This window comes from Falco rusticolus, chromosome 4 (genome assembly GCF_015220075.1).
Source record: "Falco rusticolus isolate bFalRus1 chromosome 4, bFalRus1.pri, whole genome shotgun sequence".
Classification (NCBI taxonomy): domain Eukaryota; kingdom Metazoa; phylum Chordata; class Aves; order Falconiformes; family Falconidae; genus Falco; species Falco rusticolus.
Window position 1 is genome coordinate 47,364,750 of NC_051190.1, and position 60,948 is coordinate 47,425,697.

General features: G+C 50.6%; 2 protein-coding genes across 4 annotated transcripts in view; both read right to left on the minus strand.

Annotated features, from left to right (window-relative positions):
• Nucleotides 1–10,214, minus strand: part of ATP8B3 (ATPase phospholipid transporting 8B3) — a 16,718-nt gene extending 6,504 nt beyond the window's left edge. Inside the window, exons 1-15 of the mRNA XM_037382589.1 lie at nucleotides 10,151–10,214; nucleotides 9,491–9,582; nucleotides 8,855–8,968; nucleotides 8,289–8,387; nucleotides 7,766–7,827; nucleotides 7,083–7,155; nucleotides 6,911–6,981; nucleotides 6,251–6,333; nucleotides 5,514–5,672; nucleotides 4,878–4,966; nucleotides 3,805–3,998; nucleotides 2,904–3,112; nucleotides 1,545–1,579; nucleotides 915–1,068; nucleotides 313–501 (exon numbers count right to left, since the gene is read on the minus strand). Coding sequence (XP_037238486.1) covers nucleotides 313–501; nucleotides 915–1,068; nucleotides 1,545–1,579; nucleotides 2,904–3,112; nucleotides 3,805–3,998; nucleotides 4,878–4,966; nucleotides 5,514–5,672; nucleotides 6,251–6,333; nucleotides 6,911–6,981; nucleotides 7,083–7,155; nucleotides 7,766–7,827; nucleotides 8,289–8,387; nucleotides 8,855–8,968; nucleotides 9,491–9,582; nucleotides 10,151–10,214 — 1,687 coding nt within the window. The remainder of the gene's footprint in view (nucleotides 1–312; nucleotides 502–914; nucleotides 1,069–1,544; nucleotides 1,580–2,903; nucleotides 3,113–3,804; nucleotides 3,999–4,877; nucleotides 4,967–5,513; nucleotides 5,673–6,250; nucleotides 6,334–6,910; nucleotides 6,982–7,082; nucleotides 7,156–7,765; nucleotides 7,828–8,288; nucleotides 8,388–8,854; nucleotides 8,969–9,490; nucleotides 9,583–10,150) is intronic.
• Nucleotides 10,215–17,657: 7,443 nt separating this feature from the next.
• On the minus strand, nucleotides 17,658–58,082 carry REXO1 (RNA exonuclease 1 homolog). Of its 3 annotated transcripts, none has more exons than XM_037384383.1 (16): nucleotides 57,743–58,082; nucleotides 43,735–45,518; nucleotides 40,602–40,703; nucleotides 37,997–38,198; nucleotides 37,172–37,335; nucleotides 35,250–35,387; nucleotides 33,436–33,559; nucleotides 32,252–32,365; nucleotides 30,939–31,076; nucleotides 28,943–29,056; nucleotides 28,247–28,320; nucleotides 24,760–24,870; nucleotides 24,277–24,392; nucleotides 23,962–24,100; nucleotides 21,307–21,427; nucleotides 17,658–20,546 (listed from the first exon to the last, which is right to left on the minus strand). In XM_037384383.1, exons 1-16 carry the CDS (start codon nucleotides 57,936–57,938, stop codon nucleotides 20,458–20,460), a joined length of 3,726 nt encoding a protein of 1,241 aa, XP_037240280.1. In that variant the 5' UTR covers nucleotides 57,939–58,082; the 3' UTR covers nucleotides 17,658–20,457. The 3 variants fall into 3 exon arrangements, with proteins under 3 accessions (XP_037240280.1, XP_037240281.1, XP_037240282.1); XM_037384384.1 differs by lacking the exon at nucleotides 57,743–58,082 and adding an exon at nucleotides 56,988–57,431; XM_037384385.1 differs by lacking the exon at nucleotides 57,743–58,082 and adding an exon at nucleotides 51,879–52,009.
• Between the last annotated feature and the right edge of the window lie 2,866 nt (nucleotides 58,083–60,948).

Below are 60,948 nucleotides of genomic sequence, written 5' to 3' on the forward strand. Positions count from 1 at the left end.
GATAGAAAGCACAGGAATTTCCCCAGATCTACACCACCGCGAGGCAGGATCGGGCCTCAAGGACTGACAGTTCCTCACACAACTCCTCTGAGCCCCTGATTTACTTGGTCTCTCTTGGCTGCTCAAACTTTTGCCAGCTGCCTTCACCAAGGTGTCAGGGTGAGCAAAACTGCAGGGATGCCCAGGACGATCCTTAGGAGCCCCTGTGCTGGTCCACTGCAGCCATCCCGGTGCCATCCCTTGTAGGGCTGAGTACAGAAGGGACCCTCTGTGTCCCTGGAGGGCCCCCCTGAGCCACCCTGTCCCGCTCACCCAGGACAGACATCCTCTTGCGATCGCTGTTGAAGTCCAGCATGGCCAGCACCTTGTACGTCCTCTTCTTCCCCAGCTCACTGATGGTGATGGTGTCTTGCGTTCGGGACAGAAAGACGTACCCCAAGTCCCTGGCTGCCATCACCAGGGCTTCTTCATCTGGTGAAGCTGCCTGATAAACCAGCTGGTCTGCAGGAGAGGAGCAGGGATTAGGCAAGGAGACCTCCCAGCCAAGGGACACCTGAAACACCCTGGTCTTGCCCAGCACCGACATTATCTATGGGCACTCTAAAGCCCAAGCCACCAGGCTAGGGAAACTCAATCCTACTTGTCTCATCCCTTCTGCTCATTGCCGCAGGCAGGACAAGTGCCCGGACAGGGATGGATTATCCCCACCGTGTTTCCGTTCCAACTAATTAGCTTTAAAACAAACCCAGATGTGCACTGCTGTGACGCCAGGACAGCGGCACAAAGTGTCCCTGGGGTCTCGTGCCACCTGCTCCCCGCACAGCAGAGCACAGCTGGGTGATGGAAGGAGCCTCAACGCCCTGAACGGCGGCTAGATCCCACACCAAGCGTGCCAACCCCCATGGCCAACCCACCGCCCTTCTCCTCCACCATGACAGTGTGGCAGAGGGCCAGCAGCCTCAGGAACTCCCTCAGCGTGGAGTCGTTGTCCCGCTGGGCAGCTTCCACCAGCATGCCATCACAAAAGTCCAGCTTCTCCCCGTGGTGGTTCCAGGTCGATCCCAATCCCTGCAAGAGGCACAAACAGTTGTCTCTTTTCATCAGACCAGATGAAGGCATCTGAGAGAGATGGAGCATGGGGTTCTCCACCAGGGATGCTGCTGGGGGGTGATGCAGTGACCCCGTGCTGGCATGGTCCGATCCAGATTGGAGTCTGTAAGCAGAGCTCTGCATCGTCTACCCCAAGGGGGTGAGTATAAAAAGGTTGGGAATTTAAAAAAAAAAATAATAATAAAAAAATAAAATCAGAACTGCATTGTTTTATAAACCCGGCTTCCCTGTCCTTAACTGGCAGCTGAGGACCAACAAACTTGCCAGCCCCAGGAAACACGGGCACTTTCCGACAGGATGGGACCCGCCACCAGCAAACAGGACACCAGGCAAAAGGCTGTGCCTGCTGCTGGTGTAACCACCAACTGCTGCGCTTTGGCCCCAGCAAGGGGCAGCATCTAGCCCCATGTGAGTAGGAGGGGGGAGTTACGCACCGATGGCTGTTTGTTCTCATGGCCTGTGCCTGTACCTGCCAAAATAAAAACAGTTCAATTAATTGAGAGCTGGCAGGGAGCATCACTAACGAGGGCTTCAGCAGTTCCTCTGGAAGGGACGGCTGCTCTGCTGGCCGAAACACCAACAAAAAGGAACCGGTTTGCAGCATCTGCTGGCTGCTGGTCATGAGCCAGGCTCCGTTAGGATATCCAGGTCTGATTTCTTTGGCTTTTGGACCGATCAGACTTTCGACACGTTTTTAATGTGAAAAATCCAGTTTCACCCACGTTTCCTCCGCCGCTGGCCAGAGACTGGCGGGATTAGAGCGATGTTGCTGTCGCAGAGGCTCAACACGATCCATCAGGCAGGGCAGAACTGGCTTTATTCCTGCTTAAAAACTTTGCTAGATCTTTTCTTTTCCCTTCCTCTGCTTTTGCTTTTATCACTACCGGTTTGTCTCAAGTGCCTGATACTTATCTCAGGAAAAGGGAGCTCTGTGCTAAAGCTCTGGCCTGCCCTGCTTGCTAAATTTCACTAATGAAGCACTGAGAGAGCTCCCAGAAGCCAGCCAAGAGCTCAAGTAAGTATGGCAATAAGAAAAAGCCTTGGTGATTCTCAGGTTTCTATGGGGAAAGACAAGCAGAATCATTAAAAAAAAAAATAAACAGCAAAGAGCAATTACATGCATTCATTTTAAAGAAACAACGCAAGGGGAATGATAACTTCTTCACCTCCTCCATCCATCACCTGAAAGCCTCAAAGTGCCCAGAGCTGGAAACCAAGCTAGAGATTCACCAGAAAACAATGCAAAGAAGTAAAGCAAAACCTCCTTTTTCTCCAAGACCTTCACAGAAAATGAAAATCCATGGGCTTCACTGGCCCATCACCCCACGGCTCTGCTCTACCCTGTCCTGGCCACCTGGGCCAGCATCAGCCCATTATTTCAGGAGGGATCCACCTCACTCAGACTATGTGTTTGTCATGTGGCTTTGCTGGGCCCCTAACCCCAGGCTTTCCTTTTTTTGTCGGGGAAAACCTGGCTGATCTCAGCTGAGTTTGGGGCATGACACATCTCCTGAAAGGTAGGCTCCCGTTTTAGGGGGCAGAACTGTGCCCTGACTCCGTGCACTGGGAACATGAGCCAAGTGCAACCGCAGGCACTGTGCTCCCTGCAAAGCACCAATAACATGGGGGATGGAACAACCCAAATTCCTACAGCAGCTTCCATCTACACACCCGACCACCAAGGTCAATCCACATGGCCCAAACTCCCCAGCAAGCCAGGAGGAATGGAAAGAACCAGTTCCAGGTTCACCTAACCCGTGAGTCCCTACAAACTTGCTTCCATCAAAAGTTACCATAGATGGTCCCATTGATGCAGCATTTCTTGAAGCTCATAATGTTTTGCGTCAAGGTGCCAGTCTTGTCCGAGAAGATGTATTCGATCTGGCCAAGCTGATCGTTGAGGCTGGTGCTTCTGGCTTTTGCTGGGATGTCTTTGACAGCGTAATACATTTCCAGATCCCAGTTGATAAAAAAGCTGTTCACCAGATAGATGAATTCAAACCTAGGAAGTCAGGTAGAAGAAACTTCATGCTGGGGAAGGAGATCGCGTTCCTCACATCCCGGGGCACCTGGGGGACTGACACAGGGAGAGAGGGCAGAGGGGAGCTCCCCACCTGGCTCTGAGCTTGGGGGACACAAGGGGGTTTCCATTGCTCATGGCCAGGCTTCCAGCAGGCTCATCACACCAGACCGAGAGCCCACGGGGACCCAGGCAACCAGGCTCCCCACTGGAAATCTGGCCCTTGGTGCCAAAATACATAGAGAGGGAGGTTCGGTGAAGGGCTGAAAAGTCTGGAAACTGCTTCTTCCATCACAAAAAATCACAAACTGTGATTATTGCCTGCTCACAACGGCTGTGCGCTTCTCTCCCCCACCCTGCTGCTGCTTGGTGGGCAAACGCCACCTCTATGGGTCTCACCTGCATCCTGCCCACAATTTCCAGCGCCAGCCATCTCTTCGCTGGCTTTCCTCTGAGAAGATCTCAAAGTACCTCATCAATGCTTGGAAGATACGCACCCCATCCTCCATAATCTCTCATGGCTAAGGGGACACATGGGGATGACTCACTCAGGGTCACCGCTGGCTCTTCTGTGCAGCCCCATTTTTTGGCTGTAAACCAAGGTGCCAGCCGATGGCCAAGGACAGGGAGAGGGGTACTGATCTCTGATCGCTTCCAAGCTCTATTGTTCTTACGTTATATACATGGACATGGGTATGATGATGCTCAGGAGGATTGTGAAGCCCCAGAAGTTGAAGAAGGCCTGCTGGGCAGGAGTTGTGTTCTTGTAGAGAGCAGAGAGGTAGCTGTGCTTCTCCTGGAACATCCTGGCCCAAAACCCAGAGGCAACAGCGAGACACAGCGATGTGACCAGCAGCACCAGGAAGATCTGAGATGGGAAGCCAGGGTGAGAATGTCCCATCACACCAGCGCCCACCAGACTCTTTTCTAGGACTAACCATTGCCCCTTCCAAACGGCCTCATTTAGCTGCAAGCCTGGGGAAGGCTGTCCCTGCGCCTGAAGCTGGTTCTCAGAGCTCATCCTGGGCTGGGGTGAGGGATTGCAACACATATTCCAGATGACACATCTGCAGCATGCACAGAGTAAACCCCAGCTTTCCCACCCTCCGAATGGCCGCAGACACTGTCTCCCAGCAGCGGGGCTGTTCTGCAGCTTTCCTGCTGAACTGTCGGCAAGCAGAGCAGTGGTGGTGGCCGATCCGAGGAGTGATGACACCCAACCACCGAGAACAGGAGTAAGAGCCATCCAACTCCTCGTTACGCCCACACTGCTTTGCTTCCCACAGAGGAAAGGTTCCTCCTGCCCCTGGCCTCCACCTGCCTCCATCGGTGCTGAGCCACAGCCTGCTGGTCCCTCAGCACAAGCTGCCTCCTTGGACCCGCACGGTTATGGATTAGTGCAGGCAGAAGGGGCTGGAGATCCTGAAGGCTCTGGTTCCCTAAGCCAAGGGGCTGCTCTGCAGCCAAGGGCTCAGAGTGGCCAAGGTCCAGGGTTTAAGCAACGCAACCACCATGCACGCTGCTCCAGACCCAGCAGCTGCCACTCCCTGATGGGAACATCACTTGGTATTTGCCCATTACCATGATAAACCCAAGATATTTTGAGCAAAATATTGCAAGCTGAAGAAAATCAGCATCACCCAGGAGATGTTCCTGATGATCCATGAGATCAACTCTCAGGAGAAGACCTGTGATCAACCCCAGGCGGCTGGTGGACCAGGGCAGGAAGTGTTTGAACCACACTCACTATGATCACCAGCCGGTCCATCATGCAGTCCAGCTTGGTTTTCTTCCGCTTGATCTTTCCACAGTTCCTCATAATTTTGGAATCAAATCCTGGAAGAGAAAGATCTTGGAAGTAAAAATGCAAGTCCACAGCTCCCAGAAGGTTGCCTCACAGCTAAGTGATGCTGGTTGCCTCCATAACAACATCTCCCCACCTCTGATGACTTTGGAGGACTGCAGCCCTTGATCTGTGGATAACCAAGCTGTGCCTCACTCTCCAAGTGCTGCTCCCACCAGCCCTCGCCCCTCCCACCTGCCCACAGCTGCTGGTGGCCAAGCTCTCAGCCACACTGAGCCACAAAGTGCAAGAAGCCACTGAGCGGAGTGAATCCAGGACGATCCTTGGATCACATTTTGTAGGTGAGATCTAACCTGGGAGGAGCAGAGGTTGGGTACCACTGCATCATCTCCTTGCCAGCAAGCCCACCACCAGCAAAGCTTAGGATAAACCACTGGGGGCTTGGTTCCAGCGCCAGGTCCTCCCACTTTGTACCAGCTGGGAGTGGGACCTGCTGCTGCCAGAAGCGCTGGGGCAGCTTAAAAATCCGTGGGGAGCTGGGTGGTTTCTGCCCTCCCTGATCCGGGGCCAGGCGCTGACCTGCGTAGATAACCAAGCCGTAGCAGACGTCGGTGTTGCGAAGCCTGCAGCCTCGCAGCAAGATCCTTTCGCTGTCGAGCGAGTAGGTCTCACCCCTCCACTCCAGCGTGCCGGTGAAGCTGTGCATGCGGCTGTTGGGCTCCTCGCAGGTCACTGTCCCTTGGGTAGAGGGCACGGTTCAGGCGGTGGCTGCGGGGGACACGGGACCTTCCTCTCCCCTCACCCCCAACCCACTCATCCCCTCCAAAGAGGGTCGCTGGCAGCTTCTCGGGGAGATTCAGGTTTTGTCAGGGCAGCTCCAGGTGGAGTTGGGATACGGAGGGTTCAAATCCAGGCTAAGCTGGAGGGTCACCCTGCGGTGCTGGGAGGGGGCTCGGTCTGGGAACCGCACTAGGCTGTAAACAAGGTGCAAACACACCCCCCTTCACCCCCAGAGCCTCCCAGAAGGGAGTCTGCGTCCTACGAAGGACCAAAGGAGAAAAAAATCCAGGGTCTGAGCTCAGGTCTGGGAAGATCCAGGGCGGGGGGAAGGTGCACAGCCCTGACGGAACCAGCACAGAGCCACTCTGCTGAGGAAGGGTCTCCCCGCAGGGGCTTTGGCTCCGGGTGGGCAGCAGCAAGCGCAGTGTCCCGTTGGACTGATGGCACCCGGTGCCCGAGGGGACAAAGGCTTCCCGAGGCTGGACCCGTCCCATCCCAGCGGGACAGCCGCATCCTCGCCCGGCCGGGACACTCACCATCAAAGGCAGCCATGCTCTCCTCACTCACCAGCTCCTGGTGGGTGACCAGAAGGGCTTGTCTGAACTTCAGGTTCGTTTCCCTGTGAACAAGAGCCGGGGAGGGAGAAATGAAACGACCCTGTGGGGTGACAGAGCTGTTAATTCTGCTGTTGGACCCATGAGACCACGACTGCCGTTAATTATCGGGTGATTACATGAGTGATGGCAATGAAAAGTGAGATAGGGACCTATCGTGCCAGACATGGAGCACTCATGCAGGGAGGGAGCCCTGGCCCAAGGACCCTGCCATTAAATCATCCTGCAGATGGAGGTGGAAGGGATGGGCAACCTCTGTCATCATCCCCCCTCGCTGGGAGGGAGCCAGGAGATGGAGGGAGATGCCCGAGGTCACAAGCTGCTCTGTGGAAGCCTTAAAAGTGGTTTTGGACTCCCATTTCCAAAATCAGGGGGCTCAACCCCCGTTTCAAGGGTGTCTGTAGTTTTAGCTTGCAGAGGATCCCCCACACCCCATGGGTTCTGCTGAACCCGCAGCCCTCCCAGCGTGCCTGACTCCCCCAGTGCTGGGGGGTCCCCAAGACAGGAGGCTTCATCTGTTGGCTGGGGTATCTCTGCCCCTCTCCCCCCATGGCAGCAGCAGTCCCCTGCCCCTCTCCTCACCCATCGATGTCGGCAGTCTCCACGTAGCACAGGCTGCTGGGCTCCGAGCTGCACAGCAAGAGCATGTCGGCCTTGAAGAGCAAAAAGGGGGAGAGGGCATCTGGCTGAGCCCCTCCTCCCCGATACATCCCCCCCACTGCCTCTGGGGCAGCCAGCTCCGGGCACCACTCACCGGGACAATGCTCTCCTTACGCAGCCGGACGATGTCCCCGACGCAGATGTCGTGCCACTTCTGCCAGCGGAAGCTGCAGGAGAATTAGGGGGGAGATTTTTACCCTGGTGGAGCAGTGGGACGGGGGCTGGGGCTGCTGCTGCCCTCTGGACCAGCCTGTGTCCATCCCAGCTTCTTGCGTGAATGGCGTCTCCAGGTTGGTGGTGCCTCTGCCACCGGGATGGCCTCCCATCTGCATGACCAAAGGATGGTTGAGCACTGAGGATGGCACAGGACCCACCGGTAACATACACATCCCCTGCACCTATGGGTGGCAGGGACTTTCAGACCCCTGGCCACAGGTGGGAAGTGTTGGTCTTTCCCCGGACCCGTGTGTAGCACGGCATGACTCTCTGGGTTAGATATGAAGACCTGGAGGAACTTTTGTGGCCCAGGAAACCCTCCTTCCAGCACATCACAGCAAATGAGGGCTTTTTTAGACCATGGCTGGAACGCAATCATCCCCACAGGGGACCAGCTGGACCTGCAGCAGATTGTGGGAGGCGATGGGATTTTGCAGAGTCAGGGACAGTCCCACCAAGACCCTCCTCAGCTGCTGTGCTCAAGGCTGCTTAGCGCTTCAGATGACCCATCGTTCCACGCAAGCCTGGAACACGTGGGTACAGCTTCCCGAAGCCCCTCACCTCTTCCCAGAGAGGATTTCACATGGCCGGCTGTTGATGTTTTTGTCACTTTGGTGACGGCCCTGCACAGAGGAGAGAAAAAAAAGACGCCAGAAGTAAAGGATGGGCCAAGCCAGGCTTCCTTGTCCCATGAAAACAACTCTCTTAATGCCACAACCTGCCTCCTCAGCCCTGGATCTGCTTCCTGAAGCAGTCAGAAGATGAATTCTGATGAATAAAAAGGCTAAATTCCCCCCCAGGTATTTCTAGGGACCAACCTGGGAATACAGCCATTGGATAAGATATTAAAGATGATGGAGATGGGGGTCTAGACCCCAAGGAAAGCAACTGGCTGGTCCCATCCTTCCCAAGGGAAAATACAAAACTTTTTGGACATGGTAGAGTTGATGGTACCTCAGGAACGATGAGTGATGGCAACTCCCAGCTTTTCAGTTCACCCAGCAGCTAAGGGGCCTCTTCTACTGCCCACCCCCCCAGGACCCGATCCCAACGCTCACAGCCTTTTGCTTCAGCTTGTACTCACAATGTCATCGATCAGGTCTCGTAGACCCCGGATGGTGAGGAGGCAGCTCAGGGGGAACAGCAGAGTATACCAGGGCAGCGTGGAGATCTCAGGGAAGGTCTAGAGAAGGAGAATTTTACACCACTGACATGACTTTCACCCCACCTTGGGACACTTGAGGTGACTGAGTAAGTCCTCCTTGCCCCCAGCTCCCCTCCGCAGCCAGCACCTGAGGATGGCAGGAACCCATCCAGGCAGACTCAAGTTGACATCCCTATCCACAGAGAATTGTTTTTTGGAATTTTCACTTCTTTTTAAAGTGGACCTGTGAAATGCCTGTGGGTCCCTGAATCTGGAGGGTAGGATTTCTGTTTAGGTGCGGTCTACGTGAGCTTTGCTTACACCCAAACCCAACCGTTTAGAGTAACCAACTTGACGTAGGAGAAACCCCTTCAGAGCTCATGAATGACACTGAAAAGCAGCATCCCTGACACCAGGGACACCAGAGTCCCCTACTCTAAACACCAGACCATCCTCCTTCACCAGACACTGGCACATGCTTGCTCTTACCTCGGTGTCCATCTCACCTGCAAGAGGATGACAAAGATGAAGTAGACGTTGGCTGTCCGGTGGAACTGCTCGTAGAGGTTCAGGGGCAGGAAGGTGAAGATATTGTACTTGGCCGTCTTAATGGCATTGCCCTGCGGGAGAGAGGCAGGTCAAAGTCAAGGACGTGTTTTGAAAATGTCAAAAACATTCTGGTGTTTTAGGATTTCTCAAGTTTTCACGGCATAAGAGATGCCTTTGAAAAATTACCAAAGCCATAAGGAAAAAAAAAAAAGATTGATTAGAGCAAAGCACTGTATAAAACTGAAACAAAATGATTTGCTTCCGATCATCTAAAGCATACCTAACTGGCCTCAACTAGATGGTCATTATTTAGCTGGAAAAAGAATCTGGTTTTGTTCAATCAAGACTCCTTTTCTTTTCATTTGACCATCAGACTAAAAAGTACCCATCACATAGCCCTGCTCCTTGTCTGACCACTTCAGAGGGCATCTGGGGCACCAGGCAGGGAGCAGCCTGTCCTCCTCATTGAGGATTATGCGTGTGACTCTCCATCCTACTGGAGATCACTTTGCAGCATCCCTGTCACGTCACCCCCGACCATCACGAGCTCAGGAATCACGGGCTGGGCCCAGGGCTGGCCCGGGCTGACTCACCGCATACTTCTTCTTGCTCAGACAGAAGGCGAATTTCTTCTTGAATTGCATGTGGTAGTTTCGGTCATTGGCCCTCACCTCCCAGGTGAAAGCTGGAAAAGCAAGTGGGTACCCACCAGCTCTTAGCAGAGCCAGTGATGGTGCCGCTGGGCTCCTGGTGACCCACTGCTGGGAGAATGGGGCTTCCCACAGCGCGTCTGGACCTGGAGAGCAGCCAGGGTACAGCTGGGACAGAGCCGGGTCCTTGGGCTCAGCTGGGTCACGGAGCAGGCAGGAGGCCAGAAGCTTCCTGAGACGTAGGACTGCTGTGCACGCTCGCTCCCGAGCCTCAGGCTCACCATTTGGGCTCAGGTTTTGGTTTAACAGTATAACCAGGCCAGGTGAAGGACAACGCCTCCAAGCACAGCCTTTGCTATTCTGAAGACTGGTCATTCCTCTCCTGATTTCATTTCTGCTCATTCATTTCATTCTGCTGATTTCATTTTGATCAGCACAGATGCCACCAAGCCATGTTCCCCAGCTCCTGGTCCATCCTTCCAGACCGTTTCACCCCAAACCTGTTTCTTCCCCATCTTACAACCCTGTCCCACATTCAACTTTCTCATAAACTGACTAAAAAACCCCCAGAAGACCCCTAACCCACGCTCATCGCACACTGACCTGGCAGCTGCTTCTTTCCATGCAGGCAGCCCGAGGCTGGGTCCTGCTCAGCGATGGCTCCCATGCCAGGACCTAGGAACAAGGACAACCGCAAATATTTGCCATGCTGAGCAATGACACCATGATCCCACAGGGATGCTCCAACGTCCCAAAGCTGGGCCCTCCACCCCCCCGGGCAGGACATGGTGTGGAAGGGATGCTCTTCTGAGCACAGCTGGGGATGGAGGTCTTCCCCGGAGCCGCAGACTAATTCAGACCTTTTTACTGTCCTGGAGGTATGAAGGGACGCGCATTCCTCCATAGCCACCTGAAGGTCCCGGATCGGTGGTGTCAGGCTGAGCGTTTGTTCAGAAACATTTGAAAGAAAAGGTCTTTCTTCCTTTGACGCCTGATGCCCTTTGCCCTGCCTTTTGCAGGACCAGCCACATCTCAGATCTGAACTGAAATCCACTTCCCCCGGTATTTTTTCCCCACAGACGCAGATTTGCCCTCCACGGGGCTGTACGCTTACTCAGACCTTGCGTAGGTGCTGGCGCCAGGGGCTGCCTGGACAGACCCCTGCATCCTCCAGGGATGCTCAACAGCTTTGGCGTGGGTCATCTCTCAGCCCCACGTTGGCCCAGTCTCAGCTGCCCATGACAACTCAAAGACATTTTTCCTCTCGGAGGAAGTTATGGGAAATCATTTGAAGTCATCAGCAAGGAATAGAAACTCTCCCCGTCCTGCCATCACACCCTAGCATCCGTCATGCCTAGAGAGCAGCCACCTTCATCAATGACAAGATTTCCCTTATGCTCAGTAGCTCAGTGACCTTCCCTGCAGGGATGTTAGGGAAGATTAATTAATGTTTGTGAAGCGCTTTGTGATCCTTACATGAAAGGAGGCAGTGAGGTATAAAGCATTAATTACTCTTTTATTAAATAATCCCACACAGAAGTCTGTCCCTGCCATTATTTTTTATCTTGCTCCTTTGATCATGTCTTTTTCCCATTCTTTCACCAAAGTATCTGCTTCTCTCCCTGTTGCTCCTTGTGGTCCAAGGCCAATTTGATATTGGTTTGCCCCAACATCCAGCGGTGCCCGGGGTTGCTCGGGCTGAACCAGAGCCCATGGGTGGGCTGGGGAGGGGTCCCAGTGAGGTTGCCCAGGACCACCAGCGCCTGTTAGTGCCCTCGGGACTCTGAGCTCAAAGCACCGTCTGACCTTGCTCCTTACTCCAGGACATCGATATCCAAGCTGAGGCCGACAGCAATGGGTGCTGAGCCGGTGGATGGTGTGATGGCTTCGGTCGGAGGGTCTGATCCTGCCCTGCTGAGCCTCACTGAGGTGCTGGGAGACCTCGGGTTTGTCTGTCCTTTCAGAAGGTCCCTCCTGAGCTCCATGTCAGGCTCGGAGCTGACTATCCATCATGTCCCCGCTGCGCCTGGCATCTCTGAGCCCCTTTGTACCCAGCAATAACGGCTGGCACCCCCAACCCGCTCCTCAGCGCCGATGCACCCCCATTCCTGGGTGATGCCAAATGAAAGTATGGCCAATTAAGCACCAATTAAGCACCTGAGCTGGCAGCTGCTGGACGCTCTGTGGAGCTGAGTGCCTGCAAAGGCAGCTGGGAAAGCAGCCTCTTGCCAGAGCCCAAGAGCAGGGGGAAAGGGGAAAAAAAAAAGGAAAAAAAAAAAATAAAAGGTGATCCAAAGCACTTCCAAGAAAACTCTCGATAAACCTCGCTCACCGCCTCAATAATTAGAAATAAAAATTGCACTTTGGGTAGGCGGGAAGAGGCTGGAAGCGGGTGCCAGGGCACCCTGCCAGCCCCAGCCGCCAGCCCGCAGCGCCCCGGGCCAGCGAGGGCCAGCAGTAGCCAAAGGCACAAGACACCCTCTGACCGCTGCTCCACACCTCACCTAAACCCGCAGTGATTTATTAACCCACGGGATGTTCCTCTAACTCAATGCCCAGGATCCACTGGCTGGTCCATCCGGCTCGGCAGGGAACATCCCGTCCTGGCAGGTCCCCGAGGTCACCAAGGCAGCCACGTGGTGCGCCTGGGTGTGACAAGACCCAGAACGGGGCTTTTACACTCCAAAAACGTAGTTTTAGGCTAGCGGAGGTTTGCGTGGCCGAACAAAAATAAACCAGCTTGAAGCAGGAGCAGGCACCACGCCACAAGGGTTTGGCCCGGGTGAGCAGAACATGCGGAGATTTATGTCGCTGGCAGATCCGACCCACTGCCAGGGGCTTTCTGTGACCGTTTTGTTCCTGAAATCGCCGGATAAATGCCGAGGTGTTGCTCAGCACAGGAATTAGCGGGAGGTAGGCTGCCTTCCCTGGGAGCACCCAGCAGACCCCGCGGGGTCAGCACCCACGGCCAGGGGTCCTGGGCACCTTTCTGCCCCTCCTGCTCCCTCCCTGATGAAAAAAAATTGGGTGACGGGACCAGCCTGACCCCCCTCCCCAGCCCAGGGCTGCCAAGCAGCGTCGTAAGCAGCCTCGCCAGAGCTGCTGTTGTTTACCCGACTGCAGCATCCCCGTGGGACCGCAGCCAGTGCCCCACTATCCCAGGGACAACCCTCCCCAGCCCCCGCGGCTCTGGCATCACCCCAGGCTTGGCCCCATTGCAACGGCTGTGGGTGACACCGGCCCGAGGTTGGGTGCTGAGCAGGTGGGTGGGTGCGTTGGCAGCAGCCGGCTCGTGCCTCCTCCTGCCCTCGTCATGCCGGAAACACTCCCGTGCCCCGGCTGGCTGGATCACAGCTCTCTAAAGCCTCTCGGGGATTTTTTTTTCTTTCCCCATCTCCAAGGACATGCCTGGGCCGTGAGTTTCCATCTGCTTGCCCTGGTTTTCCACCCGTTTTGATACGGCTCCAGGTGAAAAAGTGCCTCCCCCACCCCAAAACGCTTCTCTGTGCCCAGCATCCAGCCGCAGCGCTGTTAGAGGGGGCTGACCTGGGCTCCCCTCTGCTCCACGGGGTCCACAGGGAGAGACGCAGCTCCTGGGACAGCCCCGCAGGACCCACTGGCAACAAGCCCCCCACCGCACCCACTGCCCACTTGGGTCCCGGTTGGCACCCACAGGTGCTCCGAAGCGAGCAGGAGGGTGGCAGCTCTTGGCACCTGCCGCCCTGAGGTGGGGGGCCACCATCCCACGCACCCCCTCCGCTGTGTCCCAGTACCTGCACCGATCCTGCCCACAGCCCCCGCTGAGCTCCTGCCACCGCAGCACTGAGCAAGCGGACGGCTGCCACCCGTCCTGCCCCACGCAGGGACCGTGGGGACAGCCCATGCCACACCTCCAGCCCTGGCCTCTGCAGGGACCTGCCTGTCTGCCTGTCCTGCCCTCCTGGCTGCCTGCCTCCCCCTGCCTGCTGCCCGCTGCTGCCCGGGCCCCCTCGCTGGGCACCCCCCCGCCCCCCCCCCCCACTTGCTGGCAGCCGGGCACAGCTCAAAATCAGCCCTGATTTATCGCCTCGGTGCAGCTTGGTTCAAAACAACCCAGAGCTGGTGCTGCAGGAGCTGTTCCCATGGGATCTGCCAGGGGATGGGGACACGGGGACATGGGGACACAGGGACACGGCCACAGCATCCCGGCGGAGGGGCGGGTGGTCCCAAAATTGGTCTGAGGGCAGCAGGTGAGCCCAAGCATCTCAGGTAGCATAGGCAAGAGAGCAGGCAGGTTTGGGCAACGGGAGCACTGGGCTTTACTGGGGCTGAACTGGTTTTACTGGGGAGCATTCAGTTCTCCCCAGAGCTCCTGGGGTCTGGCAGCAGCTTGGTGGGGCTCGCGTCATGCCTTGAAGACCGAGGAAGGTGGAAGTAGGGGCCAGCTGAGGAAGAGGAGGGTGAAGGCACAAACGAACTGTGAAGCCCCCGAGCAGCCCCGAGGTGACAGCACCGGGACCTCAAACCCAGCTGGGGACAGAGGCTGCCTCATTAGCGATGAGCTAACGAGATGAGAGCCAGCCCAGTGTCTCCCGGCTCTCCCATCCCGCCCCGCACTCATCCCACATGCCTGCAGAGAGGCCCCACCATAGTGGTCCTGTGTTAGCCGTCATTAGATTAATTGCTCGCTGCAATTAACCACAGAAACCCGGAGGCAATTAACCAAGCGCTGGCCCTACAGTCCATAAAGCATTTACTGCGCAGTCATGAATAACTCATTCAAGGTCCATAAACACCGCAGCTGCACCATGTCCCCGTCCCCCCACGTCCCCACGTCCCCACGGGGTCCTGGGTGATGCTGGCCACCACCCGCCCCGTGCTGGTGTGGAGGGATTTGGGAGCTTCCCCATCCCTGGGCTGCTCCTCACCTCCTGAGGAGGGAGGGGGGACCCTCACCCAACCCTTCCCCCAGGGGCTGGTGTTGTGAGATGAGCCAAATGAACGAGTTATTGTTAATTCTCATGCAAAGTTGGTGAGTAGTGGCACATGTTGGTTTGAAGGGATGTTGAAGGTGTGTGTCCCTGCTCCTCAAAGGGGGGGCGTTGGGCTGGGTGATCCTTAAAGGTCCTTTCCAACCCAAGCCATTCTGTGATTCCATGGCATAAAATGCCGAGAGGGCAGGAGGGGATGGTTTGGTTTGGTTTGGTCTGATGGTCTGAGCAAACGCCAGCGGTGGGAGCGGGCAGGTGCTGGCACAGGGCTGGGACCGGTGACTCTCCATCCATCCTTCACCGTGTCAGGGTCTGGCCGCCCCTGCTGGGAGCCATTTTTTGCATTTTTGCAGCCTCAGACCACGACCACTAACGTTAACCCAACCCCCTCTCCCAGTACAAGGGGAGTTTCTCGCTTCCCACTCCCCTTGCCCATCACCTGCCTTTTGTGCCTGCTCTGCCCCCGCAGCTCCCGGGGGCTGATGGCTGGTCCTGGAGCAGCATCTGTGAGGAAATTCAGCGGTTTGGCCCTCAATTGCCATCTCTTACCTGCTGCCCCCTCCCTGCTGCTCCCTCTGCACCGGCTGCGTGCAGCGCCGGAGCCCCACGAAGACCCTCGGCCAAAGGTGGCACCGGCACCACCAGGAAGGGCCAGCAGCAACTTGGGCATGGCAGGGACAGGTCCCAGCCCCAAACCTCCGTGTCCCCTCGGCTTTTGCAGCTGCTCACTGTTTCTGGCAGCAGCAGGCCGGATCCGGAGCAAGGAAAGGGATTTCCACATCCCACCCGGTGTCCCCCCACAGCAATGCGCAGCGGGTGGTTTCGGGTACCCGGGAACTGATAACGCCAGTGGAGAACGGCTGAGGTCACCCTGGCAACCGTGGCCAGCAAAGATGACATTTTTACCAATCAATGGCCCCCTGCAATTAGCTGAACCTCCCTTGGTGCAATTAAGCGAGCGCCGGGAGGCTGCGCCCAGCCCAGTGCTGGGGCAGAGGATGCTCCTCCAGGCGCCTCGATGACCGTCCCGGCGCGTCCCTCGCTGGGCACAGTGGCACTTGGGGGGGGGAGGGTGGGGCTGCCTCACGGCAGCGGGTACCAGACCCCATGTGTGCTTTCCTGTGCCTGCAGGGAAGAGTTAAACTGCTGAGCCTGTTTTTTTTACCTTTGCTTGTGGACCAAGGAGCTCCAGGTGCCCCGTTCCAAGCGGCTGAGCAGCTACAAAGCTCCATTTGTTCTGAGAAAATAATAATAATAATTTAGAAACGTTCCCCTGCAGGACAGGGGTTGTTTCTCAGCCTGGGAGCAGCCCCCGGCCTCGAGCCGGCACCTCCCCAGGCTCCCGTTAATGCTCCAACTTTTGGTCCAGGCTCGGCCGCCGGCAGAAGCAATGGCGAGAGCCGTCACGCCGCGGTGGGTGGGCAGCGCTGCCACCAGGCATGGCCACTGCACCCCCCGAGCCCCCGCACCCCCTGCCCTCCCTCCTGCACAGCACTCACAGCCTCCTCTTCCTCCTCTTCTGCTCCCGGCCACCCTGCAGTCACCTCAGGCCAGGGGACAGTCCTGGGATGGAGACATGGCTGGTCACTGGTTTCTTGCCCACCAACAGCCCCTGCATCCCAGTCTGCCCAGTTGCCCGCTCTCACCAGTGGCTGGAGGGTGCAGGATGACCCCAGTCCCTGTGGTGACACCAGCATCACCCACCTCACCCTGCTGCAGCTTTAGGGCTGGGGACAGGGACCCCCGTGTCTGGGGAGCACTGTAATGCGCCTGCATTGCAGGGACTTTGGGGGCCCGGGGCCATGGCAGGGGCACGGGCACCCCCCACTGCCGCCCTGGGAGGAAGGGAGCAGACCCCAGGTCCAGCCAAGCAAAAGGCTGGAGCGAGGAGGAGTGTGGAGGCAGCAGATGCACAGGGGCTGCTGCGGGGTCCCTGTCCCCATCAGCTGTGGCAAAAGGGCCTCACCACCCTGATGTCACCACGTCAGGAGCTTCCCTGCCTGCCTGAGCCTTGGGACCCCCGACACATGATGGATACTCATCCCCCTGCCTCGGCCCCAGCCCTCACTGGTCCAGACAAACTGTGGTAAAAAGCTTTTTAAAGAGAGGATCGATGAGTGTGGTCACCTCTGACCCGCGCTGGGTGGCTCGGTGGCAGGGTGTGACACAGATGCCCTGCAGATGCCCCTCGCCGGGGGAGAATGCTGCAGGACACAACTGGCCTCCGCACAAACCCTGTTAGCATCTGCAAACGCAGGGCTGCGTGTGATGAGCTGCCTGGTCTCAGCTGCAGAACCACAGGGCTTCCCTGCCGGCTGGTGGCACCTGGGGGTGTCAGTCCCTTTCTGGCACCCCTGCATGGCAGCAGGTGACCTGCGAAAAGGGGACATCGAGGGAGGAGAGGGACCAACCACCCACAGAGGGATGGCCCCCCAGGAGCTCAGCACACCCGGAGGTGGCTAAGAACACGGGTCAGCTGTGACTTTTACAGCATCCTAAGGAACCGCTGCCATTGCCAAGCCATCACCAGCACGTTAAATAAAACACATTGCCAGTGAGGTCATCTAATAGCCTATTATTTTTTTATTTGAACTTTTTACCTTCACCTCTTCCTCCGTGCTGAATCAGCTCCTTCGCTTGGCACTTTAATTCCTGCCCCATTTGAGAGATTGATACGGGCTCTCGTGGGGAGCCTGCTCGGGTGGCCAGAGGCCGCCGCCGCTCCCGGGCTCTCGCCCCAGCTCTGGGATGGAGGCAAGAGGAGCCGGGAGCTGCCCCGGTGCTGCGGGCACCGCAGGGTTCAGCCCCTGGCACTGCAGGCACCGCCTGGTCTTGCAGTCCTGCGAGGCTGGGCACGGCTGGGGATGGTTTCCCCCCTGTCCCTCCGCTCTTGGCGCAGGCTGATGTGCCGCAGAGAAGCGCGGACCACCAAGCTGCAAAGCTGGTGACAAGCGCTGGGTGACGGCTGGGCTATGCTGCAGAGCCACTCTGTGAGGACACGGAGGGAAGAGCAGTGGCTGCAAGCTGAAGAGATGCTCCAGGGAAGCCTGCCCAGGCCCTCCCCGCCTCGGGGATGGCTCCAGCCCCCATCCTCCCCAATCCGGCCGCAGGCAGAGCAGACCCAGACTCCAGAGCGTGCATCTAGTCAACACCCTTTTATTAAAAACAATTACAAAAAGTTACAGGTTACAATAGTTATGTACAACCCAAAAACCTCTTACCAACCACAAGCCTCTGGTTTTACAGTGTTATGGTGCCCAGGGGTGGAGGCAAGGGCAGCCTGTGGGTCCGGCTCCCACTCCGCCCCACACCAGCCGCACGGGTGGGAGCTGTCAGCCTTCCCACCAACATCCCACAAGCCAGGCAACACCCCCCACCCAAAAAAACCTTATTTTCAGGGGTCCCAGCTGAACCGTGGGGAAACGAGTGAGGTCCCCTGCCCTGGCAGGACACATGCCTGGAGGAACACGCCTTGCAGCGACATTCCACCTCCCCCGAGGCCAGGCACTGGGATCAAGTCAAGCAACCAGCACCCCAAGCGGGACACCAGCACCCCAGGTCCGCGTTAGAAATGTACTGGCTTTTCTGGGCGAGGCGGTGGTTGCAGGAGAGCCAGGGAGCTGGCACTGCCTGTCAAGCAACAGGGGAACCTCAAGGCAAGGGCTGGCTTTGAAATCTAACGTGGCTGCACAGTAGATTGGCAAGCTGTTCCAGGGACGCTGTCACTGCAGCCGGGGGGGAAAAACAAGGGAAAGAGGCAGAAGCAGGAACAAACCTTCCCTCCCTGGTTAGGAAGCACTGAACTTTCCGTCTCTCCCAGGGCCTGGGCAGGAACAGCGCCGTTCCCTGCAGGCGATGGGGGGAGAGGGGGACAGCACAAGGTGTCCCGAGGCTGCTGCATGCGGAAGCCCCATGGCAGGGAAGGAGACGGCAGCGCTTGGCAGAGGAGAGCTGGCTGCGGCATGCCCTATGGAGCGCTGGCAGGGAGCTGCGCGGCCTGAATTTGGGGTAAGCACCAGGCTGGGAGCCCACGCCACTGCCTGCCAGAGGGAACACGGGAGGGCTCAGCAGGAACAGGAGCCCTCGCAGTCCCCATGACTCCTGGTGGCTTCAGGAGGGCCTGGCAGAGGTCAGGCACTGGAGCCACATCCTCACCCCTGAGGGCAGCAGTGGGGCAGGGAGCCCCCCAGGGCTCGCACACACACCAGCACCCTCCAGCCCCCGCAGAGGGGCCCGAGCCGGACATCCTGCACATGGCACATGGCACACAGCCCAGCCCTGCCCCCACCTCCGCGCTGGGCACCAGGTGGGACAGGTCAGCAGGATGTGCTGGGGCCACACGGCACAGCCCCAGGCTCTGAGCCCAGCGCTGCCAGCAGGGCTACAAAGCAGCAAGCCGGACCCAGGTCCAAGAAGAACGAAAACCCAGCAGCTGCCCTGCCCCGCTGCCACCAGAGCAACACAGCCAGCTTGCGCCAGGGATGGGGGCCAGCACCACACCAGCCACCACGGGGAAGCAATGCCAGTCCTGCTGGGGAGGGGCGAGGTGATCGCTGTTCTAGTAACAGGGCTGAGCCGCTGCCTGCACCTCAGCTAAAAGCCCTCATCTATCAGGGACCACTTGGATCTGCCCTGTTGTTCCCCCCGACAGCAACAGAGCCTGGGCGAAGAGAGACCACCAGAGCCACCCAGGCTGCCTGCGCTCCTGCCCCCGTTGCCACGAGTGTGAGAAACACTCTCAAGTTGCTTTTGTCCAGGGGGCCAGACAGACAATAACAGGGTCTTTTGCTCTTCTTAAAGAAGAATTTGTACCTATTGCTTTTGCTTTTGCCTGCATCAAGTCCCTGGTATCAGGAACAGACTGGTGGCAAGTCCTGCAGGCTGCAGGGGCCACCCTTAACTGCAATCTCACCTGCACCTTGGTCCCCCCCAAAACCTTGATCCCTACATACAAGCTTGCTGGAGACATGCTGGAAGCTCAGGGAAGGACAGTTTGCCCAAACCCACAAAGACACGATGCCTGCTCCTCCCACTGTCCTCCCCAGCACAGCTCCTCTCCTGGAAGGCTGCAGGCTGCTGCTTGGCTCTGGGAGCCCAGTTTGTCCTGGCCCCACCACTACACACATGGCTCCCTGAGGTCTAGGCAAGGGCTGACACTTGCGGTTTCCCCCCTTTGCAGCGACTGCAGAACCAGGATGCCAGCCCTCACTGAACAGATCCCCTGGATCGCAGCAGGCAGTAACTCCCTTGACCCCATCACATTCCTCTCCGACCTGCTGCTCCCACCATGCGCTCTCAGAGACAGCCTCCCTCTCCTGCAGCTCTGGCTTTCTCCTCCACAGTGGGACTGCACTAGCATCTCCTTCCAGATGGCTTGATCCTTGGCTCTTGCCACCCATCGCTTGCCATTCACACACCAGCTACGCAATCCACTCACTTTACAGCTTCCTGCCAAACCTTCTTCCACCTCCCCCATCTCCAAACATTGCGGGAATCTACCAGCTTTGGAGTACAGAGGCAATTTAAGTTACATTTGGGGAAAAAAAACCACAAGTATCTACCTTTAACTGAACCAGAAAGATCCTTCTGCACATACCCAACCTACCTCTAAAAGCTTCTCCTAGGAACCAAGAAGTTCTCTCTGTTTGGGCTACTCAAAACCACCTTGCCATGCCTACAAGGCAATTGTTTACCACAGAGTATCCCTCAGGTGGAGCAAAGAGGATCTGAGAGCCACTATCTGGACACAGGGACCTGCAAGCAGTGAGCTGGTGCCGTTCAGCTACGCCAGCAGCAGTTCTGAAGTCCCATAGATACCTGTGAGTGCACGGGGAGTCTGGGGTAGCATGCTGCTGCGTACAGGTGGACAGTGTTACTCTGAGCATTTATTGCACTGCTTCAAAGAGGTGGAGGAGGAACAGGAGAGAGAGAAAGCGCAAGTCATCGTTTCACTTTAGCATCTTCTTTGATCTTCCAGACCATCAGCTCCATGCAAGCTCTGGCATCCTCGCTGGAGTCGTGCCCTTCCACTGGGGACAGAAAGACAAGGGTGGCAGTTAGCACCTGGGCCCAGGCAGCCCCGCCACGGCGTGGGGGCTGCGGGCTCACAGCACAAAGCACAGGGGAAGGCTTCTGAGACGAGGTCCTGCCTGACACTGCTGGCCCAGCTGCTCACCGCCCTCTGCCACAGCAGCCACAGGTGTGGCTGTGATCACCATGGACCGCAACAATGGATGTAAAGTAGAAGTTCCACTAAACACAATTTTTGCTGGACTTCAGCCTGACGCCATTCCCTTGTTTAAAGTAAGGGCTGAAGTCCTGCCGGCCCATAGGCCCTCAGGCTATGGGGTAGCCGGTCAGAGAGGCCTCAGTTTCCCCAGCAGTATGTTCACAATGTGCACAAAGAAGATGGAAAGGAACATGCCGTGCTTCAAACAATAAGGTCAATTGCAGTTTGCCAGAAAGAGAAGGGAGGGCACGACATGGCCTTGAGAGAGCTACCTCTGGCCTTCCCACACCACTTCTCTGGTCCCCACTCAGCACAGAGAGGGAAGATGCTGCTGGTCCTCAGAACAGGGCTCAAACTGAAACTGTCTGTGGCAGAGACTTCACATGTTGGCCCATTCACAGCTACTGCCAGACATTATGCAGGGAAAAAAAAAAAAAAAAAAAAAGATGAGGAGCAAGAGGATGGGGCTGAGGGAAAGCAGAAGAAGGCAGGTGCAAGGAGCCCACACCCAGGTGGGACAGGACAGGAGACCCTCACTCTCAGCTCCTCCTTGGTCTCACCATTGTCTTGGATGATGCGCTTGAGGTAGTCTGCCATCAGCGTCCGGAGAGCCCGTTTGTAAGGCAAACCCAGCCGGTGGGGAAAGACGATTGCAGTATCCACCACTGTGCCATGAATAAGCTGGAGGGAGGGAGCAGGGAAGAAACATGCTTATTTTCCCTCTCCCACGGGAACGGACACTCCTTAGGATTAACCATGCTAAAGCAATCTTCTGGTCAGCCTCTCAGGCTTTATGTAATGCTGTCACCAAGCTCCAACCCAACCAGTCTTGCAAGAGGCTCTGACTGAATCAAAGATGACTCCTCTTTGAAAGGTACACACAGAGGCTTCCCAGTGCTCTGCCAGCCAACACACCTGCCCTCAAAGCCCTGCCTAACTGCACATTCAAAGCAGCAGGAATTCGGGGCTGATTCAGTTCGTGTAACCCAAATGACAGGACAGGTCAATCCTTAACGCCCTGGGCCCGGAGAAGGTGTCATACCTCTGAGAGTGTCTTTCACAACAAAAATCTAAGCCAAAGAACCAGTTACAAAGCTTGTAACAGCCTTTCAACTGCTTCAAGATGCGGACGGCTGTGGGAAGGATGTGCAAGTCAAAACTGTACATAACCCACCGTCCATCCCACCACTTCTACAGAAAAGGCCTAACTTCAAGATGCAAACCAGCTGGAAAACCTCCCATCTGTCAGCAATGAGTCAACAGGAAGTTTTTAACCAGCACCAGTTTAGCAAGGATGAAATGGGACAAGGAGAGCTCGTACTCCTGGGCATAAGGAACACAGTGAAGGGGAGGGAGGCCCTGCCTGGTCCCAGGTCTGGGTCAAAGTGCCTGGGCACACAGGAAAGAGAAGAGGTTTGCTGTCCTCTAGTATGAAGTGTCACGGTGGAGGAACTGAGGATGCTGAACAGGTCAACGCGCTACTTGCCCTGCAGCAAGGGGCCCTGTGGAGGACCAAAAGGGCACATCTGACAGAGCCCATAAACATGGTATTTAAAAAAAAGCCAGCTTATCCTAGTTTCTTACTCTCAGGCTAAGACAAGATTAATCCTCTGCAGTCAAGAATATGTTGTTCAGTGAGAGCTAAAGGAACATGGGTGAAGGCAGTCCCACATCTTGAGTACAGGAGTAAAATGCAAGGTCTGAGATACACCTGTACACCCGACCAAAAGACGGCTCTGCAAGTCTCGACACTGGAGGACTCAGACAGGACCCTGATAATCCAGTCTCCTCCTCTGCCTCGGCTCTTCCCAGGCAGCAGCTAATGCTGCGTGACAATCCGTAACTTCGTCATTAATAGTTTCATAGCCCAGCTCTGTAAATGCCCAAGAACAGCTGCAGTTTAACAGAAACAACCTGCTACGCTCTTCAGAGTATAAAACTGCCAACATTATGGATAATCTCTCCTAGACTGCAGTCAAGTTTGGCACCCACCCAGGCACAATGATAATTACTTATGTAGATCAGGAAGACTGAGGAAACAGGATAATACAGCTTTAAATAAAAATTGAAATGCTATCACCATTTGGAGCTTGCCATGGCCATTAGCGAGATGTCAACTTTACTGCCACAGCCTTCAGACATTACGACTTGACATGCCACTGCCTGTCACGCTCTGCTATATTGCTCTCGGGTTCATTCTCTTGGCAGTGTCTGCAATGCTAAGAGAAAATCATGCCTCTAAGAGGCCAACACAGTCATCTTGTGCTGATAAAACTGTAAATAATTTTTTTATGATGATGATGAACTCTCTGAGAGGATGGAATAAAGGGTGCTATGGAGAGGTAAAGCACTTTGCAGGCAGTAAAACCTCCTGCTTCCAAACCGTGGCTGCGAGTTGGCAGCCACAGCTTCTTCAAAGAAGCTGCAGGACAAAGAATGGACGGAGGAAGTTCTGCCTTGTGAGTACACACTAAAGACTCAGCCCCTGCCTGCCACATGCTTCTTGGTGACCCTGGACAAGCCTCCGGGGATCTATGTTCAGAGTGCAAGGGGAGAGGACAGACCTCCCTCGTGGGACAGCAGAGATGTGCAGGCTAGGCTGACAAGGGCCTGGCAGGAAACAAAGACAGATAAAAGGTCGAAATAGCTTGATCAAAGTAACACCACAAATCACAGCAAACCAGGCAGAGAAAACACACATTTTAACATTAGAAGAGAAACCATGAGAACTATCTCCAGTGGCAGAGACAACAAAGAGGCTTGTCCTGTTTCTAAAATTGTTACTGTGAACACCCAGAGGGCACAGCCTCCCCTGTGCCCTGACCCTCGCTGAGCACACCTTCAAGCCACTCAAAGGATGCTGACACCAACAGAGGATTCTTGACTATATGGCAGAGGTGAAAGGCAAATAAATCCAGATCGGTCCCTCCAACAAGCCCTGTTCTGTTCACCCTCCCTAGTCACCTCCAGCGAGGTCTGTCACCCTGGGCAGTACCAGTCACTACAAGCTAGGGTGACACCACGATTGACACATGTAACACACTTTCTTGCTTTTCTACCACAGGCAGCTTCCCACTGGCTCAGAGACAAGACAGGTGTACTGTGTCCTCCTGGTTCTTGGAAATAAACTGTTCCGAAATTCAAAGGAGATCTATAACGCACCCCAGGGTGGGAAAGAACCAGAGGGAGGTGTAAACGCAAGACCAGCAAGTTACCTTTAGTGCAAATAAGTCGCTTTCCAAGCTGTGCCCTATCAATATGGTATCTGCACTGAACATGTTCAGTAGGACGGCTTGGACATCCCGCAGGGTGATGCTAGTGTTCTCCAGGTCCTCTTCTGTCACACCTGAGAATCTGCGGAGCAAGTGCAGAAAGGAGGGCTTCCTTCAGTACAGGAACACCTCAAGGCCCAAAGTATCTCAACCGTTAGGAAGTGGTGGTCAGTGGAGTTTCAACAACTGTTCCCAGATGTTCCCCCAAAGTTCCTGATTCTGAGCACAGCCCTCTGACCCAAGGAAGACTGTCCTTACCTGGTGTTATAGTCCACCACCTTGGTGTCTGGTTTGACGAAGGTGTCATATACCACTTTCAGGTCAGAGTTGATCACAGTTACCCTTGTCAGCTCCAGTCCTTGCTTGGTGTAGCACTGTGAGCAACAGAGCAGACATGAAGACAAGTGCAGGCCAACCACAGCAGAGCCATTCAAAGTGCTGCAGCTCTCAAAATGTAGCACATCAGTGTAGCAAGGCCAGCCAGCAAACACTGCAGAAGATGGGCCAGCTAGCTACAGCTTTCAAGGGTGCACACAGTCCCCAAATGAAACACACATTGCTAAAACTAATTAATAAAAGCTAATTTAAATGTACAGGACCAATATGATTTAGAGTCCACAGCAGAAAGGAAAAAAGATGGTAAGGACACAGAGCTTTCCTTCAGCCATTTGGATCACACCCTCAGACTTCCCCAAAAAGCTTTACATTGCTTGTGCATTGCCCCCATTGTTAGAGACCCACCATTTCACAGTCTAACGCGTAGATTCCAGGGTAGCCTTCAGTTGTAGGCAACTTCTCGAAAGTCTTCACAAAGCCATCAAGGCTCTCCTTTCGCCCATCATGGACGTGTTGCTTTAAGGTAGTGGGGTGGGGGAAGGAAAAAAAAAAGACAATTGTTGATGGCAGGAACAAGAATTCAAAAAGTTCACTTCAACAGAACCTCTCACTTAAAGATTTTTTTTTTAACCATTTCTAAAGGTTAATGACGAGTAAGTTTTGCTTTCCATTTGGTCTGAGTTTACTGCAACAGCAAACATGGCCATGTGCAACCCTGATTCCAAAGCCAGATCCTACCGGCATCATACTGACAGCTCACATAGGAACAAGACATCACACATCTAGGGGCAAGTAGCTTTCAGCCTTCAGTTCAGAATAGAATGACTCAGAAAGGGTCACACTGAGGTCTTACACTGATCTAATTCCAGCTGTGGTTCCTGGTTTAGCTTGTGGCCAAGACATGCTCAGGTGCAGGATTCTAATCCCAGCCATTCTTGCTTGAGCATTAGGCATCAGGTGAATCACAGCCCATAGACAGCACAAGAAACTGGTGTAACGAAGTACCAGAAAGCATCAATGTGTGCGTACAAATAAAATCCACTGTATTCCAAAACCAAACCGTTCACAAAAAGGAGCTACTGCCTACCAGCACTAGAGGCAATAAATACAGAGTATTTCTCAACCACTCTTCATTATCCCCAGCTAAAGCTCTAGGGTCAACATGATCCAGTACAGAAGAGCTCCCCAAGCTAGCAGGAAAACGCAGGCAGTGATTTCACAAGTGGCTTAAGTCAACACAAGACTAAGCCGCTGTTGCAACAGGCACTCCTACCCTCCTCTTCTCCGCAGCCACAGATCCTACTTAACTGGTCAGCCTGAAAACCTTCTTTGCATGAGGTTTTAAACTGGATGATTGCATTGATCCAGTTAACCTGCACCAGGGGGAAGCAGGAACATACAACCGAGCGCAAGGCAGAGGCTGCAACTGCCCTTTTGCCCACTAACACTGTTTTAGGTCAAATTAAATGCTGCACCACACCCAGAGGTGATGCTCTCTTCTCCCTCACTCCCCAGTGGGACTTTATGAGTTGTTTAAGTCTTGTCTATCCCTAAATCTCAATGTATTTCTGCACTATCACAGCAGCCTGTGTACAGCTTGCTTCATCGTGATTCTCACAGACCTCACCCTGCAAGGAATCAAACTGTACTTGTTCATCTCAGGATAGAAAGGCTGGAGAACTGAGGCATTTGTAAAGCTGAAACCTGTAGGCAGAGGGATAACCAAAGCAAGGATTTGCATATTTTCCTGCACAGATTGTTACTGCAGGTGCAGCCAGAACACAGAGAGCTGCATCATTTGAAGTTAAAAAGGCAGCTGGGACAACACTGAATCCAACCTCTCCCTGTATCCAAAGCCAGCAGTGCTCAAAAGCTACAGGGTTTGTTGCTTCCCAGGAGCAAGAGGCCACACTCATCCATTCTGCATCTGCGCCCGTGAATCTGACTGTTTTGCTGAAGAAATGGATAGAGAAGATTACCAAGCCAACAGATAGCAAATGATTCTCTCCCTTGCAGCTTGATTCCTTCCCTCCCTCAGTAATACAGTAACTGGGCAGTGAAGAAAAAACCCCACGTGTTTTTCTACGTTATCTGATGTTCTGCAACTGTCCAGCTCTTTCTTGCTGAGAGGAGGGCAGAAAAAGTTGCTTCTCTTTTTCAGACCAGAGAAAGCAGCAGACTCCGTTATCACAAAGAACAGCAGCTCCATCCTGCCATCTCCTGCCACACTGGCTAAGTGCAGCACAACCCAGACAGGCACATCTCAAACGTGTTGGGAAGGAAAAGACACAGACATGCTTTTCTAACCTGCTACAGATCTAGCTACTTAGAACAGTTACTTATTACAAATATTTGCTGCTTTCAATGCCCTCCTGTTCCAAGCTCCCCAGTAGCCCAAGCATCCCAGTATCTCACTGCATACTCTCGTCCTGAGCAGGCTTGTGGACTCCAACCTTAAATCTACCAAAGGATGCTGTGAAACTTCCTCATTTGGATGAGAAAACCAAGAAAGCCAGAACACAGTGATATGTAGCAGCACAACAACTAGGAGGCAGATGCGAAAGGATGCCTGAGCCCTGGAGCACTGGCGACATGCTTCATTGAGTAAGAGGCTATTAGGGAGATTGTATGTTTCTTAAAAGGCCATGAAGTTTTATGGTCTACAACAGTCACGCAAAAACATGTGGAGAAGTCATGTTTTCATAGCCCCATCAATTTCTTCCAACTTCCCTGCTGGATGTTTTTGGGAATGCTGATTAAAAAGAGATCCTGATTTCACATGAGAAAGAAACAGGAGAAGTAGCAGCCTGCCTGATCCCATCCACGCTTCAGACTGTGCAGGGTGCCCGTACAGACAATTCTTCCTATTTTAACGAGCCTTGAATTCTGCCCCAGAATTTACTTCCCAGCTCTAGTTTTGGCCAGAACAGGAAGGGCAGGCACCTCTCCAGAACCGACAGCCAGCCTTGCTGGCCCTGTATTGCTTGAGGTCTTTCAAACAGTCTGGGAGCCCTTCCCACTGGGCCTGATCTTTTTAGATCCCCTCTCACTTGGTTCTGCACCACGCTCCTCTCCCTTGTGTGGCAGCTGCCAAATATAAAAATGCCACTGAAACAAGTGACAAGAAGCATCCTCAAAGACCTGAGGGAGAGGCAAAAGGTGGATTGCTCCCTTCAGAGTCAGTGGTTTGAGGACTAGTGATGCCAGGCTGGGAAGCCAGCTCTCCTGTTACCTAAGGGGGGGGGGGGGGGGGGGGGCGGCGGCGGCGGAAATAAGCACCTGTGCAAAGGTATCCCGAACAGTGTGCAGCTCTATCACAGGGCCAAAATTTAATTTCGGAGCAGGTTTTTCACTCTGCTTTCTAATGCTGGGATCCCTTCCCCTGTTCCCTCCTCAAGACAAGTAGTTACAATGAGTTACAACAGGCTCTTTGTGGGGGGTTCCTCCCCTTAATACAACAAAGCGAATGCAGCAAACAGAAAACTATGAAAAGACCGGCTCTCCAGCGGGCATCTGGGAAAGGAAAACATGGGAAAAAGGTTTTGGCACACTGTTGTCAAGGCCCCGAGACTGCTCCTTAAAAGGAAATCCCTTATTTCTCACTTCTTCTGTGTTTCCCTAAAGAAGTCTGTATATGAGCTCTTGCTGGGCAGCTGAATCCACTGGCATTTGCTCAGAACAAATGAAACCACCTCACTCCAGAAAGCGGAGTCTCTTCCTTCCTGCCAAACATGGCATTTTCCTACCTTTGCATAGCAAAAGGTATTTAAGAAGTACTTGTTTCCCCCCCTTAAGGGAAGCCACCATTCTTCTTAAGGCTTAAGCACCGCTTACACAGCCTGTAAGAAGAGGACAAATGCCACCAAGAATAAGGTGTTGCCCCATAACTTACTTTAGCAACCTGGCAGCCTGGTGAACCCACAGCTCCTGAGCAGCAGCTGTAATGTGTCTCCCATCCACCTGGCACTGAAAAAGCAAGAGATAAAAGTCAAAGAGTCCTGTTAAAAAGAGATCTAAATTTTAGCTCTCACATGCAGAGATACTGTGGGTGACCACAGCAACAATAATGTGTTAAACAAAGGGGGGAAATAATTGTGTGGATTCATGCACAGCAATCTAAAGAGTTTAAGTCTCTCATACCCAGCCGGACAAACTCCAGAAGCCACCTGGCTGCTCTAACAGAAAACCACAGCAGAGCTCAGACTAGGTTAGTGTCTTGCTGCGAATGAGTTCAAACCAAGACCCCTGAACTCTCCTGGGCAGTGACAGATGTCTACTGCTCCCAAAGTCAGCCTCCAAACAAGACTGGTTTTTTTTCAAAAAGCACAGGAATGTTTGGTTTTTCATTTACTTCTTTTTAACTGAAAGATGAACAACCTCTGCTCCAGCCCCAGTGCTGCTCTTTGCAAGGGTATTTCAGCAGCAGCAGGGCCACCCAGTGACAAAACTAGGAATTGTCACAGCCTGTGAGCACAAGCCCCAAAAGCCACAAAATAAATGTTCCACAGCCACTCAAACTCGAAGTAGACTCCGCGTTTGGAGCCAGAGCACAGCTCGCATGAAGCCAGCCCTCTGTGAAGAGATATACCTCTCTGCTTGCGCAGCCTGCCCCAGTGATGGACACACTCCTCTTTGCGAATGCAGCTTCCAGAGGCTGAGACCATGTACTCAGTGCCACAGCGACAACAAATCCTGCAGGAAGCTTTAAAACAAGACAGAAGCAAGAGTCACGTCACTAGAAATCCTTCACCTGTTTAACTTGGCCAAAGCGCAAGTAAATCAGAATCACTCAAGCCCCAAACACTGGTGAAACTTTTTCTGTTTAAAAAGGATTCCAGATGTTGTTTCAAATGCCCGTAAAGACACAGCAATCCCTCTGAAAATGCAGTCCTGTAGCATTTGCCCCACAAACGCTTCTCAGAAGCAAACATAAGACTCCCTAGTGTTTTTGACACGGTTCACGTCAACATTCACTGCGCTGTTTCTCCATCCACAGAAAATTACACTGTACCCTAACACAGTTATTTTAAGAAACAGGATAAATAAGTCATTCTTTGGACATCAGAGATAATGAAACCTGGTTTCCAGGGGATCTGTGCCTTGTCACTTCCAAATGACATTCTAGTTCTTCCTGGGCACAGCTTTTCTGTAAGGATTCTCCAGCACTGCCTGGCCCACCGAGGGGGCAGTTATGGACTTCCCCCTCCTGTCATCTGTGCTTGTACTGCCCACAGCTCAGAGAAGGGAGATGCAAAAAGCCACAGTAAAGGAGCTGACTGTCGTGCTTCTGATCTTCATGCAATCCCCTGAGTTCTAGTGCGACCATTTAAGCTGCTAGCACATTCCCAGCTCTGCACAACCTCAGTCTAGACCATTTTTGTCCACTGATCCATGGTCACAGCATTAACAAACCAGCCATACATCTTTGAATTGAACAAATTCAAAGATCCTGCAACACCTGCAGGAAACTACCGAAACAGAACCAGGAACATGATCTCAGAACAGTATAAAGGAGCTGGCCGGTTAACTGGAGGAAGGGACCCTAACAAACACAGTATTTGACAGCGTTAACGCAAGACAGCTTTCATACAGGTTGCTTCAGCAGCTACAGGACAAATGTAGACACAAGGTGTTAACATGGATGAGCACTTAACACACTTTAGCAAGGTCTCTCCACAGAGATGCTCAGAGGAGCATGGCCAGGCACCTCAAAATATACCCTAAGTATGTGGTTTAGCCCTGCTGCACCACAGCTGCTCTCATCAGAGTTTCAGAAGCACAAATCCTGATACCAGAGTTCAGAAGATTCAGACAGAGGAGGACCCCATCCTGTCCTGGGGAAACCTGAGGGATCGTTTTGCCCAGCTGCCAGAAGGGCATTTGGGAACTACTTGGCCCAGCACTGTCAAGAGACCAAGCAGAAAACTGAAATCCAAACCAGCAAGTCACAATCCACTGCAAAACCAGCCTGCCCCACTGTTGTTCCACATCCCACTGTAACAGCAGTTCATATGCAGAAGACAAAAATAAAAATCCTTCCCCTGGAGGAGGGAAGCGTCACCAGATGCCGAACAGGAGTGTCTCTCCAACCCATTTCCCTTGCAGGTTGCCTGCTGCTGTTGCAAATTAGTGCAACAAACCTGGAGTGAAAACCTGCACTGAGCAAGCAAGTACAAAACGTACCCTCACAGGGGGTGGCCAAAAGCAGCTTGTCCAGGGAGGCAACCTGACCAATTCATGTTCTTTGGCAGCAATTAGAAACCTCACTCAGCCTCACAACCCCTCCACATGCCACAAACTATAAACCTTGTGTCAAAAATAGCATTCTTATGACACGCAACCTGAAGAAACTCATTCTCTAGAAACAAAGCAGATTTCTGCAGCCCCACTCCTCTCCTCCACGACCAGCTGGCCTGCAGAGACAGAGGTCACAGCCAAGGAGACCCATCATAACGGGAGCAAATGGCTCCACACTGGGACCAAGAACATCTTTATGCAAAAAGACCAGTTGCAAGCAGGACAGGAGTCTCCCGTTGTAACGTATCTAGCAAACCTTGCAGAACGGAAGAGCCAGCAGAGCTTACAGTCAATCGTTTTCTTCTCCTCTGCAGTGAAGAGGACAGCTCGGCCGGGCTTCTCTGGGTGAGGCATTGGGTAACCATTTTCCTTTAGCTGCTCCTCAGTCATGAGATACTCCTTTAGTCGCCGGTACAAGGCAGCTCCTGCACACAAAGACAATGCTGATGCCAGATCACTTAAGGAGGGGCTGTTTCTCTTTCTGTGTTTTGCTTTATCAAGCCTCCTGGCAGGGACTCCCACTATTGTGAACTTGCTTCCACTGCCTTTGTTCAGGATTGACAAGGAGACAGGTGTTGGGGAAGTATTTTTTAAAATCTTGGTGCATGAGCTGATTTTGAACCTTTTCAACAACCAGCATTAAATCTGGAAAACACAGCCGAAACAGAAATTCTCCAAAGGGCCATCTTCACACCTTTTTGTTACCCAAGGTGAGACTTCTCTCATTTTAAGGTTTTAAATGCTTTAAGTGATAATTTGTAACACAGCCCAAGGAATAACCCTTAAAGGCCACCCACAGCTAGCTAAAAAATTCATTACCAGCTTTCTTCCCGATGTTTATTTTGGGCTGCTCGTTTCATTTCACAGAATAATTGTAACTTCTTGCACTCTGCTCAATATCTATTCTTTCGCTGTTATGTTAAACCCTTCCAATATTGCTGTGTACCCTTTGATGTTGCTTAGCTGAGCTATACAGGCCCTTTTAAGCTTTTGCCATGTCAATTTTTTCTGCTCTGTGGCCTCTCTGTCTCTTCTCTGATCTCCTCAACAATTTGCCTACATCTCTTGGCAACCAAAATACCCATAACTGATTTGAGCCAACATGAATAATGCTTGTGGCACAACCCTTTGGCTACGATACGACCTTACTATGACATTCGGAAACGTGAAATTGAGCCCTGCAGAGCAGATGGAGATATTTTAAGTTTGCCTTTTAATCTGACAGGCACATTGTAAAGTACCGCTTCAGGGCAAGAAAGTTAATGTAAAATCCAGACAGAAATAAAAGCCCAAAAGTCAGTAATACCTAAAACACAAGAGGCAGCTCTGAACAGTTACTAATGCTACATCAGAGCCACATGGACTACATCAGTGAACTTGCAGCCCAAAGCAGGGAGGCAAGGAAGGCACTGATCGGAGCGGTGCACCTTCACCAAGCAACACCACAGCATTGTACTGCAGTTGGGTAATAACTCATAACACTGCCCCGCAGATAAATCACAGCACTTCATGCATCAGCCAGATCCTGCTCTCCCCAGTCACAGCGTTACAGCTCCAGCTATAACTTACAGGTTACAGCCTCGTCAGAGCAGGGTCTTACCTGTTAAATCCTCTGCTCTCAAGCTCCCTGACCGGTTCAGAGTAAAGCTTGTCTTAGCAGCAAGCTTCCCTCCCAGCACAGCTTCATGGGACACCACTTTCTTGTTACTTGTCTCTGCAGCGAGAAGAGGGAAGCAGCAAAACAGGACAGAGATCAGGTAATCAGCTGAGTGACTTCAGTCCTAGAGTCTGGGGCACTACACATCAGCAAAAGGAGGACTCTCGATTTCTTGGTCCAGAAACTGGCATGTGTAAGGTGGTGGCCTAGCATTTTCATTCCAGCAATATGGGGAGCTTTCTGTTTGCAATGTCAGCCTACAACAGCTTTTTTTAAGGGCAGCAAGGACATTTTTACAGTTCCCCTGGGAACTCCTGTAGCTCTACCTGCTTATTCTGCACAGCAAGCCCTCCTACTGACCAAAAGCAAGAGAGGACTAAGCACAGAAGCAACTCGACCCAGTCATGTGCTGCACGGTGGCATCACCCACCCACAGTGAGCAGCTTTGTTGTTAGGTCCCTACAGACCAGACTCTCATGCTGAATCTTTCAACTTCTTTTAGAAAGGAGCTTCAGAGCTCAAGAATATGCTCAGCGCATCAGATAATGGCAGATAGGTGCTTTTTACTAATCATTAACTGGCAGCCCTCTCCTAAAGGCCAGCCTCCCAAGTTCAGCCACTCTGACTAATGGCCATGAAGGTAATGAAGACAGAGGGGAGAAAAGGGAAGAGACCAGGAAAAAAAAAATTCACAAGAACAGCACAAATTGATTGTTTAATGTACCCTCTCGAGAGCCAATAATGAAATGTCTTAACCCTCTTCGTTTCTCTCTTGAAGCTTAATGTGTGTAACAGATTTCTGTGGTGATGGACGAGTCTATCACTTTGAAGGCATCATGTGAAAGTTACTCCATTAGCGGGGCTTTTCATTTTAAAGAACTTGTGCTAAAAAAAAAAAAATCCATGTGGCATTATCTCCATTTAGGTTCAGACAGCCAACAAAGCATTGCAGGACTTGCCTCTTGAAGGCCCATTAAAGCTTGCCAGGCTATAAAAAGCTAACTGGAGTTGTTTGCCTTTCAGCATAATGCTTCTGAGAAATGGGTCTGTCTTTTCAACAAGTTTCTCTCCATGGCTTCTAATCCAAGCGGGGCTCCGATTATGAAAACCACAAACGTGGTACGTACTGTTCGTACTGGACGGGGAATTGGGCACTAGGCTTCGGAGCTTCTTTAAGGTGTTCACTGCCACATTCAGGTAGATGTTGCGACTGGTGCTACGTTCATAAGCCACCTTCTCTTCTGACAGAGCCTGCAAACAATGCAATTCATTACTATATACTCTCTTCCCACTACTGCTTTTGGAAAAAAAACATCTGGCTCTTAAAATACAGAATCCAAGTATGATAGCAAAAAAAATTGCCTGTCAAGGAATTAAGTAATTAAGTTCAAATAAGAACATGGCACAAATACGTACTGGTTCTGGGGCCTGCTTCAGTGAGTAAGAGGAAAAAAAAAGTAATTGTATTTTAAACAAAGTGCTGGAAGAAGCATATTTATGTGAAACCTTCCCTGACAGGTTAACAAAGCAGTTCTGGAACTGCCTGGGATAGGCTGTTTTCCCCACTTTGGTGGCAAGCAATGAAAGGTCTTAACTGGCAAGAAAAGGAAGTTTGGCAAATGGTCATTCCTTGGATACAACAGGAACATTCCCCCTAGGGAGCTGTGAAGGTGAAATCCCACAAAGTAAATCCTCGTGGCATCTGCTTTGGTTACAAAACACACAATGTCCCATATTTACCCAACTACCATTAATGGCCAAAGTTTTCTAATAAAACACGTTACTTTCTTAACTCTGCTTTTGGAAATCCTACTAGACTATTCCCTACTGCTAAAAGCCTTCATAAACAGCAAGTTTTGCCAATTACATCTATCTACAAATTAAGAGCAGCCCTGAGGAAGACGACTTGGGGGTGATGGTGGATAAAAAGCTCAACACGGCCTGGCAATGTGCGCTTGCAGCCCAGAAAGTCAACTGTATCCTGGGCTACATCAAAAGCAGCGTGGCCAGCAGGTCAAGGGAGGGGATTCTCCCCCTCTATTCTGCTCTCATGAGACCCCACCTGCAGTACTGTGTTCAGCAGTGAGGACCCCGACATAAGAAGGACATGGACCTGTTGGAACGAGTCCAGAGGAGGCCACGAAGATGGTCAGAGGGCTGGAGCACCTCTCCCATGGAGACAGGCTGAGAGAGTTGGGGTTGTTCAGCCTGGAGAAGAGAAGGCTCCGGGGAGACCTTAGAGCAGTTTCCAGTACCTAAAGGGGCTGACAAGAAAGCTGGGGAGGGGCTTTTTGCAAGGGTACATAGTGACAGGACAAGGGGGAATGGCTGTAAGCTGGAAGAAGATAGGTTTAGATTAGATATTAGGGAGATATTTGTCACTGTGAGGGGGGCGAGGCGCTGGCAGAGGCTGCCCAGAGCAGCTGTGGGTGCCCCATCCCTGGCAGTGTTCAAGGGCAGGTTGGACGGGGCTGGGAGCAACCTGGTCTAGTGGTAGGTGCCCCTGCCCATGGAACGAGGTGCTCTTTAAGGTCCCTTCCAACCCAAACCGTTCTGTGATTTTATCTCAAACACTTACTTTTGCTGGCTGAACAATGTGATTCCAGGTGGTTGCTGCTGTACCAGAACAAAAGGCCTTTTTGTCCAGCTTGACCACAACACACACTTCCCTCCATCCCTCTTCTGGGGTTATTAAAAAGATAGTGTATGCATTCTGAATTAAGGGAAAGATGAGATTTCCAACTGGAAACCCCCACTGCAATTACACTTTCTGTTGTACAGTCTGGAGTTATTTAATGCAATCTCTGCTACAGAATTGTATATAGATAGAAGAGTTTTCTGGGTTTGCTGTGATTTTAAATTTTAGGTGGTCTTAACCAAGGCAGAGGATGTCGTTCTCTGCTGCAGATTTTATTCATAAGCAGCAAGCATCAGTACAGACCTTGTCAAACGCTTCCTGAGAGGAGGAGCAGAACTTCAGGCACTCATCAATGAAGAGATTGAGATATCTTTGACGAATGTTTGTCGGGACTTTAGCACCAAATTCTGTGGGAATAACAGGCCTCTGTAAGCTGGCGCTCTAGAGATGAGACAGAGAGAGAGAAAGAGGCTATTCAGAGTTTAAGTAGCATGTTGCTTTGAGACTTACATTTCCTGCTATGTTATTAATAGTGGCACGACTTCCTTTCTGAAAATCTGCCCAAAGCTAAACATAAAATGCATCATTTTTGGTACTAAAAATGGCACTTGAACCATGTTTCATTATGCAACTCGTGCATAATCCCAGTAGCATTAGTCACAACAGTACATTTACACATGCAAGCATTCCAGACCACGAAAAACGATGACATTTACATTAAGAGATTCAAGATTAGGATGGTACCAAGCACCACGCTTTGAACTGGAGACATGAATACATGACACCAGTTATGTGCATGACAGACACGTTTTTTTCTTTTGGTGCTCTGGCTGTGAAGAGAGAATGGGAGGCTCACTCCTGCCAGGCTGGCAGCCAGCTAAGTCATCACACTGTCTGTGGGATTCCTGTAACTTTACTGCACTGGGGTTTTCCTTCCTTTTTTAATGCCAATTGTGATGCTCCTGAAAGGATTTCCCCCTTAAGCTGAATGAAATGTTCTTCAGGCATAAAATGCACAAGCTGGACCAAGTTACAACCTACCACTGCAGTTTTCCATTTAACACCAGTTTATCCCCGAAATCACACAATTTGTCTCTTTCTCAGAGAAGAAACTGTACGTTCACCTCTAAAGCACTCAATTGTTTTGTTGGTCTTTCTCCATTAGACTCAAAAGATATCCATAAACCAAACCATCTGCTGCAATCTGTAATAAAAACAGCTCTATGGAAGATAAAGGCACATTCAAAGGTGAGCAACTGGTCCTATCTCAATGGGAAAAGTGCTCATTTTCCTCACAAAACTTCCACTCTGATGCTCTGTTCAAGGAGATTTGGTCCTTTTCATTACACACATATTTTCCCTCAGCCTTCAATATGATATCCTTAAGCACCTCAGTAAATCCTTTATCCTTTCAGTTGTTTATTTTTAATCGGCTTCAAGTTATATCTTAACTATGGTGACTTTTTGGGTGGGGAAGGAAGAAAATGACTTTTCACTCCTACAAAAATCAGAGTACGTTACAACATATCTTGACAAAAGATATCATCAATAAAGATCTCTTTAATCAAGTCCTGCACTAACCACACTTCTTGCCATCCACTCCAGCAAACACCATCCACACATGAGGAACTATTCTCAATTGTCTTAGCAAGTAACGTTCTGCAGTGCTCATGGGGAAAGGAGGGACTTCTTTGCTAAGGAACTCATAGCAAAAGTACCCAAAGATGGGCAAGTATCCCAGAAAAAAAAAATAATATATTTTTGGGAAAAAAACCTCTTTTAACAGTAGCATGAAGTTTAAATGATCACATTTTAACTATACAGGTCATCATGGGACATTATCCATAACCACCTTCCTCAGTATGGCCCACAAAGCCTGGGAAGGGCGTGAATCCAGCCATGCCTTTTAAATACAAGAGGCTCCAAGTCCCTGACACACAGAGCTACACACCGAGCCAGACAGCACAACAGAAGACTCAAACTAAGATGATCAATATTCAAAGAGATCAGAGCAGCACTTCAGTATTTCTTTTTAAGCTCCTACCCCTCAAGTGTTTCATTTTTTATACAACGCTATCGAGGAAAACCACAGGAAGAAACCAACCCATTTAATCAACCTAATCAAAACACCGCTCTTCAGAGGGTGCTAAGTTTGCAGCAGCACAGTTAAACATAGCACCCTCAATGGGGAAGGAAACCAGAAAGATTTTTCACATTTTTCTCACCTGTAAGGAGGGAACGTGTGCTATCCTTTTCGGCACAATGGTGCTGGTGGTCTTTGAAGCCATCCCAGCTAAGGTGCAAGCCTTCAGAGAAAGGGTGGGTGCTTCAGAGTCATTGGAAGGTGTGACACTCCTACCAGCAACAGTCGTCTTGGTACTCACGAGGCCTGCAAGAAACAGAAAACGTATTTAGGTAGAAATCCTGTCACTGGGCTTCAAGTTGCTAGAATGAACTTACTATAAAAGGCCCATGCTGCAAGCTGTGATTTTTTCAAATGGAAGCCTCCAAAGGGATACAAATTGGGTAATTTTACCACCTTCCAGGCAAGGATGAAGGAACCTTCCGCCACGAAACGTGCCTCATTTCTCTTTGTTTTGGGGTAACTGAGTCAGCAGAGTTTAAAGAGGTAACCCTGTCAGCTAGAATGCACTAACTGCCCATCACGTCAGCTCTGAGTCCTTCCGACTACAAAGGGATACCACTGAACATTAATTAGTACTTCCCTCCTGTTCGTGTCACCTCTGAAGTCTTAAATGGAAGAGCGAATGAGAAGCAAACACGCTCCAAGGAAGAAATAGAAAAAAAACAGGCTGAAGCGAGGGAGGCTGGGTGAGACAGGTGGGGGAACGGAGCTGTACTTTTCAGAACACGACGGAATTTCTCAGGGGAAAGATCTTCCACTGGTCACTATCAGCACCGACTCAAGTCATGGCCTATCCTACACATCTGATAGTTCCACATCTGCTCGGGAGAAATTTAAACAGAAGACAGTGTCTTTTACCAGGGTGAGGACAGGACAGCAATCACAAACAATGCTGCTGACTTACTTTGTTTGGCTGCTGTGGAAAGGGCTACATTTGGCACGTGAGCAATCCTCTTCTTTTCTCCTGGCAAAGAAAGAGAGGCCTTTTGAACGGCCACAGCCAGCTGTGCCGCCTGCTGCTGAGCCAGCTGGATCCTCTGGTAACAGACCTCCTGAGCAGTGGGGGGACGGTACGGCCGGATTACGGGCTTGCTCGGGACCTCTGCCTGCACGGACAGAAAGGTTTTAGAGCCAGCATGCTTGCCTGCTCAGTCCCCAGCCTCTGGCTTCCATTCACCCAAGAAAGGTCTCTCTTTCTCTCCCCCTCTCTGTTAGGAAATGCAGGTTTTTGAGAGAAGATGATCCCAACCACCTTCCAGAACAAAATACTTAGTCACCCGCCAATACCCACAACGTTCATGATCTGCCCTCCGGCAAGGCCTCGCAGCACTCTGGCATGTTCCTAAATTGAGACGTGGTATCTGAACTGCTTGTTTAATGGCATGATGCTTCCCATCACTGTGCCTAACCCACTTCTGGACTCTGTCAATACTCTCAAGCTCTACAGTCTTGCACTAGAAAATTAATCTAGCCCTGTGCTGCCTACTGCGTGCTTCTTTAGTTTATACTGCAATGAAAAAGCAACCAACTATTCTCTGTTCCCCTTTGCTGAGTTTTACAGTGCTCTCCCTCTCCGTCCTTCCCACGTTGAAGAACCAGTGCCATCTACCCTTGCATTACAGAAGCTCCCCACCTCCCAGCAGCCTTGTTTCAAGTCTCTAGTTCCTGTAACTACTTAAAAGTCTCACATGTGTGTATCTATGGGATTAGAACATTACAGAAACTGAGCTCTGAATTCTAAACAGGCTCTGCCCCTGCCTACTTCTGGAGGCATTTCACCGCTTCCGCCGTTACTAGCACAAACAAGTTACACATACATTTTCTTTGATGTCCAAATGTAGGTTGCAGGAAAGGTGCCAGAAATTATGTCAGCAAAGAGAGAAGTTTTCTAGCAGCAGAAGTGCAAGAGAAGCAGCAGTAGTACAAACTTCTCCACATTACTTAATAACCTTTGAAATCTGAGACAGGCCTCCCCTCCTGAGGTTTCTTCAGAGAAGGGTGTGCTTGCACAGCCCGTGTGGAACACAGCATTTCTGAGACTGCAAATTGGGGGCAAGCTGGCACCTCCTGCATTCCTGGTCTCTGATGCCGACACCAGCTTCTGGATACCAAACTGAGCACAATCAGCCATTAAATTATAATTACAGACTTCTGAGCAGGACAGGACACTCATTTTCTGCCTCACCTTCAATTCCTTTGGCCCACCATTCCCCCCAGCAACTAAACTAGAACTCAGCTCCCTCCCCTTCTGCTTGCTCAGTCCTCGAGCTATAAATCACAAGCAAGACTGAGCAAATACTTGACTTGGAGGGACACAGCAAAGCGTGAGGCTCAACTCTGCGCATAAAAGCAGCAGTTCAGGTCTTACAGCACCTCCTGAACAGACTTGGCAGCAGCACCAAGCTAAGATACTCCAGGGAACGCACGTCCCGGTCCGTGCTCGTGGCACCTGCTGCTGAGCGCACCAGATCGGCTCTGTTTGCCCATGCAATGGCTGTGCTGGGGCTCACATCTTTGGAAAGCATTTTGGGATCAGCTATCCCATTAAGTAAATGTATTTAAAGGTTTGTACATGTCTAAAAGGCACCTATTTACAATAAATATTTGAGTTAATTAATTTCCAACCCATTTGCTTCAGTCTCTTATCTCTTCACTTTGGAAGAAAGGGCCCTTATCAAAACACATGAACTGGCTGAAGATATGTAGTTAAAATAAAATGCGCTGTATTGACCTCAGGGCTTCAAATTATTAAAAGCAAAGAAACCTTTTCTAGGTTGAGAGGAAAGAACAATTAATTTGGACTACCCAGCTCGAATCAGTGTGTAAGTCTCCGCTCTTATCCTGTTGGAAAATATAACTTGTTAATCTGTGCTCAGCACCTGGAGGGAAATACATTAAACCCTCAGAGAAAACACGAATTAAAATCCCAGTGAGAAAGAAATAAAAAAAATCAGAATGTCTTCCTTGCCTTTTTTAAATTCTTCTCCTCTGTATTTAAAGTATTTTCACAATTGTGAAAGAAGAGTATCAAACAAGAGACTGTTGATATCTTGCCTGATTCAGAACAAATATAAGGTAATGGTTTTAAACATGACAAACCTCCCTCAGCTAACTTGTAGGTCCACAACACAAAGAAAAGTACCACCAGACAGACTGAACTTGTGTCCAGTTAATTTTTATCTAAGTGATTAAATGAAGCTCTACTGCAGATAAATGAACATCTCAATCCATCCCAATGAGTTACAAGGAGCAGAACTGACATACTCTTCCATAGCTCACCCTTAGTTTTATGGGAGTTTAATGGAGTTTTGCTGCCATTTGTAACAGATGCTTAACCATATTTTTCAGAAATCAGAAAGGGGAGGGAAGCAAACTGACACAGATTCCAGCACAAACAACTCGTGCACTGCTGCATGAACCTGGGACTGCATCAGTTTCCAGTGTCGTAACAGGACAGAAAATCCCTACTTTAAAGAATCTAAACTTCTGCTTCTAAAAGTTGCACTTACATTTCCTTGTTTGACAAGATGAGAGATCCTTCTTTTTTGGCCAGGAAACAAGGTAGTTAAATTATCTTCCGTCTTTTCTTCGCTTCCTTCCTCTTTGGATAGCTAGAAAACAAAAGCAGCAGCTTCCAAAACTGAATGGACTTGAAGATCCCTCTCAATGAGGGGATCTGAAAAGTCTCCTTTTAGGTTAACAGAAATCCTGGCAGGTAAGAGCAACGTGAGGTCAGCTGCTGAACTACTAAAACAAGCCTTGTTTTGAACCCAATAGCCACCAACGAAGCCACCACCAGCAGCATTACAGTTCCCACCCCAGCAGTTGCTCCATGAGCTGTGCACCAGGCATGATCCGGGACAGCCCCTACCTGCCACGAGAGATTTGCACATCCTTCTCCTGCCAGCCACTCGCACACCTCACTTTTCACGGCATTCTTAAAATCCAGGGGGGTTGGGGGTGTTATTTTGGGTTATTTGGGTTTTTTCGTAAGAACTTGGGAGCTGACTCATTTCTGCCCTTGTATAACATGCTGCCAGAGCAGGTCCTGAAAACCTGCTCAGCACCAAACCACAGTGCCTGCACTCCCCATGTAGGGAAATGTTTCTCTGCAGTTTTATCCACAGCCGTATCTGCAGAAAGACTGCAGTGACAAATCCCCAGGTCACACGCTTGTATGGCCAAAAATCCAGGAGGAAGCAACAGCACCTCTCCAGCTAAAGCTGCCTCCGAGCCAGCATCTCAGACTTGCTCCTGGGGAGGGGAAGAAACCACTTTAAAATCTTTGAATTTGACTTGGCCGTTCATTTATACGAAACACACTTCACAAGTTTATTTTTCAAAACTAGCTGCTCTCCAGTCAATCTGGCTTTCAGTTCCCCAGCACAACCCCTGGCAAAGCTCTGAGGAGAGACAAGCTTGACAATCCCTTAGAAATTCAGCAATGAAGCTGAAGGCTGGATTTGGGGATGAGCTCTGGCTCCACTTAGGCTGAGCTCGTGTTCATCACCACAGGGGCATTCTGGATGAGCACTTCACACTGAATCACTCTGCTCTCTAGGAACTAGCTAAGTCTGTTAATTCAGTTACATCCCTTAATAAACTCTCTCACAAAGCAATCCTTTCTGATAGGACAGTACCGCACTGCCCACATGTACCTTCCCTCCAGACCAGCACACTACTGAGACCAAATGACACGGGCTCCAGCTACAAAATTATTCCAAAAACAAAAGAATTCCCCGTGACCAACCTCAGCTACCAGAAACACAGCGGGGAAGCAGGTACCTACTTACAAACACCCATCTCTCAAAGAAGGACCCCTCGGCTCCAATGCTTGTTCCTCCCTTTCCCAAACAGGGGGAAATTAAGTTTCAGTGCAGCGATATAAAGGTAAAGCACGTGCAAAGGAAACACACGTGGTTGCTGACAGCTGAACATTGCCATTCCATGCCAGAATTAAGTGTTTGCAGTGAGAGGCAGCCCCTGGTTCAGCACTTTCTGAATTCAGCCCATTTTGAATCACCCCACATTTGAAAGCTCTACACAGATTAGTATTTGCCGCTATAGGTTGTGTGCCCTTAAACTATTTTCCTTTAAACAGGGCAATTTGGAGAAACAAAGCCAAAAATAAAGTGCTTTTTCCTAGTTGGGAATTATATAAACACTGAAGAGAGAACAGCTGAATTTTAAACAAGTAAAATCAAGTAATGCTTAATAGTTCAGAAGAGAATCATTACACTGAACGGCTTTACGCAGTTTTTTCCACCAAGGCATTTCATATGAGCGTAAAAAAGGTCTTTACTTGTCAGCAACACAGACTTCTCTCCGAACAGATCGGGGACATTATTACAACAGAGAGTTCAGCAAAAAGCTTTAATAGTCCAGCTATTCTTTTCAAAAAGATGAGCTCTCCCCACCACGCTGCAGATCCCAGCTCACTTTGTCCTCCACATACAGATAGTCATGAATGGAAGAATTTCTGTCCATGGCCACTTCACACACCCAACTAACAAAGCCTGAAAGCCAGCATCAGTATCTGATGCTGTTTTCAGAAGTCAACAAGCAATCATACCGGGAGAAATTGCCTTTCCACCATGCAGCCACAAGGTTCCTGCTGCACTCCCCCTGCCCCTCCTTCAGACCAATAATCGCAAAGGGAGCCTTCCCATGTTTGAAGGGGTCTAACCTGGAACACACTGGAAGCCCTGATGGCCTCCCAGTACCTCTGTTACCTTTTGGATGCACGACAGCTGCAGCTGAAGCCACTCAGTAATTCCTTGGATAGACACACTTGTCCTTTGGTACCCCCTCCCTCCCAGCACACTGAGGGCACCTGATTTTGTCTACCCCTACTTCCCTGCCTCAGATGCTGTTAAGAGGATCACTGCAGGCAGCTGCTTTCTAGGTTTTTACACTTGCTCTGTTCTGGTTTAATCTCCAAAAACGAGGGTCTTGCATCCTCCAGGGACCACCTCAGTTACTGGCAGAAGCCTTGTATGTAAATGCTGTCTTTTTATCTCCTTATTCTGAAATCCTTTGTATCTTTTTAAGAAATGTTACCCTCTGTTTCTTATTTACGCCACCTACAAGGTATCCAGAGATCCTCATAAAATATCTGCAGTATGCATTTAAAATAGGAAACTGTAACCTGAGGAGTCTCCAAAGCGTCCAGTGCCAACTACAACGGCTTCCTTGCACCAACACATTGTCCTGTTTCTACCTGCCACTATGTTCCTTAAACTATGCCGCAACAAGAAGGCATCACCCAGATCAGCAAACTTGGAACAGCTTTGAAACACCCACAACACACTCTCTGAAGCCTTTTCCGCAGCCATCCAGGCTACCATGGTTCTTAGACCAGATGGAGACAGAAGCAACTGATAACCCTGAAAGCTACAGGCTTTCCACACAAAAGGTAATTGAATCCTTACATTTCACAGCAGCTTTCAATCCAGCAGGTAAATTCAGGTGCAAACTCTTCAAAGCACTCAGTCATGACAAGGATGAGATTCTTCCAACATAGGGAGTCTCCCTCCATAGCCCTCTTCAACTACTTGAAATAAGCAACACCACTAAACCAAACCAGAATCCTTTCACATTTAGAGGTGAAAGAAGCAACCAACCCACCCAAATCAGCATTACCTGTTTCCCCAGTCTTCCCTTGTCTTCAGTTTTCACATCTGTAGATTCATTAAAAATCCTGAGACACTCTTCCATTGGATCTGTCTCAAAGTCCAAGTCCTTCTCAAGGATGGAATAATCAATGTCATCAGATGTCGAGGAAGATGACGATGACGACTTCGACAATTTAGAGCGTTTCACTTTCTTTGTCCCTTCATTTTCACTCTCAGACTCTGAACCACAGTCTTCACCGTCTGAGTCTGAGCTCACGTCAAGTAATGTGGATGGCAAAGGCCGGCCTTTGTCATCGTCATCTCCACTCTCATCGCCAAACAGGTCAACGTGACTCAAACTCTGCTGCTTCTGACCCTTCTTCAGATCTCCTTTTCCTGTAGAACTGACCTTTTCTTTCTTTCGCTCTAGTGCTGAAGTCTTGGTCCCTTTCTCTTTGTTTTTACGACCAGAAGTTTCCTTACCATTCTTCACATCATCTGTTTTCAGCTTGGAGTCTTTCTTGCTGCTCCCCAGCTTCTCTGGGCTAGAGCCTTTGACGACACTCTCGCTCTTGCTTTTCCCTGAACTACTGCTGGCAGACTTGGATTTTTCTTTCTTAAGCCCATCCACTTTTTCTGACTTCCGTTTTTCAGGTTTCTTTAAATTCCCATCCGTTTTCAGTCTGACACTTTTATCTTTGCAGTTTTTCTCTTCATTCTTGGTTTTTAATTTATCTTCTTTCTTGAGCACTTTTTCTTTTCCTGTATTTTTACTCTTCTCCTTCTTACCAACATCACTGAGGCCAGGTTTACTAACATCTGATTTCTTCCTTTTTGTTTTGTCTTTTGAGTCTTTGTTTTTATTTTCAATTTCCTGGTCATTCTTACCAGAACACAATTTCCCTGCTTTTGCATTCTTGTCTGATAAGTTTTTGGCAAGATTTTTCTGTGAACTTGGAAGGTCTTCCCCACCATACTGCACTGCCGCTTCTTTGCTATCCTGGGAAGCAGCGCCATCCAGTTTGGTGCTCTGCTCTTTGTTGGATAACCCGTCGTTTGACTCACTTTCAGAACCGGCTTTTGATTGTGAACTAACAGAAGTTGGTTTATATTCCACATCAGCCTCATCTTCAGAGGAAGAGAACCTGGCACACACTTCATAGTCATCGGGTACTTCACAGAGCTTCTTCCGTGAAGGAGAGTAAGATTCCTCATAACTGGGCACCCTACCCCTTTTAGACCCTTTTGGGTCCTTTGTTGTGGCTTTGCTCAAAAGCCTGGCTGAGTAATTTGAAAGTGGGTCATATTCCAAGTCTGTAGAAGGCTTAGAGTCATCAATCACATATTTATTGTTAGTGACAGTGCTACTGTATTTCTTATTCTGTACTACAGACTTGGGAACATATTCCAGCGAGCTACCTTTAGATCGGGAAGTATCCAAAGTGTATTTACTTGACTGGCTAGCAGCAGCAAGAGGAGTAGGGTTGTAGTCAGAGTTATTATTAAAGCTGTAGCTACCTGGATTATACTCTAAGGAGGTAAATGAATCATTTTGTGTCCCAGCAGCCGATACGGGTGTATTCGAAATGAGTGAGGAGGCCTCTGAAGCACTGAACTCCTTGGTTGTTTCTAGCAGCTCCTCATACTTTTTCTGCTCTCTCTCAACTTCGTTTTTGACTGCCTCAATGGCCTTGTTGACCAGCTCCAGCTCCAGAATACCGGGTGTCACATCTGCAATGTCAGCCAGAGTACCATCCTCCGCCTCCAGCGAGGGCCTCGGAAGCTCTGGATTGTAGGGATCATATCCTCGCTCTGTAAAAGAAAGAAAAATTAACTTACTGCCCACAATTCAGGTAGCATTTTCTTGATAATAAAATTTTTAAAAAGGTCTTTTTAAGATCTGCTCTCATCAAAACCCAATACTGAGAGGCACTACCAAAAGCCATGCTCTCATCACCACAGAATAAACGTTTGATGCCAAAAGCCACCAGTGATGTTCTCTGGACAGTGGCAGGTGTGTGGCAAGAATGTATTTTATGAACTACTCCAGGATCTTGAGAACCAGAGATCTATTAACAAAGTGCTTTTATTACTCACAGAAAAGCTCTATAAATTAAATATTCTTCGGGGCACCAAAGAATAATCACTGTATTAGGACCAAGAAGAGCTGAGTATGCACGGAATTATCTGCCTAATTGAATGAAGCAACCAAGGGAGGAAAGAGGATTCCAATACGAAAACTGTGGATTAGGTTCTCACTTATCAATGCCAATGCCTAAAGCCCACTGAAAGCCTCCAATATTCCTCAAAGCTCACTACTTCTCACGGCAGCTGCAGGAAAACCAGTCTTATTTGGACTGACAGAGTGCTACTAGTAAGAAAAAACTACAAGTACAAAGGCAACAACTCAACCACACAGAACGACGGCCAAGACAGGAACATTAACATCCAGAATGTTTCTTTTTTCTGACATTTGTCTTCTCAGACAAGTCCCTTTAGTACCCTCTTTTACACAGGCATTTCTAGGACTATGATGCTGCACAGCTCCTCCAGCCACAGCTTACAGGAGAGCTTTTGGTGAGTGATGATCCACCCTACGGAACTACATGGAAACACCAAAGCAACCTGTCCAAGGGACAGCTTACAACTGGAGAGCCCAGCAAAGTTAATCTTGTAATATCCATCCTGAAAAGGACATGGGAGCAGCTGTCACAACATAAACTCTCTACTTTCTGCCATGATATTCCAAACTCTCCCACCTACCTTTCCAACTCACGGTGAAAAGGAAGGGAAGAGGACATCACACACGTGTGCAGAGCGACAGCCATCCTGCTTGCCACAGAACAGGCAGGAAAATAACTTCACCTTGAAAAAGTAGACTTGTAATGGAGGAACCCAGCAATAAAGATGACTGCATTCAGTCAGCTAACAGGAGCTACAGGTAAGTTCATGGCTGCTTTTTGACTCTGAAAATTTTCAATCCTTGTTTTATCATAGTGTCTCCCAACGCTGCTATTCCAGAGGAACTTTCTGTTCTTTGCTAGAAGGATAGCAGTAAAACTGGCTTTCCAACATGAAAACAGATTATCAAAACAGGTATAAATATTAGCCTAACAGCTGATAAAGAACGGAGATCCTCCATACCAGACACCTCATTTCACACCACTTTGCAAAACATCAACTCCTTAGTGGTAGAGGAGACCAGTTCAATGAAGTCTGGAGGAGTCAGCTATTAACCTCTAACTCAAGATGGAGATGTAAAATTTAGCACAAGCATTGTTGAAGGAACAGCTGAAATCCTGGTAATTTGTGCAGAGATAAGTATTAGGTGGCCTATAAACAGAGGCGAGAACACCGAGTCTGGATCTAAAGACTTCCCAAAAGAAAAAAAACCCACACTTTACCACACCAAACAAAAACAAAACACACATACCCCTGCAAAAAACAACAAACCCCCAAACTACACAAAAGACATCTTGTCCACACAGAAAAGCAAACCTTTTAAAATATATCAGAATACAGAAAAAGTAGAAGACAACCTAAGCATAGACCTGGTGTCTGATTCTCTGCTGTTCATCTATAGTATGAAACTAATTGCACCTTTTCTTTCAGGAGAATGACCAGATGTAAAAATACATTATAAGCTCCGAGAACGCCAGCAGGCTTTGAGATATCGTCATGAAAGAGCTCTTTTGTAGGTGTGTAGGAGGCCTGGTGTATTACCCAAGTGCTGCTGATCAAAGGCTACCTTTTCCATGAAAGACACTTGTGTAAGTGGGCTCCAAGCCACTAATCAGGACTGTCACCTTTGGCCACGACGCATTTGCAGATGATGTAGTGAAAACACAAGCAGAAGGGGGAGTTTATACACACACACACATATATATACGGAGAGCCATACACACACGAGTCTCCACAGTCAGAGAGGTTACATATGCTAACTGAAATCAGGCTGCCTTTTCAGATGCCTAATTATACCCTCAAGAACGTCGGAGAGGAAAGGCTCTCTGGGTGGCTGAGCCCAGCACCACACAGGCAGGTACCCAGCTACACCCACACACCCCTTTTTACAACCTGGATACACGATTCAAATGACTCTTCTTCAGCTTTTGCATTTATTCTTCTCCATTTCAAACACTCACATGAATACCCGTGGTGTAAAGAAAGGTTACAAGATGAACTACACCGGTTTTGCTACTCTGAGACACGAAATGTGTGCACTATTTCTGCTGAAGCAAAACAAGAGAGAGGCACCACGTAGTGAAATAACTCTTTTTGGATGGATGTAAAATTGAGACTCTGCACTGTCCTTTGAGAATCACAAGATAATGAGACTTGAGAAGACAACTCCTTATAGGATTGTGAACTAAACTGCTATCAGGACACTTTTAAAAATACAAACTATTTTAATAAATTAATGTACCTCAAACCTATGAAGTAGTCCTTCTGAGACACAAAACAGTAAAGTTAACACCAATACTATACAAAACAAGTTATTAATAATTTACATAGGACGTCAGCAAACAATTGATTCAACCTAAAACTACTTTAGAAGATACAAAAATGAGCTGCACTTAAATCAGACGTTTCAGCAGAGCATACAAAAGTGTAGAACAAAATTCTTCCAAAAAAACAAGGTTGACTATTTTTTTTCCTGGTGACAGTCATGTTGCTTCTGGGAAACGAGGCCTCAGTTCTGAGGTGGAGCTGTTTTATTACAGAGCTTCTACAAGCTAACGACTCCTCGCTGTACACTGGTCCTTCTAGTTTGTGCAACCGGCAAAGGCAGTAAACAAAGGCTGACATTAAATGAATAATGGGAGTACAAGGTCACCTGTTTGATGTTAAAACTTATTTTACAATGAATCATTCAGGAGAAAAAGACGTCTTTTTTTTTTTTCAAGCACCCTACCACAACACATTCTTCACATGCTTCAAATACAGAAAAGCCCAAATGTATGACAGGTACTGGTTGTTGTAAACCGGCAAGTATTGGAAGAGGAGTCAAGCTCTTGCATGCATGCAGGAGATGGACGGCAACTACCTGCCTTCCAGAGGTAACAGAGTTACTAAGCAGTGCTGCTGCTAAACAAAGGGGAGGCAAAAATTAGAAACTCCCAAATTTACAGCAATTAGGATCTCAAAATGGAAAGGTTTGCTGGCCAACCCGCAGAGGGACCAGCACAGGCCGAAAGCGAACACTTTCAAGAGCTGTCACTGCTGATGTTACCCATTTTCCTGGGTCACTTGGAGCTGGCAACAAAAGGCACATTCATCAGGAGATGGGGAAGGTGAAAGCTGTTGGGAGACTACTTTAAAGGCAAAAAAAGGCATTTTTTTATTTTAACGTCATCAGAACAGCTTTGTTAGCTTAACAGCTTGCCTATGTTTACAGTGCCAGTACTTAGCAAATGGACAACCTTTGCGATTACAGGAAAATTATCACCATTGGAAAATTATTTTAAGCATTTCATTTAATGCTTCACAGACAATACAGTAGTTTCTCAAGAACAAAGTGTTTCCAAAAGGCCATACTAGCAGGCTGAGCTTTGCCTCTCTTCAGAACTAAACAGTGCAAAAGAAATGGCAGTTTTGGGCGCAGACCTCATTTGCGAGTACCCAAAGCAAATTTCCAACAATTAATTTAACAATAATATCCAACCACTTGGAAATAATTAACACTGAGATTTAAAATAGTGGCTTTCAAATAGTTATCCAGAGTAAATGGGTTAGGAGGGCAGGTAAGAGGAGCTCAGAGAAATGGTTCTTCAACTTTAAATATAACCCTAGCCCTAACGATTTTTTTCCTTTTTTTTTTTTTTTTTACTCCTTCTCACTCTTTCTAAATAGTAAATTCAACTATTAAAATTAGATAACCTTGTGCTGGTCTAAGAACACCAGGGAAGCAAGGTCCGAGGGGGTATTACAGCCAGTCTAACCAAGCTGGACCCTCCCTATGCACCCCACTCCCTACATTTGTTAGTCCCCAAGAGGTATTTCATGCCACAGCGTCAAGGTACATCATGAACCAACATGGTCATTTCTTCAGCAGAAAAAAGGAAGCAAATATGAGAAAAGAAAGTCTTAGATTAGCAAGACTGAAAAAAGTTTGAACAGTTACCCATCACACTGCAGTATTTTTAAACCTGCTGTGACAAAGCCTGCTTGAGGTCATGGTATGGTTTCACCAGATGTTGCCAGCCAACATAAGTGCTCAGTGCCACCAAGACTGTCTCAGTGGGCTGAACTGGTTGACCAGGGGCTTCAGCAGAGGGTGTCACACCCAGCACAGGGAGGGGGATCTCACCAAGGGACCAGAGCAGCCAGACATCATCCTCATACAAGCCATAAGCCATTTTCTCAGCTCAGCCACTCGAGCCTGCTGACACACCGTGGCTGGAGAGGAGACACAGACGTGCCCAAGTGGATTCAATCCAGCAAGGGAGCATGTCACCCCCCAGCAGGCTGCATTATCAGGGAACAACTCACTCAGGTAGGACACTCACTTTGACAGGAGGATGGCAGGGCATGCCCCTCAAAGCAGCTCCGGCAGCAACATCCAGGGAAGCAGTACACACCTAATTTTATTCAAGAAAACAATTTTGTGCAGTTTTGCCTCTGGCACAGCAGAAGAGGCATCTAAAAGGTCCTCAAGCCTACTAAATATGGTAGCTTCACCCTCCTGATAGCCTCACAGACAGTCCTGGAAGACAGCTGGGACTACCACTGCTTCACACAGCAACACCACTAGTTAAATCTGAAGATCCAAAGCCAGAACAAGATGGTCTGGCCCATGCAAAAGCAGTCATTTACATTCCTCTATCACCCCCGTGATGTACAGTCCCTGCTCTGGTGCTAAAACACCTGCGGCAGGCAAAGAGCATCAGAGGTGTGTCAAGATCTGTGATAAATGTAATGCCTTCCTAAAAGGAAATCACACCATTAGTACATTTCTCCCACAGCCTAGGAAAAAACATGAGAAACAACTGGTGGATTTGCCAGGACAGGGGCAGAAAGCAAAGGCTGGCACCAAAAATATCATGATTTCTCCCCAGGCTGCTACCCTGACCCCACAGTCTGTCATCACACAGGCTAGAAGGCATCTCACCATTTTAAAGTCAATGATACATTAATCTAGATACTCAATGTTTGGATTCTTTGGAGATCTTTCCATTCCCTCTCTCATTTTATCTTTAAAGTTATTCCTCAATATACAAGAAAAGTTGAAATTCTGCTTAGGAAACAGAAAATTAACTAAGACTTATTTTTTCTGTTTCCAAGAAAAAGAGCCCAGAAAACATTTCCACATCTCCTGTACAAGTGCTAGGTAAAACTAAGGGTCTACTCCAAAACTTAGTAAGTAAAGCCACTCTTCAAAGAAGCAGAAGAACAAAAGAAAAATACTTCAATTATTCCGGTGTCGTCTTTTCTCTCTTTTCAGCTCCGCCTTGAAAACTTACTTTGACCAGCATGTCCACGAGCAGTAACACTACTCCTCATCCCCCAGACTCTTTTTCTTTTCCAGCCTTTCTCTGGCTTGCTCAAGATAAGTTATCTTCTCAACACGTGTCCTACTTCTTTAACTGTTTCAGGTGAAGAACACCCATTTAAGAAAAAGAACCCAAACCACTATTTTAATACAGTCACAACTGGACACTTTGAAAAACAAAGTTAAAAAACTAAAGAAAAGCACCTTTCAAGCTATATTACATTTAAACACTTCAGCTGTGACTTACAAAGGGCTAAACCTAAAACTTAAACTGGTTTTAAAACCTGTCTGGCTTTAGAGAACTCAAAAGCTGGAATTAATACTTGCAGCTCCTTTACCACTCTGCTACCTGCGGCTCTGCAGGCTCTCTGAACCAGCTAACCCAACACACTCCCCAAAACTCAGCACAGATCCCCTCTTCAAATAAAAAGGGTAGATCTCACAGGGAAATGAAAACCCTCGTGCAACTAAACTCTCCAAAGCAGAGCTGAGTTTTATGCATAGTCCATATATTTCAGAGGCAGATGCAACGCTGAGGACCAAAGTCTCACGTTAAATGAATGGCTGACACGTGAAAGCCTCTCTGGAGAAGGTACTTCTCACACAGTTGCTTCCTCGCGTACTGCAATCCACACCAAAACACAAGTTCACTCCACAGTAAGTCAAAAACTTCAAAGAATTACCTGAGCTCCCCGCAGTTAGTAAGTATTGCAGATATTTGTTCATGCTGTACTTGAGGCTTTTAATATCTGCTCGGTACTGCTAAGACACTCCGGCAAAGGCGTGTGGCACAATACCGCTGACCATGTGCTGACACAGCACTCTCCGGGCTGCAGAGATAATTAGGGCAGGACTTACCAACCCAAAGTCCCGCCTTCACCCTCATTTACTCCCAAGTCTGACTGGGTTTTACTCAAGTGTCTGCAGGGGGTTTTTTGGCTGTTTTCTTCTTCCCTACCACTACTACTATAATCTTGGGGAATTTTTTGACATCTTGCTTTCCCCACTCCCCAACTGCAAATGTTACTTTTTACTTGATTCGAGCAACCCAAGTTGGCAAGCACAGCAGTTTCCCAAATGGCAATCCCCAGGCTCCTGCTAAGCCATCTCCTCATCCCACCGGGCCCCCCAGCCGGAGCCCAACGCCACCCCACTTCTCAAGCCCCGCAGCCCACGCTCAGCCCCAGCAGGGAAGGAGGCTGCAGGGCAGGGAGATACCCAGCCCTGCCTGTCAGTACCTGCCCGCAGCCTGGCACTGCTGCCGCTCAGCATCACACCAGCCGGCACGCCGCCCCGGCGCCTCCAACCCATCTCTCCTGACACTAGGCAGCCCAGGGAAAGTGGTTTGGGAAATCCTGGACTAGCAAATTGTGCTTTCCGCTTCTCCAGCACTAACACGGCACTGCAGGGTTTGACTAGAGGGAAAAATAAATTTAAAAAAAAATCAGAGGAAGCGTTTTAATGTCAGGTAAGAGAGTGCATGCTGGAGAGAGAAATCCTGCAAGAGTAGCCAGAGGCCTCCTGTGGCAGCTGGAGAGGAGGCCAGGGAGCTCGCAAACACCGGCACAACTCCTGGGCCTTCAACACCCAGGCAGGTCGCTGCACCTTTAGCCTTCAAAATCCTTCCAGCTTGACAGAGATTTGCTCCCACCTCCTGCTTTTCAGACGTCTGTAACAGGAGCAAGGAATTGCCGTGTGCAAGCTCAGGGCCAAGGTTCCCCACAGCCACGCTCGCCCCGCTTGCAGAAAGACAAAAATCAGAAGGGCCCTGCCAGCCCATGCTGAAATCCCAACACACGAAGCAGCTGCACCTGCCCACCCACAGGAAACCCACCATAACTGACAAGTTAGTTAAATGACAAGAAATCCCTAACCACTAGAAAGCCATGACATTGATTTACATGAAAAGACACGTCCTGACCTTACCATCAAGTGGGCTTCCTATTCTTCATTTCAAAACTCAGTTAAAAAAAACTTCCACCGTTAACATTTTGGTCTGTACTGTTCTAAACACAAATGTGGAAGGGGGCAGGGAAAGCAGTCTTAGCAACCCCCCCACATGCAGTCCATGGACTAGAGCACCCAAAGCTGAACCAACCTAATTTCCCCCCTCAGCAAAGAAATACTGAGGGCAATTCATAAGTTCCTGCTCATTCAATTTCCCTGTAGCAAATACAGCGATAAAAGCTCTTTTTTTTTTACAAGAAGTTGATATTGCACAACATAAAACTACAGGAAGGAAAATGCAGCTGCAAAGACTTTTCCCTTCATCCTTCCTACCACACATGGTGCGAACCTGCACTGCAATATAAGTAACATAAAGGCAACCCCAGACAGCACAGAGAGGCTGCTCCCACCACACACGGCTCAGTTTAACGTGCAGCCCCTCAGCAACATGCTGTATGAGGAACCCCACTGGGGAAGATGACAATGTCCTTGATCCGACGGTGACACACGGGCTGAGGATGATTAAAGTTGGGGTTTAACAGTTAAACAGCCTCTTCAGGTTTTCTCAAGTATCATTTTGCACAGTGTTTTATATACAAGTCACAGCCATCCCATGTGGTTGCTTTTCAGCTGAAGACTGAAAAAGGAGAGGTGAAGGGCCTTCCTACATCAGTGACAGGATCAACAGGGTTAAAGCTGGGGAGATAAGCCCAAGGATATCTCCACACCTGACCTGGGCCAACAGGAGCCAAACAGCATTACAAACGGCTTACTTGTGAGCTGGGTAGTGTAAAATCACAGAGAGGTGAAAAAAGTGTTGTTACCACACAAACCCATCCAGACACCTTCCAAAGATGCAATCTAGATCTAATCTGCAAAGCCTTGCCTATCTAAATAGAAAATCCACACAGCAAGAAAACCACTCCTCAAGCTTTGGACTATACCAGAAAACTGCCGAGCAATTGTCAAGTGCACACAACTCCATAATAAAGTCTTTTGAGGCAGGGTGCTGAAAGCCTTGCTCTTCCCATCTTGCACTAAGGCAAGGATCAGAGCAGACAAAGAGGAACTCAGACCTCCAGACCTGGACACAGCTTACTGCTCCGGGTTCAAAAAACATCCACCTCCTAAGCATCTGCTGACAGCTGTATCAAAACCAGCAAACCAAAGAGCTGGTTTCCTTATGATATTTATGAAGAGATGTATTATGCTTCTTTTATGTCTTTCAGCATACTCAGGACCTAGACTTTAAAGAGAGACCTATTTTTCTCCTCTACAGCTCTTGAAGAGATGCTTTTAGGGCTGAAGGCAGTTCTTCCCTCCTACTTACACAGCACGCTTTCAAAGCACTTCACACACATTCAATAATCTCTTCATCCTGCTCAGAAGCAGGTGGGTTTTAGTCATTTTGTAGATGGAAAAAGCACTTCAGCCAAGTCAGGATTAGAATTTGCAATCTCCAGATTCCCAGTCCTGCACAGGCTCACATCCCATTTCTGAGCCCACAGGCACTGCTGTGGAAACACCACATCGGTGCACGCTACCGCCCCCGCACCCTCCTCAGCTTTCAGCCAGTCCTGAATTTCCAGAAGCCTCCAGGTAGCCACGCTCTTTTACCATGCAGGCAGACGCTTGCAGTAAAGACACTGGAATAGATTTCCCACATGAAGTACCATGCATTTCAGAACCCAGTTCAAATGTGCCCTACAAAGCAGATGCATCATGCTGGTTCCCTCCTCACCCAACAAGATTTTATTTACTGAGCTGCTTTCAGAGGGGAAGAAAAGGGAGCACCTGCCACATGCAAACAGCAGCAGACGGGGGAAAAGTCAGTCCTGCTGCTGCTGATCTCCTTAACAGGCACGGAGGCCTCTTTGCCGTTGTCTCCCACTGGCTGGGAACATAAGAGAAAAATATGGATCATGTACGGCGAACCCCAGAACAGTATGCTCCTCAGGAAATCTGGAACAGTGAGGGGTGCAAAGAAAAGGGGAACAGTCCCACTAACTCCCCACCTCCTCTCTGCTCCCCCTGGCTTGTGTCCACAGCCTCCTCCCACCACAAGCAGGCAAGGCTAGCTCCACTCCTCAGTTTCCAAAAGCTACTTTCAAGGCTACGGAAGATCTACTAAGGGTTTTGGGGTTACTGCCAGTCCTACAGTGATCCTCAAAACATCAAAGTCAACATCAGTCTTGAATCAATATGCTTAGCAGACTAATTCTTCGGATGTTATTGTTTTTTCCAGGCCCTATCCCAGAAAACACAGATCTGCACTGTAGCTCTTGCTGTTGATACCCACCTGCTTTTAAAAATTACGCTTTTAAAGCTTATTTATTGAGTGATGCGATTAAACAGGTCAAATATGCCCAAGTGCACTGTTACAAGGCTACTTGTAAACAAGACAGGCAGTTTCACTGACAGGGAGCAACTTATGGTGGATTGAGAACCTGCTTTCAAGAAGATGGTTGCCTGGCTGCTAAACTACTACACCCTCTAGTGTAAATCTTAAATACATCCTTCCAGGCTAGACGAGCTTCAGACAGACAGAGGAAAAGATAGAAGCACTTCAAGCTGAACCCTTCAGATGAAGCTAAGCCATAGCACTGCTTACAAAATCACTGCAAAGACGTTTTCTGCTGCTATAGAAATTGTGTACCTTACACAACCCCACTAAAGTCCTTTCTAAAAAAACAGCATTTCGCAGCAGGTTCAATGCTCTTCTTCCATTTCTCAATCAAAACAGACATTTAAAAAAATGGCTGAAGTCCAGTACTAAGCTGAGGCAGAATTTACAGATCCCTGGTTATGACAATCCTGCCATGCCTTAGATGCCAAGAATTTGGGAAAGGAAGCAGGAACACGCAGCTCAGCCAGCTGGGGGGAGTGGGAGGCCACAGGCTGGAAGTTAAGCCTCACAATGCCGTTTCTTTCACAAGTGGCAGACACTTCACCTAGGAAAACCAGACCCACACTAGAGCTTTTGTTTTTCAAAAGCCAAAGCTTCTCTAAGAGCCGTAATACAGTAGATAAACCATTCTCACTCCCCAAAATACAAGATTTCTCCTGAGTCACTAACATATCCAAGCCAGGCCTAACAAAATATTGGGATAATTTGTCATTCACAGTCAGCTCTTAAATAAACACTTTTCAGCCAGTATTAGAAGCTGAACACACTTTCCAGGTGCACCAGGAGGTTTTACTAAAGACGAACCTTCTCTTCCCCATTTCAAAACTCAAAACCAGAACCAGCTTTTATTTAGTACAGCTGCATGTTTCAGGTGGCAGACCAAAATGAGCACATCCAGTTCCAAAACTGACACCCTACAGATATTTAAAGACAAACAGAAGTAGTACTCTGAAAGCTAATTATAATATCAAGCATTTAGAGGACCATCCTAAAGGGTTCTAGAGGGTTTTTCAAATTCAAAAGAATAATGGAAGAGGTAAAAAACTTTTGCCTTTCTAACACAGTATCCATCTGCCTGTGACAGCCCTGAGTATACTTTGCTTTCTTTATTTTAAACTAAAACAGAGTCATGGTAAGTTGACCTTCTAACGAGGAGACAAAAAATTAATCGCTTTCTAAACCCATGAATAACCTAAAGTTAAGCAAGTACAGAAAAAACCCAAGTTCTGCTTTATTGTGACACCTGCTTCAGGTTGTTGAGACCACGCATACTAGCAAGTATATCTAACTGCAACAGCAGAGCTTTAACAAAAAGAAGCAAGAGGTATTCTTCTGGGGAGAAGAACGAAGCCTTTTCTCTCCAAATAAAATAATCAGATGAGCAAATAATGTAAGTAAAACAAGAGTTGCTGGAAGAATGAGGACAACAGCAGCTCACCAGCGTTTTTGCAGCCAAGCTTCGTTTTGAGAAACCTGGCAGCACTCCACGCCTTCCTCGAGTCCTTCATCGGGAGGGGGCCCAGCTCCCCGCAGCCCCCCCTGCAACACCCCACCAGCAGGACCTGCCTCGCAGCACCAGCCTAGAGCACGTCACCTGCCCTGACACCTCATCGCTGCTGCATGAGCCGGGGTGCCTGGAGGGACAAAGAAAGCATCCAGCAGCACTGCCCTCCCGCAGCCTCCATCCTGGTGACCAGACAGGCTGTCCTCAGGCCATCGGACATTTTGGAAAGCTGCTCCCCACCACCCTCGGGCCAGGCAGCAACGGTAGGATCCAGGGGAGGAGAGAATCCACCTCTCCCTCACCCCGGGTGAGGTAAAAAGTCCCTTCAGAGCCTCCTTCAGAGGCAACAAGAGGAGACAACGCAGGGCCCAGAGCCCGGGCAGGGCTGAGGGGCTCAGGGGACCCACCTGCCCCGCCTGGACGGTGCCCACAGCCCACCCGAGAGGGGCTGCAGGGGGCAATACCCGGGCCGGGGGAGCAGGCGGGGTTACAAGAGCGGGAGACAGACTCGGGCCCTGAAGGGTGGGCAGGCGTGGTGAGGAGGAAGGGCGCGGGCCTGGCCTCGCCAGGAGGAGGACACGCTGCTGCCGGGGGGGGCGAGGGCCGGGCAGCGCCACGGCCCGGGGCGGGGGGAACCGGGGGAGGGGGAAGGGTGTACCGCGGCCCGCCGGGCCGGGCCGGGGCCGTACCTGCGCCGTGGCCGAGGGCCAGCCCCGCGCCGGGGCCGCCAGAGGCTCCGCACCGCGCCGCTGCCGCCGCCGCCACCGGGGGGTGCCGGAAGTGGCAGTAGGGCCGGCGGCACGGAGGGCCCCCGCCCGGCCCCGGCCCGCCGGCGCTGAGGAAGGGGCAGTCGATGCCGCGGAAGTAGCCAGTGGATCTCAGCATCCCGCCGGCTGCGGGGCGGGGAGCGGGACCGGGGCGCGGGGCAAGAGGGAGAGAAGGGGGTAGGTGAGGAGGCGCGGGCGGCGGCGGCAACGACGCGCTCCCGCCTCACACCACCGGCGCCGGCCCCGCCGCCATCTTGGGAGCGCCCGGCCCGGCGGCGAGGCCCCCGCGACGCCGCTGCCCGCACTGAGCTGCCCGCCGCGCGCCTGAGCCGCGCCTGAGCCGCGCGGGGCGGGGCGGGAAGTGGCGGCCGGGGCCCGCCCAGTGCTCGGCGCCCGCCCTCTGCTCGGGGCCCGCCCAGTGCTCGGGGCCCGCCCTCTGCCCGGGGCCCGCCCAGTGCTCGGCGCCCGCCCTCTGCCCGGGGCCCGCCCTCTGCCCGGGGCCCGCCCAGTGCCCGGGCTGCCCCTCAGGAAGTGGCCGCGGGGACCCGGCGCCGCCCAGACGCAGCGGCCGGCCTGTGGGAGCTGGCGGGTGTGTCCGGGGTCAGCTGGGGCCGGGCCCGCGCCCCCAGAGCGGGGGAGATGCGGAGGGACAGGCGGGGAAGGAGGGTGCAGGCCCCGGCACCCCCGCGACCCCCCCCTGCCACGGGCACAGCAGCGGCACCGGGCTCCCTGTGTGGCCTGGCCCCTGCTATGACCCACCATCCCCGGCACAGCCCACCATCCCTGCCATGGCCCCTACCATGGCCCACCAACCATCCCCAGCATGGCCCCCGCCATGGCCCACCATCCCCGGCATATCCCACCATCCCTGCCATGGCCCACCAACCATCCCCAGCATAGCCCCTGGCATGGCCCACCATCCCCAGCACAGCCCACCATCCCTGGGCCATGGCCCACCACCCCCAGCGTGGCCCCCACCATGGCCCACCAACCATCCCCAGCACATCCCCCACCATGGCCCGGGCCATGGCCCACCAACCGTCCCCAGCACAGCCCCCACCATGGCCCACCAACCATCCCCAGCGTGGCCCCTGCCATGGCCCACCATCCCCACCATGACCCACCACCCCCAGCATGGCCCACCACCCCTGGCACAGCCCCTGCCATGGCCCACCACCCCTGGCACAGCCCCCGCCATAGCCCACCACCCCTGGCACAGCCCCCGCCATGGCCCACCATCCCCACCATGGCCCGCTGCCACAGCATGGCCTACTGGACCCATCATGGCCCACCCCCACGTGATAGCACCCCACCCCCAGTACGGCCCACCACCCCCAGCACAGCCCACCACCATGGCACAGCTCACGGCCCCAGCCTTCTGGAAAGCAGCAGAACACCAGCCAGGCTGGTTAGGGAGACTCAAGGCAGAAATAACTTGTCAGAAGCCACCCGGGGGGAGTGAACTCGCTCTGCCATGGAGGCTCGGCCCCTCTCCCCCAGTAGCCACCACACCAGTAAAATTTACCAGTGGGGAAATGGAGGCGCATGGTACCAGTGATTTGTCTGTGGGCTGGGCCGGGGGGGGGGGTCAAGCGGGCGAGGGGCACCCACACCTCCTGCGAATCACCTGCTGCTGCCCCAGCCTCAGCTTTTCAAAGGAAGGAGCCTCCATCCGCAGCAGGTGAGGCTGTGTTGGGATGACAGTGAGCCACCAAGCCCTTCAAGGAGAAATCCCATTAAGCGGAGCCAGAAGCTCCAGCCCAGTGAGACAGGATGATCCAGGAATGCCTCATCGCTTGTGAAAGGAGAGATGGGAGAGAGCCTGGAAAGGTCTGGGGCAGTGCAGGGAGCCTGCTAGATGGTGTAGAGAACAGTGCCCAAGGGGGAGTCATCCTCGGCCCCAAGGAAGGCCAACGGAAAGAATACAAAAGTCATGTTTCACAGGAGTCTTTTAAAAAAACCAAACACTTTATTTTTAAATACGGTGCCACAACAAGGTGATGCTGCTGCCTCCTCCCTACCCATTGCCCCACACAGCATCCCAGCAGAGCAAGCCCCAGAGCAGAGCCCACCACCGTGCCTGGCCAACATGCCGGGGGCAGCAAGCAGGAGACCAATGCCCCAGCACCGCTGAGTTCTGGGGGCAAGCAGCTGCTGGCCCCAGGAAACCTGAATAATCGATAAAAAGCTTTTAAACAGCGCGAGACACCAGGAGATCAACAGCCTTCTCTCTGGCAGAAATATGGAACTGACTCAGGGTGCTTTACAAGGTACCCGGGGAGGGCTTGTGCTGAGCATCCCCACCCACGCCTCTGCCAGCCAGCTCCCTGCCTCCCACAAATGCTAGAAAAGCAAGCTATCTTTCCCCCCAAAAAAGAAAGCATTTTTATCTTTATGATATAGATAAACCTATTTTATGTAACTTCAGCTGTAATAGAGAAGGCTCTGTAGAAAGACCATGCGCGCAGACACACGCTGAATAACGTTATTTCCCTGCCTTATAATTCTCATCCCATGCCTGCTCAACTCACAAGCTGGGAAAACAAAATAATCTACAATAAACCATTCATTTCTCTCCCGACCTGCAGGACTCCACATGGAAAAACTACATGAAATTGGTCCAGGCTGATCTTGGCTATACTTTTGCTTCCCCATGTAGGAAGGAGCAGCTTGGTTAACTGGGATGCCCACTCAGCTCCCAGTTAGCAGCACTGGAAATGGTGCCGATGATCCCTGCACACCCTGAAGCAGCCCCTCTGAGAACAGGGACCCCCAAATTCACCTGTCATAGTGGATCTGAGCTCACCCCCAAAGCTCAGCACCCCAAACGAGTCCCTCCAACCCTGCCAAGGACCTAAACCCCCCACCACTGCCTCCCAGATCGACTTAATGGATCGCCAAGACTGACCTCATCTCCCCCCGCCCAGGCACAAGTTCCTGACCCCACTGCAGAGAAGCGAGGGGGATTTCTCCAGCCACTTGTCCCTGGGGCGCCTGGCTGATGCTCCCTCTGCCTCCTGGCACGGCTCACACTCAATGGCCAAATGCTCCAATGTAAGTTATGGAGGGGAACAACCTGGGGACATGTCCCAGGCATGTGGCAGGGTTGTCACAGCACCTCAGGTCCC

What these genes read in the sequence shown, in the direction of transcription:
- REXO1 (XM_037384383.1), bottom strand. Translation starts at nt 57,938, where the DNA reads ATGCTGAGATCCACTGGCTACTTCCGCGGCATCGACTGCCCCTTCCTC. An exon ending in TTCCCCGTCCAGTACGAACA is followed by an intron (nt 32,366 to 33,435) that starts GTACGTACCACG and finishes TTCTCGCTGCAG; the next exon opens with AGACAAGTAACAAGAAAGTG. An exon ending in ACGCGTTAGACTGTGAAATG is followed by an intron (nt 24,393 to 24,759) that starts GTGGGTCTCTAA and finishes TGTTGCTCACAG; the next exon opens with TGCTACACCAAGCAAGGACT.